Source organism: Daucus carota, chromosome 9, assembly GCF_001625215.2.
Source record: "Daucus carota subsp. sativus chromosome 9, DH1 v3.0, whole genome shotgun sequence".
NCBI lineage: Eukaryota > Viridiplantae > Streptophyta > Magnoliopsida > Apiales > Apiaceae > Daucus > Daucus carota.
In genome coordinates this window covers 9,605,775-9,677,863 of record NC_030389.2, presented here as the reverse complement: position 1 = coordinate 9,677,863, position 72,089 = coordinate 9,605,775, and the positions used below count along the sequence as shown (strand labels likewise).

Here is a 72,089-nt window from a genome sequence, read left to right as displayed (position 1 = left end):
TCCATGTTCGACAAAGATGATTGTGATTCGAAGAAGATTCCATTGAAGACTAATTTGGTACTACTGACAGTGGATTTTGAAGAAGATACTTCAGGCCTTGATCTGAGTAATTACTCCGACTTGATTATCAGATCACCAGATCAGGATGGGAATTTGCTACATCTGCAATGAAGCATCTTTCCAGGGCTCGGAATGTCAACTTTGAATGGCACCACTGGTAGTAGGAAAAGAGAAGTTTTTATGGACGAATCTTCAAGGGATTTTAATCTAACTCAGTGATTCAGGGATATACAATTACACAGTGAATTGTATCAATGCTAAATCCATCCAGAATCAACTGAACCAAAGACAGAGAACTGTGGAGGTTTAAGGATATAATTATCGAGGTACTACCGCACCAAATCAGTTTCGTGCATTAATGTCAGAACCTTAGGATTGAACAGAAGAGTTTACAGCTGCTGAATTTGAGGAAGCTCAAGTCGACGAAACTTAACACTTTTGAAGAATGTGAGGACAGAACTTCAAGGATTAGCATAACACTGTCTGAGAGGTTTAGTCATGTCAGATTCAGATGGAATCCATTGGTTTCAAGTGGAGACTCTTCGGGGTTCAGTTCGACAAGTTGTTTGAAAACTGAGTTGGTCAGTACACACAATATTGTTTGGTATCTTAAGCAAAGAAGGGTTGCTATATATATTGAAGCCTCGACAAACAAGGATGATAGGGCTTGTCTGAAATTCAAGTGGATGTTTTGAAAGAAACATCACAACAAGTTCTTATGCTATTTTAGGAAAGGTGTGAGCTGGATCAGTTGCTGATGAGAAGGATGATTATGGTTATCTGGCTATCCTAGCATTCTCTGAAGATGACTCAACTCGCACATCTCAGGTACGAATTCTTTCTAACTATGCAATACATATTTCTTTATATTCAAAGCATGTTATAAATCTCTGAGTAGAATTGTTTAACACACAAGCACAAGCATGATAGCATCACAGTAAAAAATGTTAAACTGGTATGCTAGATGACTGTTCTAGTTACTAGGCTTGATGATAATCTTGTGCATGTGTCTTTAGCAGATTCTTAACATGTGTATGAATATTTTGGATTTGATTATTTGCAATGGTGAGATTAGAAGCTTTCCTTTGGAACACGACTCTTAGTTTTATGGGTTATGATCCTAGCATATATAACTTTGTTAAAACACTTAGTTTCAAATTCCCTAGTACAACTAGATTTGCTTATTTATCTGAATTGTTTGTTAAGGATTTTATTTTGTTCTATGATGGAATGTCTACCTTGTGTCAGTAGAACTTTTAGAACTTCATGTTAGATCTAAAACTGACTTAGGTAATAGAGATAGTATAATGCCATATAACAACAGATTGGGATTAGTATGAATTGATAATGTGATTATTAATTTCTTGTGTCTAATCCATATGCTTTTCGAAGATTATTGAATATATGTAATTCTACTTGCTACCTGTTGCACTTGTGTTGATTGGTTTAAGTAGAGAGTACTGAATCTTCTGAATTGCATAACTGCCTGTCTTGCTCTTGTCTTATCTTTGATTGTTTGCCATGTGTATTCAACATCATGTCTGCTTACTTTCATGTCATGAATGCATGTCTTTGTACTTGCATTGATTTTAGAAAAGCATGTTTGAGAATCACATTAGGGCAATGTCTAAATAAGAATTAGCATGTTAAGGTTGCTTCTGTTGTTACCATTGTTAAAGAAAAATCTCTAATCCATCCGGACCCAGTTATGATTGGGGACCATAGAACACTTTCCATTTGTGATTGCAGGTTACATATGTTCCATATGATTTTTGGTGCACTCTGTTTGCTGAGTAGCTGAAATCATATATTTACCAAAAGTACCCTGTCAGCAAATGTGATCGTGTGAGCAGTTCCGTCAATAATCTTTGAAAGATGACAACAAAGATTCTCTTGCGGGACATGCCTATTTTCCTGGAATGTCATCATGGAAACATATCTTTCTTGAAAGAGTCAAAGCACACAAATTCCTAGTATCAGACTGTTCTCTGACAAAGGACATTATCTCAGTTCATGGAATAATGTTTTATCTCAAATCAGGAAGGATTTGAATTTGCTCGTAGCTAATATGTAACTTCAATTGAAGATGGAGTGAGCTGTTTCGATAGTAAAGCTTCATGAGATAAGTGTTAGCTATGGCATCTGAAGCTCTCGCACTTGTATGTCAAAACAAGGAGCTCTTTTTATTAGTAAGAAGAGAATTGGTGAGAGGACTACCTCATCTGAAATTCATTATGGATGAAGATTATGAGGTATGTCAATAGGGAAGTTGAAGGAGCATCGCACAGAAGCAAAGATATGATCAACATTACTGAGCCGCTTCAGATGATACATATGGATTTCTACGGATCAGTTAATGTTATATCTACAACAAATCCAGATATCTTTTTGCGATGATCGTTGACTACTCTAGATTCTTTCGTGTTGTTCATATGTGTTCGAAGGACAAGACGTCACAGATGGAGGTTGATCAAGATGAACCCTGATCATTGATAAATCCAGAAAGACACCATTCTTTCCAGTGGCCAATCAGAAGCAAACACTAACTCTTGGTATGTGTTTGGAGGAAAATGCCACTTTGCAAGTCTTGCATTTGAAGAACAAAGAATATTTTCCTCGGCTACTCTATGGAGTCTACAATCTACAGGGTGATTGTGATTGATCAATAGAAGGTGATTGTAAGTCTAGACGGGACATTGAACGACACTTTGCTCCAAGCTGTTAAAGGTGATAGTATTGGTTTAATAATGATTCAGATCCAAGCAGAATCTCTTTGCAAGGATAAGGATTATTAGATCCCAGCAACAGCTTAGGGGGAGCATTTGGTGGATCCACTAGTCAAACTCAACACCACATTGAAGATGAACAGGACATATGAAGAACGTATCTGCTTAGACAAAGGGTTTGAAGTCAATATCATTCCCGGGTTCTAGTTCTTAAATGTTCCTGACGGTGAAGTGAAGACTGGGAGAGCTATTGTGAAAGGATGTTATTTATTTGAGTTTCAATCTGAAGTGAAACTTGAGGAAGATTCAGAAGCTCTTAAATGGATCCAGATTGATTGATTGCACAGCAAGATGATCTCAATCAGTTTGAAAGCAGATTGTGCGGATTCTAATACCTGACCTAATGACAATTCAGTACTTAGTACTTGTCGGGTATTTAGATTCCAACTGGATGTTTTTGGCTCTGTTACGAGGGACAAGCCAATTTGGTTGCTTAGAGTTACTTCAAAAGAGAAGGTTATGAAGATGATGGAAATAGAATCTTCAAGTTCAGGACTCTACATCTTAGAGGACTCAACGACCTTCATGATGAACTAAAGCACCATTGACGAGACTCGGGTTCAGGATATTACAGTGAGCTAGAAGATGAAGATTCATACAATATTTCAAGGACTTTGCAGTTGCAGATCCAACGGAATTTGTATACCTATTTCTTCACCAGCTCTCTATGAGTTGCTATCCAACACCTGATGATCGTCACGGACATGGTATGACTTCTGACTAGCATATTATTTTAATATTTTTTTTGCTAGAGTCATATTTGGTATCCATATTATTACCTCTCATGATACAAGGCACACACAAACGACTATATGTGCTGTGATACCATGATTATATTATATGTGGACTAACGTCACTTGTGCAAGATAAATGCTAAGTGAATGCAGATTAGTGATATGATGAGTTTGTTGGAAAGTTGCAATTCCTTATGGCCTACTAGTTAGCCTAAAGAATGATGGCAATAAAAGGAAGTCAAGGATCTTTCGAATATGCGCATTTTGGAAGATTCTAGACCTGCCAAGACTTATGCCAGCAACCACTGGACTTGATCAGTACAAGAAAGATACATCAACTGAAATGTCAAGTCTCAGAGGTATTCAACTTATCACTTTACTTAACTGCAAGTAGATCACATACTATATTTTACATAAGGTATTACTTCATTCATGAGAATGTCTATCGTATTTCTTGAATGAATTCATGAGTATTAAAATGTCTATACATAGGACTTGTGAATTTATTTAAAATCCAATACCTCGTGCTTTTTGCTATTCTATGTGATTGCCATGTTTATTGCTTTGCATGCTTAGATGGTGATTATATGTTTTAGCATGAGTGTTTGTTATCTCAATTATTTAAATTGTGTTGCATGACAATTAAGTGACTTATTTGTTCATGATTTAAATGATTAGGGATGACATGAAGCATGACTTAATTATGTTATTTTTTCTTGATCTATACCTCTTCAACAAATTGGTATCTAGTTTGAATCTATTTATAATTTAGTCATGATATACTAATATTTGTGGAGTTACTTAGATTCTCTCTAGGCTGAATCCATTTATATTAGTGTATATATGTGAAGCATAGCTATTTGTGATAGATATTTGATGATTTATTAATTGGTATTTTATTTCATGTCTAACTGCACATAGGTGTGATACTTTTAGTGTTAGTGATATTTTGCATGCTTATATGTAGATCACTAATATTAATTGTTAATATTTTTTTGCGAGGAGTTGTGTGAGTTTACTTGTACTCAATGCTTACATGTATAGGACTTGTGAACTTTTCTTCAACTTTCCCTCGGGCTTGCGAATATCGTTGTATGATTGTCATGATTTTTGTTGTTATATGCTGATCTGATAATTATATGATATTGCGTAGGTAATTATTATTTTATCTTAGTTAAATTGTGATCCATGACAATTATATGTTTATTTGTTTCATGATTGACCTTGATAGAATAATAGATGCATGATTAATTCACTTTTTAAAATATTTAATTGGTTTCTCTTTTTGATGCTTTATTGATGTTTTATTTGCGAATTAATTATGATGTATTGGCACTGGTGAAATATTGTTGCATATTTCTTAAAACCACTAGTGCTAATATATTTTAGGTGTTTAATATTCTGAGTACAAGGGAGACAACATAATCTTTATTCTGTCTCATATTTATGTTCTGGAGTGGTGAGTTTCTTCAAAGAAATTTTCTTATCAATTGATTTCAACAATTGGTATCCACTACTCTATTTCATAAATACTTCTTAGAATATTTTGCATCTATACATGTAGCGTCATAGGACGAGACATTGATTATCTTGTATTTGTGTACTTGGTGATCTTTGTCACTTACAACGTCTGTTTTGACGATGTGCTAGTATGAGGCCTTTTCACTAATTAGTGTGGCGAGTGCTTCAGACACTGTAGCGCATAAATTTTCTTGTTTTCTTTTTAAATTGTAGTGAGAAACAAGAGTCTGTGTCTTTTTCAAAGACTAGTTCATTTAAACTTTTATGCATAGATTCAGACTCTCGTACTCAAACAAGTTTTTAATGGAAAACTTTGATTCTTTCATCGGTTGTGATTGTCATTCTTTATGCAAATCATTTTTACAATCACAACTGATTCATTTTTTTCTCAAAAGATTAAATGCAATTGCTTTCATTTAAAATCATAGATTTTCTAAAGTGCATTTATATCTCATTCTGTTCTTTGGAACTTAATCAACCTCTTGGCTTTCCTAGATAGTCATAAGGTTGAAAACCAACAATCTTTATCCCAGACTACAAAACCAAATTCAGAACACATCCCAAATTTCCCCATGAAGTAATAAGGAACTTATTAGACTAGAGGTCAATGAGGGAGAAACTGTACTTGTTGCAGCAAATAAGGATGTGAGGGATAGTGTACCCACAGCTCTACCTCTCAAGGAGAAAAGGTGTTTTTGAACTTGAGGTAACTGTTGCTCATCTGTATTCTCTCAAAAGAATATAGAGCTGAAAAGGCAATAAAACAGTCTCTGGAATCATTCTCTCAACATGATGAGTCCATTGAAATTCGCTCGTCAGCCAGAGCATCTTGTATTGAGTCAAGCACATCATCAGTAATCACTCTGATGAAGAGCCTAAACAAAAATCTTATGGACACAATACAAGAGAGTGCACAGTAAGGTTAAAGGTTTTGTTCCAAAAGCAACTTCTTCATTTACCATTTTACGGTAGATAAGATGGTTGATGCCTTTATAGGTGTAAGGAGGAAACAAGGATCTCAATTGCCAAATCTTCAGGATTCTCGTCTCCCTCCCCAGATAAGAACAGATCTGGATCCAATCAGAATGGATTTCCTATTTATAGGAGATCGGCAACTCTCTGACTATGAGTCAATTTATTGATGAGTCGGTTGAGGATCGGGGATTTACGAAACCCCATTGCACCGCCAGTGACCTCTCTTGAAGGGGCTATGGTGATTTTCTCATGCAGGTACAGAAGACCATACTTTGAGTGCTGAGAGAAACACTGTGAGCCAAACACTGAGAGTTAAACACTTGGTGAGATTCTGAGAAGAACCAGTTAGATATCTGAATGAGAAATATGTGAGCATGAGTGAGTGCAAACACATAGGAAATTGAGAAGAGTGAAACACTTGTGAGGTACATATAATAATAATTGGTATTGGAAGCTCACAAGTTGTTGAAAGAATTGACGGAAGCAACTACGGTTCATTCCATTTCACGGTGTGAATTTATGGTTGATGATTCTCTTGAATCAAGTGTCTTCACAGACATTGAGGAGGACTTAGGCCTTTGCCATAATTAAGCCTTTTTCTAACCTCTCAGAGCAAACAACTCTGGATCCTTAATTGGATAAGCCACTTAGTGGTTGGCAACTTGTGGACCATGATTCGGATTTATCTGATGAGTCTGCAGGGACTGGGAATTACGAACTCCCATTGCACCACCGGTGACCCCCTTTAAGGGTGGCTAAGGTGATTTTCTTGCAGGTACTCAGCATTTTGGAAGCTCAGTATTTGTGTGGAGGGATACACTTACAGAACTCGTGAGTGACACCCTTACCCAAAAACCGAGAGAAAATTGAGTGTTGAGTGATACACCTGCAGAACATTTTAGTGAGACACCCACTAATTACCAAATTTATACCTAAAGACAAAGTGGATGTTGTTACTGGAATGTCAGTTTTTATTCCTTACTTTTCCGTTTGGAACCTATTCTTTCAGCATAGGGACCAACCCAATCAAAGTAAACCCTTCTTCTGAACTCTTTCTTCGACCCCAGCTTTAGCATTGTTTAGTTCTCTATGGGGAGATTATCTTTTGGTACAGGAAGTATTGTACACATTCCTTGACCTATTTGATACCACATATCCTTGGAGGATTCCACAACTAAGGGGGAGAATATATTTAGGGGGAGAATTTATGAAAGGGGGAAGAAAAAGTAAGTTAGCTTTCTTCTGTTGTCTACAACTAAGGGGGATTAAACTACTCTTTAGCTGTGTACTACTGAGGGGGAGATTTTTCTTTCATCTAAGGAGGAGGATGATCTTTCATCTAATGAAGATAGCTACTTATCACTAAGGGGAACCTGATCAAGGTAACGGGAGGAGAAGTATAAGGTGATACAATTATTCTTCAGTAAGTGGTAGAAAGGAACTTATTCATTACCACTGAAGAATACAATGAAGCTGCTGATTGTTCTTTGCATAATGGAATGTTTTGAATTCTCTTCAAGACAGACTATGAAGATTTTCAGGCAGGTAAGCAAGAACAAGAGAAATAAAGGTGATATGCACATTTGTTATTTCTATTCATGAAATCTGGAAATGTATTATATGATCCAGAAACTTTGTAGCATTATTTACTAGTCCAGGACTTTACTTTTTCTAGTGTTAGTTGAGTTATCCTCCAGAGGATTTGCTTGTTATGATTAACAAACAAATAGGGGGAGATTGTAAGTCTAAATGTAAAGACAACCCTATCTGTTACATAGGGATGATAACTCAACAATATAACAGGACAAGTAAATAACACTACACCTGCACCCGAATCAGAAGATACGAAGACAAAGGTTGAAGAAGCCATCTACAGTCTTGAAGGAATAAGTTCACTGGAAGAAGTTCATTAATATGTTCATGCCTCAGTGAAGAATAAAGATTGAAGTATTCAAGATTGTGGAAGCAATGAAGATGTTGTCCAAGTACTCGGAAGATTTCAGTGCAACCCCTGAAACAAGATATTTCTATATATCTTGGTTGGTTATTTATAATCAACAAACTGAAGCATAAACTAACCCGGAACCGACTGATCAATGTTTGTTGACAAAGACGGTACAATGTTTAACTTCAGTGTTTGTCGCTTGTGAACCAGACCAGTGCACTAAGCGTCAGCACGTACGGAGTTTTGCAAAGTATTTATCGATCGAAGAATTGATCCAGTTATATCAAGTCATTTGTTCCACAGCTAAGCCAAGCCAAACATCAGCTATGCCAAAGTCTCTGCTCAAATCCATATGTCAAGCTTCCACACAAAGCCATCTCAGGAAGTGACCTATCATTTATATGTGTGCACTTATATATTTGTATATGTACAAATATATTTATATATATGTATATATGTATATTTAATTAAATATAATATATATAATATATATGTATATATGTTTTTTTTAAACATATGTATATGTATATTTATATGTATGTATATTTAAAGAAATATATATGTATATAGTATATGTATTTATATTTTACATAAGCAATTATATAATTAAGTCTATATATACATATTATATTATGTGCATAAATATATTTATATTTAGAAAGAGCTATATATATCTTTATATATATATATTTATATTTATATTTACACATAGTTATATGTATATTATATATATTTAAATATATGAGAATATATTTAAATATATGTGTATATATATATTACTATATGTTTATATAAATATTATATATATGTATATATTTATATATACTTTTCTTTATATATATTTATGTTTATATTTATATTTATAAATAACTTTATATATCTCTATATATATTTATATATATATTTACATTTGTATTTACATATAATTATATATTATATATATTTAAATATATGAGAATATATTTAAATATATGTACATATATTATTATATGTTCATATAAATAAATTATATATGTGTGTATATATTTATATATACTTTTATTTATTAATATAATAACAACATAATATATTATATTATATATATTATGCATGCATATGATGATGTCAGGTGTCTAGGGCACCCTAGGGTTTGCATGTGCATGTGATGTCATGTGTCTCTCATGAGCTAGGGTTTCACACACACTTGATTTATATTCTAAGGCATTGCAGGAGGAGTGATAACAGTAGACTACAGAGGAGTTGTTTTGGCGCAAACTCACATATACTGACGCCTTCCCTTCCTGTGGCGCGAACTCATCAGGAGAGAGAACAGGGAGAGTTACACTCTAGCGCAAGTTTACCTCTTTTGGAATATTGGCTAAGTTATAAAGGAACTTGCGCTCATACTCTTGTACTGTGTACAAGGGCGCAAGTTTAATTTTAACTTAGTTAAAATACATGTCCAACACAGTGAACATCAGTGAGGCGCAACTTTGGTAGCGCAGGTTGAAGGAGGCGCAAGTTTGTGGTTTTGGAGAGAGAACAGGGGGAGTGTTTGTATGCAGGCGCAAGTTCCTTTTCCTTGGATTTATTCTAAGTCATGCTAACACTCCGTGAACATTAGTGGCGCAAACTCATGCAAGAGCGTAACTTCATCCAGGCGCCAACTCAATTCTGTTAACTAGGGTTAGTTAATGAGAAGCCTATAAATACTTGAGATGTGGGTTCATAATTTACACACACTCTTCACCACCTTTATGGTGGAATGACTTTGTGCCTTGCACACTACTACACACAAATAAATCATAGCTTAGTTTTGTAATATATATATATTTAGAAGCTAGGGTTTGTGAGTGTACGTAGTAGTGGTCATTGTAGCCAACCTTCGGGTTTGGATTTATAGCACCCTTCGAGGTATTTATCAATATACAGATATACCTTGGAAAATATTGTGTGTTGGTTTAATATTTTCATATCCTCAGAAACCGACCCAATAAATATCCGGAACACGAAACCCATTACAGAACTGCAATTTGTTTATCCGCAAGATTCGAAAGAATTTTAAATTGTAGTGAGTATCGTATTCAACCCCCCTTCTACGATACTTTGGACCTAACAGAACGTAAACTAGCTGGTGGGACGGAGGGAGTAGTAGATTTGAGGATGTGCTTAGGTAACCACTAAGATAGTGTTAGGTGGACAAAACATTGTAATAAAGACCTATGAAAAGTAATCAATAGTAACAATCTCGTTTTTTTGTAATCTGGTTGATCGCACATTGTAATTACAAACTATCCTTCTTTTACTAAAATGTAAAAACAGGTCAAAATCTAGCATATCTGCGTTTTTAGACTTGGTAGCACAGTCAGGGTGGATCTAGGATTCGAACTTTAGGGGAGATTTGCTGGGGACATTTCTATAATTTTGCAAAATTTAAAACGGTGAAAAAAATATAAAAAATAATAATTTAAGGGATAATATTCCAGAGTGTCTCTTCCTAGATCCGCCTCTGAGCAGGTTAGGTTAACGAGCTTTGTTTCTACAATAGTTAGATGATTCAGAAGTATGCAGTATTATAAATTTATTTTCCGGTATGTATATATTGAGAATTGGTCCTGCCCAAGTGTTGATCTCGATCCAATTTTCATGCACAAGTCCATCATTTTCTAATTTCTATAATACTAATGATCACCAAACTGACAGGGATGAATAGGTTGCAGACAACAAGTAGAAATAATGAAAATTTCTTAGTATCTTTTATCCACAAATATTTGTTCTTATATTCAAAATTTAACCGAACTTATCATGCAAAAAGAAAGTGATATTTGTTTTAACAAGAAAAAATAATAGAGCATTATTTCTACTGAAAAATATTTATATGTTAATCAAGCAATGGCTTGAAAATTGATGGCCGAGGCGAATCAGTTGAATATTTATATGGGAATAAGAAGAAGTATTTGCAGCAGTTGTTGCAGCCTTGGCTAAGGCTTTCATTCCTCTGCATGAACTCATATGTTTGTGCAACTGGTTTACAAATATTACTACACACATTCCTCAAAGTGTAACTCAATGTCGCATGGTTATTATGCTAGTTTCAAATGAATTCAAAAAGTTATAAATTTAATAATAATTTTTTGTAAGTGCTGCTTCAAATATGTATTAAAATAATTTAGATGATTCTGGTGTGTTCTTTAGAACCTCCCGACCCTTATGCAATTTAGTCATCTCAAAATTCTCACAAAAAGTAATGGTTCCAAAAAATTATTTTCATGTATTCGAGCTCAATTGAATTTGTAATAATAAAATATAATATTCATGCATAGTTTATGCACATGACGTGATTTTTGTTCCTAGCTCGCTCATGTATAGTTTGTGCCCAAGTGCATGTGATATTTGTTAGGCCATTCTCTTAATTATATTACATCTATGTGTATGGTTATTAGACTTATAAATGATTAAAGTGTTTGAAAAATAAGTAGGAGTTATCAAACAAAATCTAATATTCTCAGCTATTTATAAGTACTTCTTCACTTTTTACACAAACGGTACGAATAAGCGCTTCTAACTTATAAATTTAGAATCCGGCCCTCGATTCCAGTAGCAACGGGTAACATTCCCACTGAACAACATTCTCTTTCAGGCCTTTTAACCAATCAATACGACCCCGTAGAGCAGCTTTTACTAAAAGAGCAATTTCTTGAAAACTCGCTTCGGATATGAAACTTTGAGTATTCAGAGATGCTTTTGTTATTCCCAATAAGACGGTTCGGTAACAGATTGCTTCTTCCAAAGCACGCCCCATTCGTTCCACCCGTAACAATCCAATTAATTCTCCAGGTAAGAAAACATTAAATATCCCATCTTCTGAAACCAACACTTTGTACTTTCTTTAAACGCCAAATACCCCAATAATGTGTTGCAAAATACTCGAGGAAATATAACACAACGTAGATTATCGACCAATCCATCGTAACAAAGACCTATGAAAATAAATCAATAATAAAAATCTCATTTTTTTTGTAATTTGATCTATCGTACATTGTCATCACAACTGTGCTTGTTTTACTAAAAAGTAAAAACACGTCAAAATTTAGCATATCTCGGTTGTTGACTTGTAAGTTGTAGCACACGTCACCTGATACTTATATTCTTCGAGCTTTGTTTCTACAGTAGTTAGATAGCAATACAGAAGTATGCAGTATTAATGTATTATAAATTTGTTATCTGGTATGTATATATTCAGAATTGGTCCGGCCCAACTCTCAGTCCGGTTTTCAAGCACAAGTCCATCATTTTCTAATTTCTATAATTACTAATTATCACCAAACTGACAGGGATGAATAAGTTGCAGACAGCAAGTAGAAAAAAATGAAAATTTCTTAGTATCTTTTATCCACAAATATTTGTTCTTATTTGCAAAATTTAACCGAACTTAGCATGCAAAAAGAAAGTGATATTTGTTTTAACAAGAAAAAACAATAGAGCATTATTTCTACTGAAAAATATTTATATGTTAATCGAGCAATGGCTTGAAAATTGAAGGCCGAGGCGAATCAGTTGATCTTCTATGGGAATAAGAAGAAGTATTTGCAGCAGTTGTTGCAGCAGCAGCCTTGGCTAAGGCTTTCATTCCTCTGCATGAACTCATATGTTTGTGCAACTGGTTTGGGTCGAATGTTTTCCCACATTGTCTGCACATGAATTTCGATATGATTAAGGAGAAATGCTTTACTTAACCTGTGTGAAATCCCTGACCCTTATTTGAAGACAGGGGGATAACATACTAATAATTTAGACTAAGATTTACAAGTTACTTGTGAATTCGTAACATTTAAGATCGAAGATTGACATTACTAAGTGCTCAAAATACTAGATAATTTAGACTGAGTTTAAGAACTTACGAGCAATTGGGGCCATTTCTAGGCCTATATGCAGGAGGAACTGGTCTCTGACTATTCATTTCCTTCTTCTGTCTTGAATGACTGGCTCCATCACAACTTTTCCTGTAACCGATTTCATACAGTTGATTTAGTAAAAATTTCAGAGAAAGCAGACATGGAGAGAGATAGACGAATGGTATAAACTGAAACGAGGACCGTTTATTTAACGGGAGACAGATCTTTTTTGTGCTGGAAAAGAAAATCAAAATTTATGCCTGCTTCCAGATTATTAATAATATTACTTCTCTGGTTCGAGGGGATGGTTGTATCTTATTAAAATATTATACATAATTGTTCCAATAGATGATAATAGAATTCAAACTGTTCATGTCTAATGTTGAAAATTTAAATTCTTTTTTATCCTTGATAACTGATGAATTGATCAGACAATTTAGTAAGTTGATAAAACTGAAAGATGTAATATACCTGTGATCATTTTCTTGAGTTTCATGCCAAAAATTTCTTGAAATTCTTTCAGACCCTCCAACAACATCTCCTCTGCAAATCTGTGCCATATTTTGATTCCCCTTGTAAGTCGACAGATCTAATTTTGATGGCTTGCTACTAGTACTCTTCCGTTTGATCACCATCATGCTCGAGTCCTTTGTATCCACTGTCCCGCAAGTCAATAAGTTTCGGAATATATTTGATGCATTGTTTGAGTAACTCCTACTCCTGGTAAATTTTGATTTTGAAGAGGAAGATTGATCGGGTGTGGGATCAGCCTTCTTGGATTTACCAAAATTCTTCGTAGGTATCTTCTTATTCTCATTCGCCAAGTTGGGAATAAAAGGCGCTTTTTCACCCAAAGCCTCTCTTTCAACTTCTTGTATTGCTTCTTCATCAGGGAAAATATGATCTTCTCTTTCTTTCCTCAAAGTCGAATGAATCTTGTGTTCAAACTTCGGTGAATCATCAGTTAAAGACATGGAACTATCTGAGCTGAACGTGGACGATTGCTCTTCAATTTCAAGTAGAGGTTTCGTTAACATACTAGTTGGAGATTCTTGTTCTCGAGACTTTGCTTGGGAAGAGGATTTGCTATCATTAAACTTAGCTTCAGATTTGGGCTGCTCTTTCTGTTTGACGCCTTCTTTTCCATCACAAAATTGACCAAGCTCTGCAAACGCCCAATCCATCACGTTTAAAATCACGAAAATATGAACAGACATATATAGAAAAACAGAGAAAAGTATATCAACTACAATTATTTCAACATATTTACTTCCATAAACAAGGGAGAAAGATTGATCTGAATTGATTTTGTCGACAAATAAAAAAAGTCTAGCAGTTTCAGTTACCAAGATCAGAGTCGACACTGGGAATTTCGGATCCTTTGAGCACATATTCATTATCTGCAATAGGAGTAATCAGATCTTCATCCAGCAAATCTTGCCATACAAAACCTGTCTTGTACCTCCTGTATAAAGAACAATCAATCCTTTAAACATGCAGATCAATTAATGCAGATAGGTCACCAAATCATTATTATTGATGTTGTGTATCACATTGTAATCTCTCATCATAATTTATTACAATGATCTTAAATGGAAATGGGGTACAACTGATAAATTCAAATTTGTGGAAATTTCAATTCAGAATACAAAACCACCTCTTATATGACCAAGCATAAGATTCAGGCATGTCCTTTCCTCGCAATTCCGATAGCCATCTCTTGATATCTATCAAATTTTACCCACAAAAATTCAGAAATAAACCAGAAACCACATATGCATAATGCATGCATACAATACTAACGCAGTAGCGGAACCATGATTTCAAGGGCCCTGACCGACCTGACGGGTCCGTCAGGGCCTCGTGAAATAAAAATTTATCCTTGATTCCGCAACCACTACACAAACAAAACTATCCACATATACAACAGAATCCAATTACCTCGCAAACGAACACCACCACGAGAGAGATGATGAACACGAATGAGATGCGGGTGTTCGATACGACCTTTTCGACTAATGAAGTAGACAATATGAAGCCTCCTGACTTCCCCAACACCCTGTTGAGCTGTTGCTTCCATTAATATTCTTCTACAAGAAAAACCAACACCAACATGAAACAACTGTACGTTTACTTCTTCTTTCCAGGCCTAATTTTAATCCATTTTTCGAACAACATTAATTAAATCCCGAATTCAAATTTTAATTAAAAAACACAGAGTGGATACTCCAAGACAAATCTTTGCATGTCTAGTGTCTGGCCTGCAGTATAAAAAGCCGAACAAACATAACAGAACCGAACATAAATAAAGTGCAGGCCGGAGCATAAACCTATGTTACTTCCATATGATTGTGAGTCCAAAAATTTTAAGTTCTCGAAATCATCAAAAAGAATGCATAGGGTTCGGAGATCACCTTAATGCTGTTTGTTAATGTTGTAGCAAAGAGAATAGTAACAGAAATAATATATTTTAATGAAGCTAATGTTACCTTAATCCGAGAGAGAAATACTTGGTAAACTCCCGCTAAGTTGCATCTGATTTCCCGTGATATGCTCGAATTATATGGCTTATATAAGATTTGTTGCCTTTTTCGTTTTGACTGTTTATTTGGTATTACTTTGCGAGAAGAAGCTTGTTTTGGATGGTTTGGTAATTGCGCAGATTACAGATCAAGATTTTATATAATTAATCACCAAAATATTATTTGGTGAAATTTTATAATAACTATTATTGTGTACTAGAGGTAAAGAAGTTGATATGGGGAATCGGGGCAGTTCAAGTATTTTTATTCTTAGATTTAACTTATTTGTTTCATGATTATAATTCACAAAGCAAAAGAATGGAAAAAGTATAAGTGCATACACAAGTTTTACAAGGAAATCCTATCATAAAAAAAGTTTTACAATATTTCTTAATTATTTCATTCTTATTATTCATGCAATATAAAATATAAATAAAATTACAAATAAGGAGATAATCGAAGAAGTATTAAAGTCCCGTCATTAGTTTTGTAAACGTACAATTTCGCTCCTCTAAATTTTTTCGGTGTCTGTGAGTAATTTTTAACAATTTTCTTTGTCTCGGTGAGAACACTCTTCATTTTTGTGCGATTAAAATTAATTTTTGATCAGGATCTAGAAATAATTTTCAAAATTTTTCTATGTCTCGGTGAGAACACTCTTCATTTTTGTGTGATTAAAACTAGATTTTGATAAGAAATCACTAACATTTTCTTAGCTTGTATTATACATTAAAAAAACATTAAAAATAATATATAAAATACTTTTCACTTTGCACGTCATTTTTATGATTACCTGCCGATCAATGATTTTGTAACTCGTTTATCACAACTAATGACAAATTTTCTGGAGTCGCATCACGTATTCCAAATAGGGCTGTTAACGAAACGAATATTTAATGAAATATTCGGTATTCGAATTCGTTTAACATTATTCGTATTCGTTTGTTAACAGATACAAATACGAATTCAAATCTTAAAAAATATTCGGTTTGTTAATGAATACAAATTCGAATAGATAAATATTCGTATTCGCTATTCGCTTAATTATTCGGAAATTAAATTTTATATATATATATATATATATATATATATATAGGGGCTTATTCCACTACAAACCACACTCTCATACAAACCTAAAAACCACTATTTCCACTCCCATTTTTGCTATGAGCACTCCAATCTTTTTATTTTTTATTTTTTTTATTTTTCCGGGGGGTCCACTGCTGACATCATCTACCACGTCAGCACCTGCTGACGTGGCACTGCCACATCAGCTGCCACGTCAGCACTGGGTCAGCCCACTGCTGACGTGGCAGGTGACGTGGCAGTGCCACATCAGCAGGTGCTGACGTGGCAGATGACGTGGCAGTGCCACGTCAGCAGTGGGTGTGACCCAGTGCTGACGTGTCAGTGCCACGTCAGCAGTGGGGGACCCCCCTGCGCTGACGTGGCGTGGTGACGTGGCGGGGTGGAAAGTGTAAGTTTGGGGAAGTTGATGGCAAAGCTAGGGGGGGTGATATTGTTAGTTTTTAAGAGTTTGGGGGGATATTTGTTTAGTTTTGAAATTGGTTTTTAGGTTTTTATGATAAAGTTGGTTTGTATTTGAACAAACCCCTATATATATATATATATTATTTTATATTATATAGAAAAATATTATATTTTTATTTAATAAGATTATGTACTGGTAAGGGGAGCTCTTCTAGTTATAGCCACCGACAAATCAGAAACAAAATGTCACACTTTCTAGTTTATCCAGGTTTGTTCAATCAGTAATTTGAATTTTATATTATTTGAGTTGGATGACTTTTTTATAGTTTGCTTGAATTGGTGAAGTATGGGAGTTTATAACTTTTGTCACGTGTCAGCAGTTTAGTTATTTTTTTTTTATTTTCTTTTAAATGAGTGCCTTAAACGAATATGAATAGTTCGTGAACTTAACCGAATACGAATACGAATACAAATAACTATTCGGATAATAAACGAATACAAATCCGAATATGTATATTTAAACCGAATACAAATACAAAAACTATAGTATTCGTTTAGAATTCGTTTCGTTAACACCCCTAATTCCAAACCTACGTGCCGCTTGGTGCAAATAGTAGGTAATAATTTTCTTGTGCCTAAAAAAGTTACGCCGTTGCCGTAGTGTAAAGCGTAAATCTGTAGTATTTAACTATCGGTATAATCATAAATCATCTTGTCATTGTCTACATTTTGATTTTGAATTTCCAACTACGGACTACGGAGACAAAGTAAGGAATAACGAATGAATATAATGGATAATGGGTGTTTGTGTGTCACTTATAAGTCGAGTTTCTGAATTATAAATTAAAAGTATTTATTTGTACCGTTTGTGTAATAAGTCAAGAAACACCTATAAAAAGTTAGGAATGCTAACTTTTGTTTCAGGACTTTTACTTATTTTCCAAACACTTTAATCAGTTCTATATTGCTTCTAACTTCTACTCTACTTATTTATTTTAAGCAAGAAGCACTTATTTTAAGTTTCATCTGGTATTGTAAAGGCTATCATCACCAAGCTGATACGAAGCTCATTTGATTCCAATTATTCACCATTTTGGCTTTTAAGTTACGATCTTGAATTCGATTCTCACTCTCCCATGTGACGTCAAATAATTGTTACAAATAAAATCAAATAAGATATTCTACATTTCTACTTACACATCGCTGTAACTGACTAATATCTTGGGCTTGACAAGTAAAAACCACCATGACTCAAGCTCAAAATATTATTATACCACAAGAAAGTAATACAGGAAAAGCCTGTTGGATGACATAATAACACACTAGAGATTTGACCTCCGGACTCAAGCGATATTAGCTATTATGGTTAGTTATATTTAAAATTTTGTTATTTTGTTATTTCAAATTCTAATAACTATATCCTCAAATAATTATTATTGATGTGTTATTTTATAACTAACCGCAAGCGCACGGTGTCTATCGTAGTGTAGACTGACAAATGCGGGTCGCATCCTCAAGGAGACAGATGCTATCAATTTTATTCAATTATATTCGATTGTTTCCGGATCAAAACGATTATAAAAGATATTTTAACTAATTAAATTAATACTAATTAAATAGACACTAAAATAATATATTGAAAATCCAGGACAATCAGGTCCACCAAGCTTACACAATGATTGACTCTAAGCTATAGCAATTAAAGTGGTCAAATAACAAGATTATGTTAATCTCTCTCAAGTATCAACACTCTCGAAACATGCTTACACAAATAATAACTTTTAGTAATTTGATTAATCAGATAATTAAAGCAAGGTTAATCTCTCTCGAGTATTAACGCTTTCAGAAATCCAATGATGCTCTCGCACTCAAATTCAATTCTGCTAATTGTATATGTGCCTCTAGTAGTATATCTCTCGATCATACTCCTATTCGCATAGAATCAATTCATGATATCGGCCGATTACACAAATCAATATTAAAACATATCAATTAGAATTAACCAATCAAACAAATCACTGTAAAATCATGTCAATATCATAGTGCAAACATGGCTTCCCCTTAAGCCCTAGAATACACTACTCAATACTAATAATAAAACCACTAAAGCAACTAGTATGATAAAGATACATAATTAAACTAACAAGAATAAAGAAGAAAACTAAAGGAGAAAACTTGTAACCTCCATTGTTGTTACACCAAGAAAAGTCATAGTTCCTCCATAAGTCTCTAAGAGCAAGTCCAATAGGTTACCTATCCCATTACTTATAAATAATATAAAATAATGAGTGCTAGTGTGTCTTAGTGATTTAGGTAATTTATTTTTAGTGTCAACTCCAATAGTAATCCCTATATTTGTTCTCCTAAGATTATTTTAATAATAAATTTGAGAGAGAGAAGGGGAAAAGGAGAGAATAGACAAAGAAAGAAGGAGAGAGATGATTATTTTATTCATAAATATTAAATAGGTAATGGCTAGGGGTTACTTATAAATAGGTAATGGCTAGGGGAATTAAGGTTGTGCTAGTGATTTAGGATAACACTAGGATAGTGTTGGAGTGCATTTTTTTGACACATTACCTAAATGTGAGTTTAGGACATCATATAAGTAACCTATTGGACTTGCTCTAACCCTAATTCTAATCTAATATTGTACAATGATAAAAACTAATCCTCTATCTAATAATATCAAGTCTTTTTATATTCAAAACTAATATCCCAAATAGAAATCCAAAATCAAGTAAGATTTAGTCTCAAAATTTGCAACTTTCTGTTATGTCCAGTTTTCGAGCTTTTCCAGTTGGACTTTGCATCTTGGACCACTTCTGAATTAAAGGAAATATTAAGGGCTTCGCGTGGGCTGTAAGATCGTCCAAATCTGACATCCGGAACTCAAGATATGACCCAAACAGTGCAGAAATCGGATAGAATCCAATAAATCCGAATTTTAGTAGAATTTAGCTCCAAAATAGCTAATTTATCTTCAAATCCTTCTCAACTTGGAATTCATTGTTCCCTACAATAAAACATGAAAATATATTAAATAAATATCCAAATCAGTGCAAAATATAACTAAATATGAGAATAAAATCATATAGAATATATATAAAAATATATTCTATCAATTATTTATTGTGAACAAATTTTATAAATAACTTTCTTTTAAATTTAGTTAGATAAATATATTCTATAAATATATATGTTATTCTAATTAATTAAAATGATAATATTATTTAAGAATTTATTATTTTACTATTTTCAAATTTTATCGACTAAATTTTCATATTATAATTATGTATTCTAAATAAAATTCATAAATAAATTATTTTTTGAATTTAATCGAAGAAGTCTCTTTATCTTTAGCCGGTTTGATTTTTTTTTACTAAAATAGCCTTATATTCAGGAGAAAATCTCAATGATATCCAGTGATGTCTAGATGAAAACTTCTCTTTCATTATTCTCTCGTACATCTCTCTATCGCTTGATCTACCTGCATTGTTAAAACATTGATGCATCAGATTGATTAGGACGATCCTGTAGTGCAGATAACAAAAGGCACAAAATAGAAAAAAAATAATTTACTATTGAACAAAAACAAAAAAACTCACTGGTTTGCCCTGTACAAGTTTACAGGGTCAAAACAAGCTAGTACTATTGACACTCTATTAATAATCAAATCTGCACACTCCTGAAAAGCTCCATCAAAGACACACAATGGGGCCGTTTGGGCAAACCTAAAAAAAGTAATTCCTTCTTTAAAATAAAGAAGTTGATCAAAAATGAAAAGTAAATAAGTTTGTAAAGTGTTTGGAAAAGAAACACAAGTTTTGAGAGAGAAGCTAACATTAGTGCTTCTGCTTATTTACACAAACGGGTCAAGAAAAAAAGCAGAAGCAGAAGCGGCTTCTGTTAAACATGGACAATAACTCATGAACACCAGAAAGGAGCAAATTGCAGACTAGATATTAAAATCATGAGAGCAGAAGTTTGTAATCAGAGTCACTATTTTATCTGCTAATGTTCGGGGCTTTTATTTCACTAGGACACTAGGAAAAATACTATACATTTTATTCATGTAATGATGTATCAAATATTTGCATGCATAGCGCCTTGTCTTACCTATACGTTGCGAATCAAGATACCTCAGCTAAAGAGTTAAGAAGAGGCACAGAGTTGTAATAACAAAGTAAACAAAATTGTAATAACAAAGTAAACAAAACTTGAATCTCATTTTTGATAATCATTTTCTCTTTGCAGTACAGATTATTTATAGTATAATATAATAATTAAAATTTTATATCAGAAAGAATTTACAGCAGTTTGTGATTAGATAAAATAATTTCTTGTTTTTCTTCCAGAAAGCTTAAATCTTCTATATCAAGCTTCTAGCATTTCGTTGTGAGATGGCTTCAACTTGGACAGATTAAGATCTTGAAATAAATATGTATCAAGAAATTCTGCTTGAACTTCTACATTATGGATCATTCATTCAAGAAAAAGAACAGAATAAGAAACGGAATAGAGTGAAATTAATAGGCCAGCCAAAGTTTCTGTGGTTGAGATGTGTCATTTCTATCCGAACTATCTTAGTTTAAAAATGGAATCAAATAATCAAGCTGTATTTAATTTCAAGCACTAGTAGTTCATACTATAAAAAATTAGTAGTAGAATGCAGAATGGAAAAACAATGTTGTGCCAAAAAACCAGTACTCTAACACGCAGAACTTATTCAAATTACTGAAATTGAAAAACTTGGGCAGGACTTAGAGGAACGGACGGACATATCCACGACATCAAAGGATGTGCAGATGAATGTATTCGCGTCTTTGGAAGCTACAGCTCCTACTTAAAGTATAAAACTGATTTCATTAAGTTGAATGATGAATGAGATCTGAACATGACAAATAATATATCATAAAAAGGCAAAAAATGAATAAAACACCTATATAGACTAAAATTTAACTTCAATCTGGTCTTCATATCAGATTACAGGTTCCACTTCTCCAGATAATTAAACATGTTACCAAATGTACGAGACATACTAAAATTTATCCAGGTCGCTAACTCTGGAAAACAAAGGAAGTTCTGAAAAACATATAATTACCATGAAAAAAGAACCAGATCACGTATTGAGTGAAAATAAACACATTACAGAACATAGCTAACCAAATAAATGTATGATTCAATATAAGCTAAACCCTCTCATCCCCGCTCCAAAAATCCTTCCATTTTGGACCAGTAGGTCCTTCTTCACCTAATAACTCTGGAGTAAGACTCCTCAGAAAATCCTCTAGCTTCTTCCACAGTACAAATGGCACAAATTTTTCCAGTTTATGCAGAATATCTTCCAAACCAGAGTTCTTTTTTGGACCCCATTCTCTAGCGAAATTCACCCATGGTTGTTCCACAATGCCTAAGCCCCCCAAATAGTCTGCTCCTAGTATCCAGTATCGCGCGCCTGTGTCCATGCTTGAGCCACTTTTTGAGGTGTCGTTTTGTGCTCCAATAATCATCTTTTCTTGTGCAAATTTGTGGATAAATGATCCAGCTGAAGAGTACGAAGCATGAGAGTGGAAAGCTGAATACACGACAGGCTTGTTATTGCTATCAAACTCGAGGCCTGGGGAACTTATCCAATCCCCTTTATTGTGTTTTGAGAAATATACACTCCTTAACTCGCCATTAAAATTACTAATTCTCAGCGTGACATGTTCCCAATCACCGACATGCTCACCAATCTGTCCTGATGTAATAGTCACCCACGCAATCTTGATTTTTGATGGCCCATTAAAAGGGTAGAAGAGCCACACTTGAATGTCAGTAAATGTGCCACCAAGAGCCGGTTTAATGTGCAAATAAGAGCAAGCATCTTGCAAGTCCCCTTTCTTGAGATTGTCACTTTCTGTTTCATCTGATGGAAGATCAATCCAGTAGGCACCATCATTGGAGCCATTTTGAGGGAGGTTCCAGCCATTGTGGGCAATCCGGCCTGGACTAGTTTCTTGCCCTCGCGTATAAAGCAGGGCTCCATTTTGGAAGAACCAACTTACTCTCGAGGGGAAGTATTGCTCATCAGGATGAAAGTAAACCACAGGACTATAAGCTTTTATCAGGGCTTGAGCCTGATTTAAATTTGGCATGCTAGGATAACTAAAGTTCAAATTTGACAAGCAAGCTAATTTATCCATTGGCTTCCCATCCGCTTGAACAATAAATGTTCCCATGGATATCCCCAAGGCCTTACTTCCTCTATCCACCGGTCTTGAACCATATATATTGAAAACAGAACTTCCCCAAATCCAATTGTCCCTTTCAATATCCTCTGTTAGTACTGATCGAACCACCCGGACTTTATCCAGAGGAGGCTTCTGTCGCGAGCCTGTGACAATATAACCCATAGCTGAATAACCATCTGGGGCAACTGGAAGCCATATAGAGCCCACACCAGTACTTTGCACAATGCTTCCAGGCGGACTCTCATAAACAAGCGTATAATCAGTTGGTAACGCCAGCCCTGGCGGCTCCACAGGTAATGAAACATCCTTAGCCACAAGAACCCATCCATAAAAAGGCTGGTTATTTGGTTGAGCGTAGCAACCAAGCATAAAAAATCCTTCTGGGATTGAAGTAGGTTCATAAAATGTTGCACCATTATTATCCGGCCCTCCTACAATGACAGCCCAAACTTTGTTCAAGGATGTGATTTGAGCAACTTGTAACGCTCCAAGATCAATTACTCCACTTGCAAAATTTGTACCTACATATAAAAATTGTGATAAAATTAACTTAGCAAGCTCATTGTTACAAAAGTCATTAATTGAAAACTTGTATACCTGAGGGCCATGTTGGAATTGGTGCTGGAAGCTTGAAGTTTGTTTCAATAGGCAGCTTTATGGTTGTCATAGACCGAGAATATGATTCTTGTCTGTTATTTCCCATTGTTGATCTGATAAAACATACCCTTGAACAGAAAAATGCATTATTGATCAAAATGTGCAAAGAAATAGAATCATGCAAGACATCTGCAATTGCTTTTAATAATTGTGGTAATTGTAATGGCCTGCTAGCATAAAAGAGAGGAATTAAATCATATGACAGTCACTGGGATTATTAGAAATATGGTTCAAACATAAAATAAAAAACTTTAGCAAAAAACATTTGAACACGATATCGCTTACTAGCTGAAGGCATAAAACTTTAAGAAGCTATCTGGAAATATTATAGATAGATTTGACCACTGTATCTGACTAATAAGATAACATAAATACTTGAAGTAGGATTAAGATTGATTACATCTTCATACTTTGTTATATAGACTTAATTCTGATATTTATATGAAGGAAATCAAATGATCAAGTACATGAAATACAGGGTCATAGGAGCCTCTTACCAGGTGATGGTTATCCAAATGAAAGATGTATTCAGCATAGGACCTCTCATTCTGGAATCTGGACTTGGTATATCAATGAACAAAACCTGAAAAAAGATTGATTAATGAAGATAAAATATACATAATGTATGATGAACAAAGCATGAGCTAATGCAAGAACATATATACCAAAACTCAAAGCAGAGAGGAGCTGGTGAGGATGAAGAAAGACCATGCATATAAATAAGCATATGTTTAGTGTTAATTAAGGATGAAAGCCATATAATACTCCTTAATAATCTCACTTAAATTCTCCTGATTGATACTGCATCCATAATCTACATATATCAAGAGTATTTTTTTTTTTTCAGGATTTCAAGATGATTTCTAATTGATTTATCTTGTTGATGAAAGGTGTTGGATAATATATATATAAAAGGCAACCAAGACAACAGAAGATTGAAACCTTAAATTTGGCATCCATTTACGTCCAAATTGATGATGTTATGTTAGTTTGTTCATATTAGTTCAGTATAAACACTTGCTTTTATGACAGGGAGTGCAATTTTTGTTGAGGATGCTTTATCCACATAAAACGGAGGGGTGTACTTCTGTTTTATAAATTTGGTTGACTAGGAAAGCTTTGCTAAATTGTTAAAAATTGAGTGATTCTAACATGTTGTTCCCTCTAGATTAGCACATATCTTTAAAATCTTATGAAATATAATTTCATAAAAAGAAATTTTTTGGAAAAAGTATAATGAATTTTTTATATTAGGAAGGGAGGTTAGACACACGTTCTTGAAAATGAATTAAATATACCCGGATTCCATAAATGAATCTTTTAAAATCAAATATATCTCTAATCAATTTTAGAGATATTTTATCTGAATTCGACTTCATATAAAATCAAAAATAGATATAATGCATTAAAATTTATAAATAAATATCTAATAGTATCTAAATTAAATACATCCCATAAATATATCTAGATATTCTCTTTGAAAAATAATTCCTCTTTCAAAGGATCATCTGAATGACCATTATACCGTACAATCATTATCGTTCTTTGACGCGGCAATTCAAGATGAGATAAAATAATATTCCTAATGTTGTTTAGTAATGAAGAATGATGCTTTACTCATACAAAATGGAGGAAAGCTCATTCTTGTCAGGAACAAAATATGACTTGAACTTTGATGCTGGAGCATACTGGATCAGGAGCCGAAATCAAGAACAAGATCATGATTCTTATGATTCAAAAAATTGAAGAACTCTGATGAAATCTAATTATCTTCATACTCAATTAACAAAATCCACCTTTTTAGAAATGCAACCTCAGATAAGTATCCATTTCTCAATTCAATCTTGCAAATAGTAAGATATATGAAGACATTATCATCTCTATTTCATGGAGTACATAAATGATTTTGATAAAATTCCATTTCTAGACAGACAACAAGAATCCATATATTTCATTACATCTAAGCTAAACCCTCTCATCGCCGCTCCAATTATCTTTCCATTTTGGCCCTGTTGGTCCTTGTTCACCTAATACTTCTGGAGGCAGACTTTTGATAACTCCATCAAACTTTGTCTTTAACATCCCAGGCAACAATTTCTTCACTCTACTCAACTCATCATTAATATTGTAAGTTATTTTTGGACCCCATTTTCTAGCATAATTCAACCAGGGTGGTTCAACAATCTTTGAAGCTCCCAAGTACTCTGCTCCAACCACCAAGTATCTGGATCCGGTGTCCATCACAACATTACCTCTAGACGTATCGTTTCTTATCCCAATTGATGCCGTCCCTTGCACTACTAGCCCGGCCTGTGGATAAGCTGCATGCCCGTGCAATGAGGCATAGACCACAGGCTTGTTATCTTTTTCAAATTCAAGATTTGATACACTCACCCAACTTCCTTTGTTATGCTGTGAAAAATACACACTTTTTAACTCTCCATCAAAATTGCTGATCCTCAACGTTACGTGTTCCCAGTCACCAACATGTTCACCAATTCTTCCTAGCGAGACTGTGACAAATTCAATTTTAGCCCTTGCAGCCCCATTAAAAGGGTAAAATATCCAGACTGCAATATCAGTAAATGTGCCACCAAGAGCAGGCTTAACGTGTAAATATACCCCTGCATCTGCTAAATCGCCTTTCTTTACTTTTTCACTAGCCGTTTTGTCTGTCGGGAGGTCTAACCAATATGCACCATCATCTGATCCATTTTGTGGAAGATTCGAGCCCGTGGGTTCAATCTCAACTGGTTTAGATTCTTGGCCTTTTGTGTACAATAATCCGCCATTTTGGAAAAACCAACTTACTGATGAGGGAAAATATTCTTCCTTGGGATGAAAGTATACTACCGGTGAATAAGCCTTAAACAATGCTTGAATCTGATCTAAATTTGGCATGCTAGACAGATCATTCTTCATATTCTTTAAACAAGACAAAGAAGGTGCATCTCCATCTTTCTTAGCCACAAATGTTCCAGTAGCTACACTTGAGGCTTGAATTCCTCTAACCACTGGCCTTGAGCTGTATACATTGAACCTACTTTTTGGTCCCCAAATCCAATTGTCAGTTTCAATATCCACTGTTAAATCTGATCGTACACAACGAATTTTATCCAGGGAAGGCTTCTCCGATGAATTTGTGACAACATGACCCACAGCCTTGTAACCATTTGACGGCACTGGTAGCCATATATAGCCAATTCCATCTTGCTTAATTTTTTGAGAATCACTACTCCAAACAAGAGTGTAATCAGTTGGTAATGCGAGGGCTTGTCGAAACTGATCATTTCTCACATCTTTAGCAACCATAACCCATCCATATAAAGCCTGGTTGTTTGGTTGGCTATAGTAACCAAGTACCGAGAACCCTTCTGGTATAGAAATTGGTTCATAAAATGTTGCGCCAAGATTGTTTGGACCGCCTTCACGGGCAGTCCAAACCTTGTTAAAAGTTGTGATACGAGAAACTTTTAGTTCTCCTAAATCAATTGCTCCACTTGCAAAACCATTACCTAAGCACATTTTAAAGAAAATGAACATCATCAAACATAAATATTAATACCAAAAAATTCTTACAAAAACAAACAATGAAGCAGAATACGAGGTCCTGACCATACAACTACTTAGATTAAAAATCTCTAGATCGCGTAACCTTTGTAATCACCTTGGGGCCATTTTGGCACTGGTGCCGGAATTTTGAACGTTGTTTCAACAGGTAAAGGCTTGTTCCCCTTCTTCGAAGTTATTAACGGAGAAAACGAGGGGTTTCGACAGCTTACAAACGCGGAATCTAGGACACATAGCCTTGAACAATTACAGAATGTTAGTATGAAAAATGTTGTGAAGAAAAAGACAGGGGAACAACATCTAACAGTCATGAGGACTAAGAAAATTATGTGGTACAAGGAATCCAATAATTAGTTATCCTCTACACTTCCTCTCTTGTACAAATTTTTCTTTCTACTATATTGGTGAACTGTATTGACTTTTGGATCTGCTTAACCAACATATAAACAAGTAAAATTTGAATGAAACAACTTGTGATTCGATATATTGTACTGACAAAACAAACCAAATATGCACTTGTATCGTTCGAGAAGAGCAGGGTAAGATGTACGCAGACGTTTACGGACCGAACAGGGTGAGTGACCTGGCATCGGAAAGGTAATGCAGATACCTCACTTTTACATACTTTCTGCAGAATATGTGAAACAAAATTTTGCTTTTAACAAATTTGAGAAAGAACAGTACCCGTATCTTATTATATGCATCGACATAATAATTAAACACAAATATGCATGTCCTTGTGTATATAAGTACTGCATCACGGATATAAATTCTACAATGGAGTATCGAAATTTACGTACCCGATGGAAAATATGAAAATGGAATATGGATTCAGCTGCTTAATCCTCGTCATGGAGGATTCGCATGTAAAAATGAAAAGAAATATATTTTGAATGTCTAAATTATATATAATGTTTAGCAGAAATGAGAAAGAAATTTGGATCTGATCGACGAATTTAAATATAATATGAAATGGTGAGTAGGTTAGTGGAGAAAGAAGAAGATGATGGATCTGTGGAGAAATAAGATAAAACAAGACTTTATTAGCAATGAATTATATCAAAAATGGTGTATTTCTTCTGTAAAAAAATGGTGTGTTTGTGTCACAAAGGACCAACACGAGCTGTGTTGAATAAATACCATCCAGAATATTTGTATGTACGTGTTTTTATATACAGGACTGGGAAACGCTTGTGATGTTCTAGACATGGCTTGCAGAGAGGCTTACTCACTAAGAGCATCTCCAACCATCTAAACCCCTTGGCTAAAAGGTGAGTTGGCATACTAAAAATAAAAAAATATAGCCAACAGCTCCAAAAACTGAACTCCAACCATGATCAGCTGTTGTCTATAAATTTAGCCAACCTCGTATGGATGGCTAAATTTGTCGAACCTCTACAGGTATGTAAGAAAATCTGTAGGAAGATTATACATCATTTATTACCATATCGAACTGATATATTCTATTTTAACAATTTAAAATATTAATAACATACTATTTTTAAATTATAGCCAACCAATATAGCCAGTACCATTGAAGCAAAATGTCCTACATGTTCAGCAAATTTTACCTAATGTCTTACAGGTCCAATTTAGCCGACGATTATAGCCAACGCCGTTGGAGATGCTCTAAATATAACTTCTTTGACATTTAAATGAGGAATAATGAAAATTGAAATCTCAATTCCTTGTATTATTCTTCACATTAATATCATTTATTTTCTCAATTATCCCTTTGTCCTCCTCTTTATTCTTATTTTCAGTTCTCCTTCCCATTCAAACGCTCCTTGAATAATTGCCGGACTCCCTTTGTTTTTATACGTGTCTCTTGATATTTGTGACATGTATGTTAACGTATTTTGATTATATAATTAAAAAAATTGTTTGAATAAAAAAATTATCTTAATATTTTTATTCAAAAAAAAATAAATAACATTTTGAATTATATGATCAAAACACCTTAAAATATATTCAATTACTTCGTAGAAATCATGAGATTCTCTCATTTATTGAAGTAACTGTCTCCCTTGTATAAGGGGTTTCATCATCGGTTTTCATCAGCGAAAAGTCCAATCTTTTCTTATTACTCTTAATTCAACTATTAATTTTTTAATAATTTCTCAATTTATTTGGGTTCGTTTATTCTCTCTTTGTGAGAGTTGGCTTTTTGTTTTGGTTTTCAGTTGTTTATTATGTCTGGAATTAAAGGGGCCGTTTGGGCAAACTTAAAAGAAGTGATTTCTTGCTTAAACTAAAAAAGTGGAGCAGAAGTGAGAAGTAAATAAGTTAATAAAGTGTTTGGAAAAGAAGCATAAGCTGTGAGAGAGAAGCTAGGATTCTCAGCTTCTTAAAAGTGCTTCTACTTCTTTACACAAACAGGTCAAGAAAAGCAGAAGCGAAAAGTAGAAGCCACTTTTCGTTAACAAACAGGCCCAAAAATCTGCGGGATTTTAATGATGATGATATAATGATAAGAATTTTTATAATAATAAATTAATGATCAGCTGCTCAAAACATAATTACATAATTGGAGTATTAAACATGTACATATCTTTTTAAAAAATCGCTTGATTGTTTATCCAAGAAGAAATTATTCTACAACGATATGATTATGCGTCTGTTTAATTCCGATCTTTTGAGTAGATGTCATATATCTTTCATTATTGAATTATTATTTTTCAAGAAAAATATCTTAAAGTATATGTTAAAAAGTAAAAATATATATATACAAATTAAATTTTAAAATAGAGCGAGTATTAAATCTAAACTACCAAAAAAATTGAAAGTATCTACTCAGTTTTGGGAGGAAATTAATAAACTATGGGTTTGTCTAGTGTGTGTCCATTGGCACATGCTAAGCACTAAAACCTATAATTTTGGAGGGTTTTGATTGGTGTGGTTGTTGTAAATGCAAGGAGATCCATCATTATTAGAGAGTGTAAGCCAATCAAAAGTTTTTCAAATTTATAGATTTTAACACTTAATATGTACCCATGGTCACACCATAGAAAAATCGATAAACTATTTACTGATATCATAAATTTCGGAGACTTTTGACGGTACGAGGAGTGCCACAAAGCGACACTTATTTTGAGAAGAATGGAGTATCACTTTGATACCTATTTTCTCAGTTAAACCCCTAATAAATGCGTGAATGTAGACTCTTATTCAACCCTCATTAATTGTTATACAACATTTAATAAGGGTATCATTGGAATAATATTAATATATTTGCATTGGAAATTAAAAGTGGACAAGTATTTTGAGAATATTTTTTTCTGAGACTTGTATTATAACAGAGAGAGTATAAAACTACTCCCTCCGTCCCAATGAATAATATACATTGGGATTGGACACGGAGACCAAGAAAAAGTGTAAGAAATGAGTAAAGTTAAATGAAAAGTGGGTGAAGTGGTGGGTCCCACTTATTTTTAATACTCCCTCCGTTTCAATTTACATGTCCACTTTTAAGAAAATTTTTTGTTTCAAATTACTTGTCCATATCAACTTTCAATGCAAATGTATATTTCCAAAGTCAATTCTACTCCACATATCTCTTATTTATATTTCCTAGATCAATCTCACTCCACATATTTTGATCATTTAATGCAATTAATTAGTAAACAACCACTTTTCTTAAACTGTGTGATTTTTTTAAAGTGGACATCTAATTTGAAACGGAGGGAGTAATAGATTTTGAGATAGTGGAGGAAAGTAGTGGGTGTAATAGTGTTTTTATTATTATAGAATGAAGATAGTGGAAGAAAGTAGTGGGTGTAATAGTGTTTTATATTATAAAAAGTTGCTATTTTGAGAATGTATAAAAATGATGGGACATCCAAAAAAGGAAACTGTATACAATTGACCGAGATGGAGGGAGTATATTTTAGGTACTGTTTGGGGTTGCTGTTGCAGACAGCAACAGCAGCTTTTTGTTAAAAAGCAGGTGAAAAACTGTTTGGTTAATCGAAAAGCAGCTTTTCCGAACAGCAGCTTTTAGCTGAAAAGCTGCTGTTAGAAAAAGCAGGTCCTCCCATGCTTTTGGAAAAAGCTGCTTTTCAGCTTTTGCAGAATGCTGTTATAGATTTCATTATAAAACCTCACCAAAAACATTATTATTTTTATATTATAACTCAAAATAAGTAAATATCAAAAAATTACCAAACAGTTATCTGATTTCTACAACAGCACTTATTTTACCAGCACTTTTTCTGACAGCATAGCAATTTTTAACAGCACTCCCAAACAGACCCTTAGTGAAGTATTAAAGCGTGGTCGCTCCCCCCACAAGTAGCGCACGGGAGGGAATACAGGATAAGTATAAGAGGAATACGTAACATGTGGGATAAGCAATCATTACAGAAATGTTGATAGAAGTCCATTTAGTTGAGAAGAAACTAATCCTAATACTCGTATGCAACATAGACATGGATGTAGAACAGACTGTTTCTTTCAGTGGAACTCAACCAATTTATATCTGTGGTGGCTAGCCGAGCTGGATCGCAAGAAATGATTTGTAGGTTGATCCACTAGTTACGGTATAGTTTGAATTTAGCATTATTTTCTCTGTTCGAGATCCCATCGTAAATATTAACCAAATTATTAATAATTGTATAGAGACCAATGAGTGTGTAAAAACTTGGATAAACTTTTGTGGAATATTAGGTACGAATCACTTGATGCTCCAGCCTACATCGAGTTAATTAAATTAAATTAATGGCCGACTCACTGTATATAATTAAGATTAGTTTTAGCAATTACTCCTAAATTACAAATGATAGGAAGGTATGCAGGTTTTGCTGACAGAGTGACAGTCCAACACTTTTTTTTGTCATATTCACTACTTTGTGCTCGTGACTTTTTTTTTTTGAGAATGCTTTGTGCTCGTGACTTGTTAATTCTTTGGGGAAAGCTAACCATATTGTAATTAAATTGTTTACGAAATTATTTTTATTTTTAAAATTCAGTAATGACTTTTGAGTCTGATTAATATGAAATAAATAAGAGTAAATGATAAAATGATTGCGGTAGTTTTGTAAATTTTTTAAGATGTTGGTTGGACTTTAAAAATTACGTAATGGCGGCCGGAGTTTACTTCCGCCATTTAATATGGTGGCGGCCGTGAAACTTCGCTAATTTTCCTCCGTTAACGCTAAAAAATAAAAAAATAAATGACAAAGTAGTGGAAATCCAGCCAACATTTTGTAAATTTTGGAAAACTATGGCCACCACTTTGTCATTTATTTTTTTATTTTTTAGAGTTAACGGATGAAAATTGACAAAGGTTCACGACCGCCACTGAAAGGTGGAAGTAAACACCGGCAGTGGCGGATACATGATTTAGTGAATGGTGTGTCACACATTTAACATATGTAGAGAAAATTCAGTGTGACATTTATCGTAATTTTTCTTTTTCAAATTACGATTTCTAAACAATCTAAAGCTATGAGTATCATAGAGGAGAATTTTAGAGATGAATCATATCAAGAATTTGAAGTTTTGGAGTGAAAAACATCAATCGATGGAAAAGTTTGACAGAGGTGATAATATACTGGATATATTATGTATACCTTGTAGTCTCTAATTTTTCTTTTTCAAATTACGATTTCTAAACAATCTAAAGCTATGAGTATCATAGAGGAGAATTTTAGATATGAATCATATCAAGAATTTGAAGTTTTAGAGTGAAAAATATCAATCGATGGAAAAGTTTGACAGAGGTGATAACATACTGGATATATTATGTATACCATATGTTATATGAATGTAAAAAAATAATTGAAAAAAAAAATAATGGTAGATCACTTGCCCTACCTTTAGCACCAGTGCATCCGCCACTCCGCCACTGAACACCGGCCACCATTATTTAATTTTTAAAGTCCAGCCATCATTTTGTAAAATTTGAAAAACAACAGTTACTACTTTGTCATTTACTCAATAAATAATTAATATGATATTAATTCAAATTTATAAATTCAAATTGTTATAATTTGTGATCCCCGTGCTAGAGATTCTAGCTGACTGATAACAATGTACGGCAACTTCTTTTTGCGTGTGTATCAGTATATTATTGACAGAGACAAAAGAGAGTGGAATCACATGTGAGCCACACTTTGGCTTGACAACCACGTGAAGTGTTCAATATAGCTGGCTGGAAAAGGTGAAATTAGCTCAAGACACTTATATTTACTTTAATCATGCAGCAGCAGTACAATGCCAACGGTCTGGACTCCGGAGAATGTTAACAAAACGACTAGTATTATTTTTTCGTCTGGTATAAAAAAAGTAAAATTTCTTTTGATTTCTGATAATAATTTAATAAACATTATCCGGTATACTCTAGTTAGATTAATTATGCATCTGTTTACATACAGGGCTGTTTGAGTTAGTTTAAAAAAAGTGATTTCTTACTAAAATTAAAGAAGTGGAGTAGAAGTGAAAAGTAAATAAGTTAATAAAGTGTTTGGAAAGAAATCCGAAGCTGCATGAGAAAAACTAGTATTCTCAGCTTCTTAAAAGTGATTTTACTTCTTTACACAAACGGGTCAAGAAAAGCAGAAGCCAGGAGCAGCTTCTACTTCTCTCAACCAAATAAGCACATAATCTTCCCTACGTCTCTGCATAAACATGTTTCCCCCTTAAACTTTTGGATAATTTAACTTTACCACCACATTTGAGCTTTTTATTTTTCCCCATCAAATTTTTCTATATAACTAAGCAACAAAGCATGACTTATGTACTATACTTAATTTGTCCATATCCCCATATTAAATCTTCCACCAGAAGAAGATAGTTTTGCAAACAGCCATGCATAACACCCATCTACCCCAGCAAATGAAGAGAACTGAAATCATGGTCATTCTTATGGTATTAATGCAGGTAATACATCTTATCATATATTCTTTGGTGTTTGATTTTTTTTCTTAAAAAATTTTGAAGCCTGCAGGTAATACATCTTATCATATATTCTTTGGTGTTTGATTTTTTTTCTTAAAAAATTTTGAAGCCTCTGATTTATGTTGCTACAGTTTTGGTAGATCTTCTCGGTGAAGAAATCTTGCATCGAGATGATGTAGAGTTGGGTGTAAATATCAACTTAAATCAACCTTCACCGAGTGCTTTCATAGTATATGTTATGACCAAATATCAACTCGGCAGATGATCGTGTAAATCTCGCCTTATAAACAGGAAAGCCCATTTTCGAGAATGTTAGGTCCAGATATGATTGTAGAAGGGGGGGGGGGGGTTTTGAATACAATCAGTACCAAATCATCGCGGAAGTGAATCTGATTGAATATGATTTGTTAATCAGATTATAATTAATTAATATAACAATGTTTGAAGTCGTTATATAATTAAAATGGTTCAGTTTTAATGTCCACTAAAGTTCGTAGAATAAATTCGACAGGGTATATTCTAGATTTAGTGATTAAAACAACCGGGTTATCAAAGCACAGAAAACTGTGGATATAACGATCAAGCAAGTTACGAACAACTTGAAAGCTTTACAAATGCTTTGATTTACAAAGTGATGAACACTTAGAAATGAAGAAGCTAAGCCATATATATATGCAAAGCTTTGTACTTGTAAGACAATGCAAAGACAAGACAATTACAAGTAGAAAAGACAATCTAGCAAGGGCAAGACAATTACAATTGCCTAGCAAGCCAAAAGCATGGCAGAAAGACAATCTTCAGGAAGGGTAAGACAAAAGACCTTCGGTCAGACAATTAAGATTGTCTGCAGGAACCATTCGGCCAGACAATTAAGAATTGTCTTGGAAGCCTTCCATCGGTCAGACAATTCATAATTGTCTTGAAGGAGTTCATGTCTCGGTCAGACAATCTATTGTCTTGCAGGCAATTACTTCGGTAGGACAATCTCTAAGGGATTGTCTTGCTGCTACTTGAATCTTCGGTAGGACAATCTCTAAGGGATTGTCTTGCTGCTACTTGAATCTTCGGTAAGACAATGACAGAGGGTTGTCTTGCAGACATTCAATAAGACTCGGTAAGACAATGTTAATTGTCTTGCTGTCATTCATTCCTTTCAGCAGTAAAACGGTAAGACAATATGAATTGTCTTGTGGAGTTTGAGTAGGTGATTGAATGTAATTTGACATATAATTAAAATAGAAAATTATCCACTTAATTAAGTTAATCATATAAATTCATAAATTAAATTAATTCGAGAGTGAATTAACTTAATAAATAAATTACATAATTAATATAATTATTTATGAAGTGAAATAATAATCTATTAAATATTTAATCACCCATTCTTCAGTAGAACTGCTTCCCGTCTTCTTTATCCATTTAAAACTTCGTCTTGATCTGTCGAACGAACGAACCATCAAATCGGCTTGACTTCAAATATTTAATTTGAATAACTGATACACAGATGTACTGTCTGGTTCATCTGTATCTAGTTAAATCAAATATTCTTTGTCAAATAAACATTAAGAATTTGATTTGTTCGTCGAGTCTTCGTCTTGTAAGTACTTCTTCATTAAATGGAATCTTCTGATAAAATAAAGTATAGAAACTTTATATCTTCTGAACTCCTGAACGTGCCACAAAAGATTATTTGTGCACTGAGGCTTGAACATATTAATGAACTTCTTTCAGTGATGTGCAGAAGCATCCTGGAATTTATCTGACATATAATTCCCATAAATCATTTGACTTTCTTCGTACGGATTCCGTTGACTTGCTATTTACTGAGCTTTCTTATCTGAATTGAGTTGTACCTCTTTAAATACAAATAGGCTGAACATATGCCTTTCAATCTCCCCCTATTTGTTTGTTAACATAACATGCAAATTTCCTAGAGGATAACTCAACTAACAGATAAGACAAAGATTTAAACAATGGAATGTAAATAGCAAAAGTTTATGGCTTGCATTAAACATTAAACCATGATCATAAATAGATTACAAAAGGATGTTCCTTGATCATATTTAACAAAATATCCTAATCAATCTATTCACTCAGAACGAGTGACTTCTCCTTCTTCAGCATCTGAACAGTGAATAATTGGAGTAGAAGGCTCATTCTGAGTAGGCTCTTCAGCTGCAGTGGATTCTCCACGCTTCTTTCTTTCACGAGCCAATGAAAGATAATATTGAACCTCTATATCCACAGGGTCTTCGATGAAATCTGCTGGCTGAGATTGGTTGATATACTTCATCTTCCTGAAGTATTGATGAATATTTCTCCTTGTGCAGTAGTTTACAATCTCAATATCAGCATCAGCTTTGGCCTTAGTAGCGAAGCCCTTGGTACGTAGAATTGTTGATACAAGAACCAACTGACTAACATCATACTTCAGAAGATGTTGGTGGTCCAGGTAGAAGGTTCCAAACTTTCCCTCGTGAATGAACTTGACACAGTATGGATTTCTGACAACTTGTGAACTGTTATGAATTGCACAATCCATAAGTCTGTCACGTAGGAGTTCATTCAGATTCGAGCTGCGTCTGATCTTGTTACGAATCACCCAGATTTCAGTTAGAGATAGAAACTTGAATAAATCAATTGAAACCCTGAATGTTCCGTTTCTCTGAGTAGAAATAATGATCTCCCATTCATTGAGTAGATTCTTGACACCAATAGTTATATATTCTAACTCGAGAGCAAGAGCACGCATAAACATATCTTCATTAGGGTTAGCCTCTCTCAGGTCATAAATGAAGGATTTGAACTTACCATCATTGAAAGGTTCCCTTTGAGGTCCAGAGAGGATTTGTCTTGCAATATCCCAGCTTTCACCAACTTTCCTGGAGATATCCTCTCTCTTTTCCTTGCACTTGGCATCCCACAGTTTCTGTTTCTCCAGCTTGACCAACTCATCAGTTGTCCTCTTCTCATCCACCAGTTTCTGCAGTTCCTGAAGCTTTGCTTTGCTAGCTTCATGTTGAGCTTTAAACATTTTGACCTTTTCCATATGCTCAGGATCTACAGATGTTCGCACAAAATCACGCAAGCGTACGTGGTCACAAGTAATATAGAATATAATTCAAGTTCGTTCCCACAGAGACTGGTGTATTCAGAAATATGTACTTATGCACCAATGTATGATTATTATTCAATGCTTAGACAAGTATCAAATTGGGTTTTGGTTTTCTACTTAACTAATCCTAATTGAATTATGAAACTAAGAATTATCAACTAAGAGAATAACGATTTACTAATGAGAATAAAACATGGGATTCTAGCTTCATTAACAACTTCAATCAGAGTTCTACCTTTATTCAATTGTAATGGTTGATAACTAATCAGATAACACGAGACTGATACCCGCTAACTGTCGTTATACGTGCACCATACTGCTACACATCCACAATTAAGATAGAAGGTAAACAGACACCAATTATGCTTAGACCCTATATGTCTATAGAATTTGAAAACATAATGGTTGAAGAGCAAGTTATCTATCAAGATTACATAGGGCGATGCAAGATGGGTAAAATCACATCACAAGTCATGTTATCGAACACGAATCCTATGCTCGCATGGCAAGTTCTAAATCAATATATTCACTGTCGCTTCAATAAAGATTAACAAGCAATCTTAGATGTTAGCTACGCATCCAAGACGAATAAGCACAACCAATACGAGGAAATCAAACCATCACATATGAACAAGGCAAATTAACTACTGAAATTCATTGATAAATCCGCTAAAATCCCATGACAATGATTAGTTCATAATCGAACCACTCATCATCATGGGTTCGAATGTAAACATGATAGGAATAAGTCTAAAATAAGAAAAGAGTGCGAGAATCAAAGTTGAGAAAACAAATCTGAAGACGAGCATCCGAAAGTATCGCCTAATTAGAAGAAGACAAAAGAAAACTATGAAACTAGATCTTCTCCCTCGTAGCCGTCTTGTGCTCCTTAGAATGTTTCTAGGTTATTGCTCCGGGCTTTTTCTTCCTTGTATATTTTGTATTTAAGTGCCCTAAGTTGACCGGGTCAGCAGCTAATCCAAACGGGCTTCAAAAACTGAATTTTCCACCTTCGGGAGAGCTCGGGCGCGCACCAAGGCTGCCCCCAGGGCGCAGGCGCGCGCTCCAGGGCGCAGGCGCTCCACAAGGCTGCCCCCAGGGCGCAGGCGCGCGCTCCAGGGCGCAGGCGCGCTGCCAGGGCTCCCCCAGGGCGCAGGCGCGCGCTCCAGGGCGCAGGCGCGCCACAAGGGCAGACCCTGGGCGCTACCAGGGCGCTTCAGGGCGCAGGCGCGCTGCAGGACGCCCCCAGGGCGCAGATCAGCCGCTTTAGGGCGCTGGTGATTTTCTTTCTTTTCGCTTCATTTCTCGACTTCCAATTCACCGTATAAGCCTGGAAAAGTCCATCCTCCCTCCATCTAGGTTCTCTACACACATCAACACAAAAACACATCAAAAATACCACATACTTGAGAACGATCCATCAATTTAAGCATAAATGAAGGCTTCCAAGTGGATGTAAAATCCACTTATCACACCCCCAAACTTAAATCGATGCTTGTCCTCAAGCATAGACACATAACACTACTAATGCAATGCATGAATGCAACTAGATGCCTCCACTACACAAATCATGAATGGTCAACCTTGTTAACATGTAATCCTCAGAATATGCAACATCCTCGACATTCGCCTATCTCACATACTAGCCAAGTTCTCTTCCACCACAAGTGTGAAGTGCATCGTGTGTGTAACATGCTCTCTCACGAGACAAAAATAAGACTATCAAACTTCAACAGAGTCCTCACTACGAGCCGTTAATAAGAATAAGGTTTAAACACTTCATCACATAAAGAGCCAACTACAATTTAGGGTCACCAAAGAATTCCTATGCCTCTCCTATTTTTTCTATTTTTTTTTCTTTTTTTTTTTTCGCTAAGTCTAAGGTTGGGACGCTTCTCAGTGTAAGTGAGTCACGACCGCAATTCAACTTCGCTTTTTTTTTTTCTCTTTTTTTTTTAATCAAGTAATTCTCCAGTAATCAAGGGTTGTGAAAAGTCACCAAGAAATTGCTTATTCTAAGACATTTGCACTTAATACCAGCACAAGTACATGGATCGTCCCTTTCACATGACATTGCATTTTACCCATTGATCTCAAAGGAGTACCTGATATATTTATTTTTTTTGTTCTCTTTTTTTTTTCTTTTTTTTTTCTTTTTTTTTAGAAAGGCATATTCATACCTTAACTCCCCCAAACTTAAGATTTACAAACTCTAAGTTCAAAAAGGGAATACTCCAAACTCTACGCCCGACTCAACGCAAGGACTCAAGAAATAAGTTAGTCTAAGTCTTATCTCTAGAGCATAAGTGTAATTACAATTTTCACACAAGCAGTTTCCAAGTAACGAGGCATCACATGCGATCAAGACTACTAGCCAAGAATTTATGCACATAAACTCATCATAGGACATCAACTTGGAACACAACTTCAAGATTCATGCAAAAGCGACTATATGAAACTACTAACAACTACTAAACAGAAGAATATATAAAAAAACACGTACTAATATGCAAACAATATGAGATAATATGCTAAACTATATAAAACATGCAACCTATATGAACACATACTAGTCCTTAGATTACCACCCCCAAACTTAAAATATTCAATGTCCTCATTGAAGGTGATAAAAAGGATCGAATGGTACCTAGAAGTCGGGAGGATCACCCTCCTCGGGTGGAGGATCAGGTGGTGAATATACCATGCCATCTCCAAACACTGGCCAATCAACCTCAACACCAATGGCTCGAAAAGCACTCCCAAGAGCCTGAGTCAAATCCTTTGCAAAACGGCGCTGAATGTCATGCATGTCATCTATGCGCCGGGACAACCTTCTAAACTGTACATCACTTAAGAGATCCGGTGGTAGTTTGAGTTCGAGTATGGGAGCTTCTTCAATAGATGGTTTAAGATGCTCCTGAAAAATTTTAAGCTCTGTTACTCCTTGAGACTCGAATGGCATATCAACCTTCCTCTTCCATGGAGATGCATTCAAGAAGTGAAGTTGCTCTGCTTCCTCTTCATCTTCGAATTCAGCTTCACCTGTTAGAACCCTTTCCAAGATGTCAGTTTTCAGCCCTTGGTCAATTTCCGGATGAGCTGCAGCTTCTATTGGCTCCACCTTAAAGCATTCTTCTTCGTTAGTTGGAAATTTCATTGCGTTGAACACTTTAAAAGTGACACTCTGATCTTGAACTCTCATTGTAAGCTCTCCCTTTTGCACATCGATCAAAGTTTGGCCTGTAGCTAAGAACGGCCTTCCCAAGATAATAGGAATCTTCTCATCCTCCTCAAAGTCTAGAATGACAAAATCAGCAGGGAAGATGAGCTTATCTACCTTAACCAAGACATCTTCCACTATACCTCTCGGGTATGTGATGGACCGATCAGCCAATTGTAAGTACATGTTTGTAGGTTTCGGCTCCGGCAGACCAAGTTTCTTGAAGACAGACAACGGCATCAGATTGATGCTAGCTCCCAAGTCACACAAGCACTTGTCGAAAGATAACTTGCCAATGGTACACGGGATTGTGAAACTTCCCGGATCCTTTAGCTTCGGAGGCAATTTTTGCTGCAACACCGCACTGCACTCCTCGGTCAAAGCTACTGTCTCCAATTCCTCAAGTTTGAGTTTCCGAGAAAGAATACCTTTCATGAATTTAACATAACTCGGCATTTGTTCTAGAGCCTCCGCAAAAGGTATGTTGATTTGTAGTTTCTTGAAAACCTCTAGAAATTTAGCGAATTGTTTGTCGAGCTTTTGCTTTTGAAGTCTTTTCGGGAAAGGTGGAGGTGGATATACTCGCTTGACCCCAGTATCAGTTTTCGGGCTAGACTTTTCGGCTGAATCCTTGCTTGCTTCCTCGTTGATTTTATTCTTGTCAGCTTCAACAACAGTTTTTCCACTATCAGACTCAGTTGAGAGCACGGGTGTTTCAACCTGTTGATCACTCTCTTCCTTGTTTCGCTCTATTGCTGATTCTTTATCCTTCGTAACCTTTCCGGACCTCAAGGTGACAGCCTGTACCTGTTCGTTCACTTCCTTCTTTCCCGGATTGGCCTCAGTATCACTAGGAAGAGTTCCTTGTGGTCTATTAATCAACGCATTAGCAATTTGCCCAATCTGATTCTCCAAAGTTTTGATTGACACCGATTGGCTTTTTACCATTGGTCTTAATTCTTCCAATTCTGATCTTTCATTGGAAGACTGTCCAGTCACCCCATGATTTTGTTGCTGGAATCCGGGTGGATGAAATTGCTGCCTCGGTGCAAACTGTTGTTGAAAACCAGAAGGGTTAAAAGGTCTAGATCCTTGCTGCTGAAACTGTTGCTGTTGTTGTGGCATGTAATTCTGATTATTGCTCCAGCTGAAATTCGGATGATTCCGATTATTAGGATGATAAGTGGCGGGAGCTGGCTGTTGTGACCTCTGAAAGTTGCTCACAAACTGAGCGGATTCGCTCGATATAGCACACTGATCCGAAGAATGTGCTCCAGCACAGAGCTCGCAGACTAAAGGTGGCTGCTGATTTCCTAGATTTGCCAAAGAATCCACCTTCATAGTAAGAGCCTTAAGCTGAGCAGCTATGGCTGAAGTAGCATCAACATCCAGAATCCCTGCTACCTTGTCCTGATGAAGACGCTGAGTAGGATTCTGATATTCATTCGCGGCCATCATCTCGATCAACTCATAAGCCTCCTCATAGCTCTTAGCCCATAGAGCTCCACCTGATGCTGCATCGAGCATTGGCCTCGATTGAGGACCCAAGCCATTATAAAAGCAATTAATCACCATCCAATCAGGCATCCCATGATGTGGGCACTTTCGAAGCATCTCCTTATAGCATTCCCAAGCTTCACATAAAGTTTCACCAGACAACTGAGAGAATTGAGTGATAGCATTCCTGATTGCAGCTGTTTTGGCCATAGGGAAGAACTTAGTAAGAAATTTCTGAGCCAGATCCTCCCATGTCGTAATAGATCTTGCAGGAAGAGAATGCAACCATCCTTTAGCTTTGTCCCTCAGAGAGAATGGGAATAACCTCAATTTGATGGCATCGTCAGTAACACCATTGAACTTGAAAGTGTCGCAGATCTCAATGAAATCTCGAATATGCGTATTAGGATCCTCAGTCGGAGAACCCCCAAACTGCACTGAGTTCTGTACCATCTGAATAGTGCTCGGTCTGATCTCGAAAGTGGTGGCCTGAATTGCTGGCCTGATAATGCTCGATTGAATGTCATTGATTTTAGGCTCAGAAAAAGCCTTAAGAGCCTTAGTATTATTCGCCACTGGTGGTTGGTCACCCATTGTAGTACTCACTATCGTTTCTGCTTTTGCCAATGCTTCTTTACGGGCCTGAGAACGTGTTCGCATACACGTCACTCAAGTACCTGAAACACACACAAACGAACTAAAGTGAGAAAAGAATCCAAGTCATGTACTGAACTTTAACGACCACTAATGACAAGCACATAAACTAAAATATAACACCGAGTCCCCGGCAGCGGCGCCAAAAACTTGTTCGCACAAAATCACGCAAGCGTACGTGGTCACAAGTAATATAGAATATAATTCAAGTTCGTTCCCACAGAGACTGGTGTATTCAGAAATATGTACTTATGCACCAATGTATGATTATTATTCAATGCTTAGACAAGTATCAAATTGGGTTTTGGTTTTCTACTTAACTAATCCTAATTGAATTATGAAACTAAGAATTATCAACTAAGAGAATAACGATTTACTAATGAGAATAAAACATGGGATTCTAGCTTCATTAACAACTTCAATCAGAGTTCTACCTTTATTCAATTGTAATGGTTGATAACTAATCAGATAACACGAGACTGATACCCGCTAACTGTCGTTATACGTGCACCATACTGCTCCACATCCACAATTAAGATAGAAGGTAAACAGACACCAATTATGCTTAGACCCTATATGTCTATAGAATTTGAAAACATAATGGTTGAAGAGCAAGTTATCTATCAAGATTACATAGGGCGATGCAAGATGGGTAAAATCACATCACAAGTCATGTTATCGAACACGAAACCTATGCTCGCATGGCAAGTTCTAAATCAATATATTCACTGTCGCTTCAATAAAGATTAACAAGCAATCTTAGATGTTAGCTACGCATCCAAGACGAATAAGCACAACCAATACGAGGAAATCAAACCATCACATATGAACAAGGCAAATTAACTACTGAAATTCATTGATAAATCCGCTAAAATCCCATGACAATGATTAGTTCATAATCGAACCACTCATCATCATGGGTTCGAATGTAAACATGATAGGAATAAGTCTAAAATAAGAAAAGAGTGCGAGAATCAAAGTTGAGAAAACAAATCTGAAGACGAGCATCCGAAAGTATCGCCTAATTAGAAGAAGACAAAAGAAAACTATGAAACTAGATCTTCTCCCTCGTAGCCGTCTTGTGCTCCTTAGAATGTTTCTAGGTTATTGCTCCGGGCTTTTTCTTCCTTGTATATTTTGTATTTAAGTGCCCTAAGTTGATCGGGTCAGCAGCTAATCCAAACGGGCTTCAAAAACTGAATTTTCCATCTTCGGGAGAGCTCGGGCGCGCACCAAGGCTGCCCCCAGGGCGCAGGCGCGCGCTCCAGGGTGCAGGCGCTCCACAAGGCTGCCCCCAGGGCGCAGGCGCGCGCTCCAGGGCGCAGGCGCGCTGCCAGGGCTCCCCCAGGGCGCAGGCGCGCGCTCCAGGGCGCAGGCGCGCCACAAGGGCAGACCCAAATTTCATATAACATGTTTTGAAATTCAGTGCTCTCTCTAAGTGAAGAATCAAAAGACACAGGTTCAGTGTTTACTAGCGTGAGTGCTAGTTGTGTGCTTGACTCTTTACAGGATACCGCGGTCGGACGGCCAATTTCAATAAATGCATTCTGTGGAGAGAATGAATCTAGAGACTGTATATTTACCGTGTCAGTGTCCAAATCCTTTTGGGGGGAAATGGATGCGGCTGCAGTTGTCTCTGGTTCTGCCACCCTTTGCTTCTTATGAGACAGAGCTGCGGGATCTCGTAAAAGTGCACTCCCACTCCGTTTCCGGGCTTCCTTTCTAACAACAGGGGTTGAAGTAGTGTTGTTTGAAGTGTTTGATGAAGAATCAGTAGTTGAAGCGGAAACATCAGCTTGGATATGAACCTGGGTGTTTTCAGGTTCAATGCTGGGAGTCTGGAAATCAAATCCAATATCACAATCATAATCTGCAATATCAATATTAAAGGTATCAGTGAGATTAGAAAGTACCTGAGCTACCTGTAAGTCAGCCCTGAAGTCCTGTAGGCCAGGATTGATAGCAGAATCAGCAGGCAGTGGCTGAGAGGTTGATTGTGGTTGAGGAATGGTATGTGTATGTGTAGGTGAAGGTGTTGGTTCAGATTGAGAGGGAAGAATGGAGGCTTGTTGGTCTGGGAAGAAGTTATACTGTGGAGGGGATTGGTGTTGAGATTGGTGAGGAGAATTGTATGATGATTGGTGAGGTGATTGTTGTGGTGAATTGTAAGGAGGGTTGTAGGGAGAGTAATGTGAGGATTGGCTGGATGACTGATAGTCTTGAAGTAGTTGAAGTGGTTGATAGTTTGGAGGAGGTGATTGTTGTTGCGGTTGTTCTTGTTGTTGAGCTTGTTGTTGAGCTTGTTGTTGTTGTTGTGGTTGATATTGTTGCTGTTGTAGTGGTTCTGGAACTTGTACAGGCTGAAAAGGAACACTGAATTGCTCGAGCATGAATGGAGTCACCACCAGTGATACATTGTCATGCTTTTTCTTGTTGACCAGCCGGGTCTGGATCTTGGCACAAGTCCTTTGAATAGGAACAACAGGAGAATCTACGTACATGTGCCTATCAGCATCATCCATTTTATCATTCATGAATAACATCAGGAATCTGGGGTAGAAGCATTCAACTTTCTCATTCCTCTGAATTGATCTCTGTGTAACAGACCCCATTTTTCTGATAATCTCCCTCAGCAATATCTTCCCAAAATTGATTCGACGGTTATAAGCTATGCTGAATCCAAAGATTTGCAGCATTGAAGATATATTTCCAAAGTTCTTACGATTAGTGGGAGCAAACACCTTGGCAAGGGTGTCAAAGAACACATCCCATTCAGCCTTCAGATTTCCCTTTGACATCTTCGGGAGAAAAATCTGACCTTGATAGTGAATATCCTAAAAGAATTGTCTCAGTTCATCCTCTGAGGGATCTGGCTCAAAATTATCCCTTGGAAGTCCTAAGATTCGGTTCACATCATCGACAGTGATTACAACACGTTTCCTATTAGGAAGATCCCCTATGATCTTGTAATTCTCTAGGGTCGTACAGTTGACAGCATTTGAGTAGAAGTCAAACAAGGGTTGCAGCTTGACTTCTATATCTGTAGTGAGTGCAGTACTGACTAAACTCTGTCTCGAAAGAAATCTGACCCAAGTACGGAATCTATCGGAGCAGTCATCAGGGTTAAGGCTAGCAAGGTAATTAGTCTCAGCAACCACGAATTCTCCGGCCATTTTTAATAATTAAAAATTGAATTAAGCGAGAATTTTTCAAATTAAATGTGAATTCTCAAATGTCTCGCAAATTTCAACTAATAATTAAACTTGATTAATTAATTAATAATTCGAAATATTAAAATATTATCGAATTAAAATTTAATTAACTTAAATGGCACTAAACAATTAAACTCCACAAGCTAGAATTCCAAACACGGCCTAAAGTCCCAAATAATTCAGATTAGCCAAACGCGCCCTTAATGCAAAAACCCCCAATCCAACTAACTTCAAACCAAACGCAGCCTCTAATACAAATAACCAACTAGCCAAACAAGCCCTTAAATTGAAATAATCCCCAAAATTCTTAAGAACCCTAACAGCAAGTCGATCCAAAACAGTTCGCAGCACAAATCAGAGGAATCGATTACACGGATAAGCACAACAAACGCAAACGGTAAAACTCGAGTAATCACAGTAAAGTGGCTTGAATTCCGATCAAAATCGCACGAGGTCAGTTCGAAATTTTGGCAGAGGTTCGACTGTAAGTAGAGCAACAACACAAACCAAGCAAGCTTATGAGCTTGAAATACAAGAATCCAGCAAGTTTTCGGCAAAAACTTGAAAACCCAGATCAAGTGCGTGTATATATGTATGTATATGCAAGGGAAGAAGACGAGCTATGGGCAAGACAATATAAATTGTCTTGCTCAATTGTCTAACGGAGGTATATATACAGGCACTGCAAGACAATAGCAAGTGAAGTCTCGGTAAGACAATTTTGAATTGTCTTGCCGAGACGAAGCAATGCTTTTGAGAGTAGTCAGTAAGACAATTTATTGTCTTACCGAACAGGGCGAAAAATAAACTGAGAAAGACAAATTGATTGTCTTGTCGTGTCAGCCATACGCGTAAGACAATTAAATTGTCTTACCGAACAGCCAATTCAAATCAGTAAGACAAACGAAATGTCTTGCTGAAATTAGAAATAATATAATATGATTTTTGATTAATTTAAAAGATAGAACATTTTGCAATTAAAATCAAAAATCTATAATAAAAACAATACTATACATTACACAAATATTTTGTAAATTTCAACTTTAATTAAATATAAATACTTATGATTTTAACTTTAATTCAATAAAATGAATTAACTTAAAATCAAATATTTATGCTTAATTAATTTTGAAAAGCACAAAATAATTACAAATAATTATAAACAATTATCTAAATGCCTAGAGAATATTACAAGGGAGTGTATGAGCACTTAGAAAATTACATAATACCTTAGAAACATGCATAATTACTCAGAACATTATCAGATAACATACAGAAAATCATATAAAATCTAATAAAATAGATATAATTATACAGAAAATTCACAAAAATATACAAAAACATATAATGCATGTGAAAAATATATACAAGAGAACTATGTCATATTTAACATCCCTAATTCACAAACCAGCTTAGAGAAAGTGGATTCATCCAGTGGTTTAGTGAAGATGTCAGCAATTTGCTCAGTCGTGGGTACAAAATGTAACACCACTGTACCATTCATGACATGTTCTCGAATGAAATGATACCTGATATCAATGTGCTTGGTTCTTGAATATTGAACCGGATTGTTGGAAATGGCTATGGCACTTGTATTATCACAAAATATAGGAATTTTGTTTACTACAACACCATAATCATTCAGTTGATTCTTGATCCACAAGATCTGAGCACAGCAGCTTCCAGCAGCTATATACTCAGCTTCAGCAGTAGAGGTAGACACTGAATGCTGCTTCTTGCTATACCAGGAAACCAACCGACGTCCTAGAAATTGACAGCTTCCGGACGTACTCTTCCTATCAATCCTGCATCCTGCATAATCAGAATCTGTATAGCCGGTTAAGTCAAAACCTGTATTCTTAGGGTACCAAATACCTAAACCAGGTGTACCCTTAAGATATCTAAAGATTCTTTTGACGGCTATAAGATGTGATTCCTTAGGATCAGCTTGGAACCTAGCACACAAACATGTTGCAAACATGATATCTGGTCTACTTGCAGTAAGATAAAGTAGAGAGCCAATCATACCTCGATAGCTTGTGATATCAACTTTCTTACCAGATTTATCCTGGTCAAGCTTTGTGGCAGTGGCCATGGGTGTCTTTGCCGGTGAAGAGTCTTCTAGATTGAACTTTCGAAGAAGATCTCTGACATACTTGGATTGGCAAATGAATATTCCATCTTCCTTTTGGCTTACTTGAAGACCAAGGAAGTAGGACAGCTCACCCATCATACTCATCTCATAGTTACTCTGCATCAACTTAGCAAATCTCTTGCACAAGTTATCGTTAGTAGAACCAAATATAATATCATCAACATATATTTGTACAAATATCATATCCTTATCATGCAATTTGTAAAAGAGAGTTTTGTCTATGACACCTCTAGTAAAATTGTTTTCAATTAAAAACTCAGAGAGAGTGTCATACCATGTCCTTGGCGACTGCTTGAGTCCATAGACAGCTTTGAATAGGAAGTATACAAAATCAACAAACTCTGGATTTTCAAAGCCAGGGGGCTGTTCCAGATATACTTCTTCTTCTAGCTTTCCATTCAGAAATGCACTTTTCACATCCATTTGATATACCTTGAAGTTGGAGTGTGCAGCAAATGCAAGAAATATTCTGATGGCTTCAAGACGAGCAACTGGAGCATAGGTTTCATCGTAATCAATTCCTTCTTCTTGTGAATAACCTTTTGCAACCAGTCTGGCTTTGTTTCTTACAACAATGCCATCACCATCTAACTTGTTACGGAAGACCCATCTAGCTCCAATGGTAGATTTTCCTTTTGGTCTTGGAACCAGGGCCCAGACTTCTTGTCTCTCAAATTGATTGAGTTCTTCTTGCATGGCAAGAACCCAATCAGGATCAGCAAGTGCTTCTTCTATTTTCTTTGGTTCTAGTTGAGATAGAAATCCAGAGAATAGGCATTCATTTGTCGTAGCACTTCTAGTCCTGACACCAACATCAGGATCACCAATAATTAAATCAAAGGGATGATCTCTGCTCCAAATCCTTTCCCTTGGAAGTTGTGTCCTTGATGATTCAGCAGTATCATCATTAGGCTGATGTGTATGACTAGTTGATCCACCAGCTCCCCCTGAGTTGTTGCCAGGATGACTTGATGATCCACCACTAGCATCAGTGGAATCTCCAGCATTATTGCCATTTCCTCCACCATTGCCTGGATCATTATCATTGTTGTCATCACCTGTTGCAACCTCAGGTGGAACATCATCATCTGAATCTGAATCTGGATAGTTGTCAAACTTCAGAGATTCGGATGGATCAGCAGATTGTAAACTTGGAAGTTTAGTGTCATCAAATGTAAAATTGACACTAACTTTCACTGACAGAGTATCAATTACAAAAACTCTATAAGCATTATTTGTATAACCAACAAAAATTGCTTCAGATGCCTTTGGCTCAAACTTGTTCAAGTTCTCTTCACCATCCTTGAGAACATAACACTTGGCTCCAAAGACATGAAGATGTTTGACATAAGGTTTCTTGTTGTTATACAGATGAAATGGAGTTTTCATATGATCCTTGTTGATCAAAGTTCTATTCTGGGTATAGCAGGCAGTAGACACAGCTTCAGCCTAAAAGTACAGTGGAAGCTTTGCTTCAGCAATCATAGTCCTTGCAGCTTCGATCAGTGTACGATTCTTTCTTTCGACGACTCCATTCTGCTGAGGAGTCCTTGGTGCTGAATACTGCCTTCTAATTCCCTTTTCAGAGAAGAAGTTGATTAGAGTTTGATTTTTGAACTCAGTTCCATTGTCTGATCTTACAGCTTTTACAGAAACACCTTTTTCCAACTCAACCAACCTGATATGATCAATTACTGTCAGGGGAGTTTCATCCTTAGAAGCCAGGAAGTAAACCCATGTAAATTTTGAGAAGTCATCCACAATAACCAAGGCATATCTTTCTCCATCAATGGATGCAACATTCACAGGGCCAAACAAATCCATATGCAACAAATGAAGTGGATCTGTAATGGTATTGATGGTTTTGCCTTTGTGAGATGCTCTCTTCGCTTTTCCTTTCTGACAAGCTTCACAAAGATCATCAGTTGAGAATTCCAGGGAAGGCAACCCTCTCACTAGATCTCTCTTGACTAGAGAGTTCATGGTTTTGAAGTTGAGGTGTGAGAGCTTCTTATGCCATAACCAACTATCTTCAGCCGACGCTTTGGCGTAGAAACAGTGAACTTCGTTTCCTGGTCCTGAAGACAAATCAGCTACGAATATATTGCCTTTCCTTATGCCACATAGTGAAGGACGCTTATCCTTGATATGCTTAATGATACATATCTCCTTTTCAAAATGAACATAATAACCTTTGTCACAGAATTGACTGACACTCAGGAGATTATGTTGAAGTCCTTCAACTATTGCAATATCTTCTATGATGATCCTTCCAATTTTGTACTTGCCATATCCCACAGTACGACCTTTGCTATTATCAGCAAAACTGACTGTAGGGCCAGCCCCTTCTCTTATGTCTTCTAGCAGGGATTTATTGCCAGTCATGTGCATTGACGCTCCACTGTCAAGCACCCAGGTAACACGAACAATTCCACTGGCACCCTGAAAAAGACAACTTGATTAAACATTCTTTGGGACCCACACTTGATTGGGTCCAGCAAACTTAAAGAACTGATTTCTATCAGGTGTAACAACAGAGCCTCTTGGACTGATACTTGGTTCAGACTTGACTGAACTTACTTCCTTAACAACAGCCTTATAAACCTTAGTTTTAGGCTTTGGAACATAAGTCTCCTTCCTAACACGAGTAGGACTAGCAGTCTTTGATCTAGCATGCTTGTTGTTTGTGTGTTGTCTAGGCGATGTGTTTTCATTTTTAGCATGCAAATTTTTAAAATAAGCAGACATCAAATTGAAAGCACAAGTCATACAATTATCAACACTACAATATTTATGACATGCATCAAAAGTAGGAACAACAGGAGTATCAGTCATAGTAGTAGGAACATCAATAGATTCTACTCTAACCTTGTTATTAGATTTAAAGTTCTCAGTAGAATGGCATCTATTGTTTCTGTTCTTACTATTCACAAAGTTATTAGGCTTGTTGAACTTAGTTCTTTCAGAGTTGACACCTAAACCAGCTTTAGGCAACCTAACATTGCCTTTCACTTTGATTGGTTTCAGGTTTGTCAGAATCTCATCTCTCATCTCATTACTCTCTTTCATTTTAAGGTCTTCCTGTTTTAGTTCATATCTAATGACAACAGGAGTCTCTAAAAGAGGTTCAGCTTCTGAGGTTTTAAACAAAGGTTTAAGGGAATCTTTCAAAACAAAAGGAATCCCTCTTTCCTCAGCACTCTTCTTGAAAGGAGTAATGTTACTAGCCTTACCTACGGATTTGTTATAGTCAAAACCTATTCCAACAGTTCTCTTGATCTCTTGTTTATCATTAAGTTCTTTGACTATCAAGGAGGCATCCTTAAAGGCTTTACATTTCACTTTCTCTTCGTCTAGCTGAAGTCTTAAAGCAATCTCACCTTTCTCTAGAACTTTGACTTTAGCACATTGTAATCCTAAATCCATAGTCAATTGTTCTATTTTAGGTTTTAATACTTTCATCTCATTCATCTTATAAGCATGAATTTCTAAGACTAAAGTATCAATTTTAAGATTAGCAGCTTTCATCCTTTTAATAGCATCATCTCTTTCAAGTCCTAATTGCATAAACAGTTTAGGGCATGTAGGATCTACCTGAAAGTTTCCAGCAGGAGGAGGTGAAGATGATCCAGCATTAGCCATGAGAGCAACATTCCCAATCTGCTCTTCTTCATCACTATCTGTATCATCCCAGCTTTTCCCTTCTGCTAGATATGATTTGCTCTTGAAGCTTTGACTTCCAGAAGTACCATGATGCTTTCTTACTAAGGCATCATACTTCTACTTCAGCTCATCATACGAATCCTTTCTCTTTCCTTGAACCTTGGGCTGCTTGTACTCAGTTGCAAAGTGTCCAGGTTCACCACAGTTGAAACATTTAAATTTACTTCTGTCCACCATCCCAGTCTTGTATCCTCCTTTGCTTGTTGAAGATGAATAGCCTCCCTTCTGAAACTTACTAACAGTAGGTTTGTATTTATAGGAAGGGTTCTTCCGGAATCTCATGTTTCCAAACTTCTTGGCAAACAGTGATAGAGATTGATCTTCTAACTGTTCAAGCTCTTCCATTGTATAGAACTCTTCGTCACCACTAGAAGAAGCAGTCTGACCCATCTCAGGTACAACAAATTCCTGAGTAGTCTTAGAAGGAGCAACAACATCCTTCTTCTTTTCTTCCAGTACAGGTGACTCAACAACTAGAGCTCTCGAATGGTTCTGTGTTTTACCCCAGCCATATCTCTGTTTACTCTGAACTTGCTCCAGTTCATAAGTTTTCAAAACTCCGTAGAGTCTTTCCAGAGAAATCTCATTCAGATCTCTGCTTTCCCTGATGGCAGTGATTCTGTGTTCCAGATGTTCAGGAAGGGTTAACAGAAACTTCATGTTGACCTCTTTCTTGTCGTAGAATTTCCCATTCAGATTTAAATTATTTATCAAATTATTAAGTCTGATAAATACTTCTGAAATCCCTTCACCGGGATGGGAACCAAACTGTTCATACTGAGCCATCAGTATCTCTTTCTTGTTTTCCCTAACTTCCTCTGAGCCTTCATTGATAATCTCTAACGTATCCCAGATTTGCTTGGCGTTCGTACAATTTACAACAGCATTGTACACCACAGGATCTAGAGATTCAACCAAAAGTAGTTGAAGAGCATCATCTAAATTCATCTGTTCACTCTCTTCATCTGTGTACTCAGAAAGTTCTTTCGGAATGATCTGATGAGGTATTAACACACCATCCTCTTCGTGTGCTAATATGACATTCATCGGAGTAGTAACACCTTTGTCCAAAATCCCGATGTATTTTCTGTTCGCAGTGCGGAGGAATAGGAACATGTGCCTCTTCCATAGGCCAAAGTGTTCCTTGCTGAACGGTGGGATTTTAATGCTACTGATCTTTTGTGTACTCATGTTTAAGGATTTGAAGTGAATAGTGTTTGGATGAGATTTGGATTTTTGAAAGAAAAATATTTTAAATCAAAATTAATTTTTGGAATAAAATTAATTCGAATAAAAAATATTTGGACGTTACAGAGTGTGTATAGGATCTGATACGGAAAATGGTATCAACCGCTCTGATGCTAATTGTTAGGTCCAGATATGATTGTAGAAGGGGGGGTTGAACACAATCAGTACCAAATCGTCGCGGAAGTGAATCTGATTGAATATGATTTGTTAATCAGATTATAATTAATTAATATAACAATGTTTGAAGTCGTTATATAATTAAAATGGTTCAGTTTTAATGTCCACTAAAGTTCGTAATCCTAAATCCATAGTCGATTGTTCTATTTTAGGTTTTAATACTTTCATCTCATTCATCTTATAAGCATGAATTTCTAAGACTAAAGTATCAATTTTAAGATTAGCAGCTTTCATCCTTTTAATAGCATCATCTCTTTCAAGTCCTAATTGCATAAACAGTTTAGGGCATGTAGGATCTACCTGAAAGTTTCCAGCAGGAGGAGGTGAAGATGATCCAGCATTAGCCATGAGAGCAACATTCCCAATCTGCTTTTCTTCATCACTATCTGTATCATCCCAGCTTTTCCCTTCTGCTAGATATGATTTGCTCTTGAAGCTTTGACTTCCAGAAGTACCATGATGCTTTCTTACTAAGGCATCATACTTCTACTTCAGCTCATCATACGAATCCTTTCTCTTTCCTTGAACCTTGGGCTGCTTGTACTCAGTTGCAAAGTGTCCAGGTTCACCACAGTTGAAACATTTAAATTTACTTCTGTCCACCATCCCAGTCTTGTATCCTCCTTTGCTTGTTGAAGATGAATAGCCTCCCTTCTGAAACTTACTAACAGTAGGTTTGTATTTATAGGAAGGGTTCTTCCGGAATCTCATGTTTCCAAACTTCTTGGCAAACAGTGATAGAGATTGATCTTCTAACTGTTCAAGCTCTTCCATTGTATAGAACTCTTCGTCACCACTGGAAGAAGCAGTCTGACCCATCTCAGGTACAACAAATTCCTGAGTAGTCTTAGAAGGAGCAACAACATCCTTCTTCTTTTCTTCCAGTACAGGTGACTCAACAACTAGAGCTCTCGAATGGTTCTGTGTTTTACCCCAGCCATATCTCTGTTTACTCTGAACTTGCTCCAGTTCATAAGTTTTCAAAACTCCGTAGAGTCTTTCCAGAGAAATCTCATTCAGATCTCTGCTTTCCCTGATGGCAGTGATTCTGTGTTCCAGATGTTCAGGAAGGGTTAACAGAAACTTCATGTTGACCTCTTTCTTGTCGTAGAATTTCCCATTCAGATTTAAATTATTTATCAAATTATTAAGTCTGATAAATACTTCTGAAATCCCTTCACTGGGATGGGAACCAAACTGTTCATACTGAGCCATCAGTATCTCTTTCTTGTTTTCCCTAACTTCCTCTGAGCCTTCATTGATAATCTCTAACGTATCCCAGATTTGCTTGGCGTTCGTACAATTTACAACAGCATTGTACATCACAGGATCTAGAGATTCAACCAAAATTAGTTGAAGAGCATCATCTAAATTCATCTGTTCACTCTCTTCATCTGTGTACTCAGAAAGTTCTTTCGGAATGATCTGATGAGGTATTAACACACCATCCTCTTCGTGTGCTAATATGACATTCATCGGAGTAGTAACACCTTTGTCCAAAATCCCGATGTATTTTCTGTTCGCAGTGCGGAGGAATAGGAACATGTGCCTCTTCCATAGGCCAAAGTGTTCCTTGTTGAACGGTGGGATTTTAATGCTACTGATCTTTTGTGTACTCATGTTTAAGGATTTCAAGTGAATAGTGTTTGGATGAGATTTGGATTTTTGAAAGAAAAATATTTTAAATCAAAATTAATTTTTGGAATAAAATTAATTCGAATAAAAAATATTTGGACGTTACAGAGTGTGTATAGGATCTGATACGGAAAATGGTATCAACCGCTCTGATGCCAATTGTTAGGTCCAGATATGATTGTAGAAGGGGGGGGGTTGAACACAATCAGTACCAAATCGTCGCGGAAGTGAATCTGATTGAATATGATTTGTTAATCAGATTATAATTAATTAATATAACAATGTTTGAAGTCGTTATATAATTAAAATGGTTCAGTTTTAATGTCCACTAAAGTTCGTAGAATAAATTCGACAGGGTATATTCTAGATTTAGTGATTAAAACAACCGGGTTATCAAAGCACAGAAAACTGTGGATATAACGATCAAGCAAGTTACGAACAACTTGAAAGCTTTACAAATGCTTTGATTTACAAAGTGATGAACACTTAGAAATGAAGAAGCTAAGCCATATATATAGGCAAAGCTTTGTACTTGTAAGACAATGCAAAGACAAGACAATTACAAGTAGAAAAGACAATCTAGCAAGGGCAAGACAATTACAATTGCCTAGCAAGCCAAAAGCATGGCAGAAAGACAATCTTCAGGAAGGGTAAGACAAAAGACCTTCGGTCAGACAATTAAGATTGTCTGCAGGAACCATTCGGCCAGACAATTAAGAATTGTCTTGGAAGCCTTCCATCGGTCAGACAATTCATAATTGTCTTGAAGGAGTTCATGTCTCGGTCAGACAATCTATTGTCTTGCAGGCAATTACTTCGGTAGGACAATCTCTAAGGGATTGTCTTGCTGCTACTTGAATCTTCGGTAGGACAATCTCTAAGGGATTGTCTTGCTGCTACTTGAATCTTCGGTAAGACAATGACAGAGGGTTGTCTTGCAGACATTCAATAAGACTCGGTAAGACAATGTTAATTGTCTTGCTGTCATTCATTCCTTTCAGCAGTAAAACGGTAAGACAATATGAATTGTCTTGTGGAGTTTGAGTAGGTGATTGAATGTAATTTGACATAGAATTAAAATAGAAAATTATCCACTTAATTAAGTTAATCATATAAATTCATAAATTAAATTAATTCGAGAGTGAATTAACTTAATAAATAAATTACATAATTAATATAATTATTTATGAAGTGAAATAATAATCTATTAAATATTTAATCACCCATTCTTCAGTAGAACTGCTTCCCGTCTTCTTTATCCATTTAAAACTTCGTCTTGATCTGTCGAACGAACGAACCATCAAATCCGCTTGACTTCAAATATTTAATTTGAATAACTGATACACAGATGTACTGTCTAGTTCATCTGTATCTAGTTAAATCAAATATTCTTTGTCAAATAAACATTAAGAATTTGATTTGTTCGTCGAGTCTTCGTCTTGTAAGTACTTCTTCATTAAATGGAATCTTCTGATAAAATAAAGTATAGAAACTTTATATCTTCTGAACTCCTGAACGTGCCACAAAAGATTATTTGTGCACTGAGGCTTGAACATATTAATGAACTTCTTTCAGTGATGTGCAGCAGCATCCTGGAATTTATCTGACATATAATTCCCATAAATCATTTGACTTTCTTCGTACGGATTCCGTTGACTTGCTATTTACTGAGCTTTCTTATCTGAATTGAGTTGTACCTCTTTAAATACAAATAGGCTGAACATATGCCTTTCAGAGAATGTCCTCGCCACTTGGTTAGTCCTCGCCTTCAGCCCGGCCCAGAAGGTGAGGCCCAGTAACAGATGAATCCGGTGTTCAGAGGGGTCCTCGCCCTATATGGATCTTCGTCCTGGGCATGTGTTAAGCCCCGCAGCCCAGCATCTAGCAGCCATGGTCTTCGAGGAGTCCTCACCCTTGGTGATGAGTCCACGCCCAATGTTTACCATCCTCGCCTAGTGCGGAAAGGACCAGATACGCCTGGTTCTCAGGCCTAATTATTACTGTTTTATCTCGGGCCCAGGCCCACCTCTAGCCTCGCCCTCAGAGAGGACGGAGGGCTGGCCCATACAACTGAGTCTGGGGAGGTCTACGTGGGCTACTGCTGGTCAGCCCACCTAGTTCGATGCTCCTCGGAGGAGGCTGGGCTCCGGAAGCCCATATCCGTCTAATCTAAGGCGGTGGCCCATCGCTAGAACCAAGGAATGAAAAACCTATTCTGATTAGGTTACTTGTTCCCCAAGAACTACGTCTGGCTTGATCCCTATAAATAGGGTACGTAGGCACATCATTTGGGAATAAGTCACAACCCTTGCAAGAACGAATACTCCTTCGATCTTGTGAGAAACCCTGATTCCCTGAACGATTTCAGCCAAACCCAAAATCACCACCCATACTCCATCGTCCATTGTCATCATCCACCACAAGTTCCAGCAACCCTCCCCGAATCTTGTTATCACAAGATTCCTCCGTTAACAGTATAATTCTTTTTTAACGATATTGACATCAAAATGTCTTTTGAATCTATTTTATGTGCTTATATCATAGGTGAAGAAGAAGAACTATAAGATGGGCAAGCTAGTAAAAGATATCGAATGTTATCTGACGATGAATGATAATCAGTATGCATGGCTTACTAAAAAAGAGTGTTAACGGAAAACTTCAAAAAGAAACCATTATAGATGTTGCATCCATGTTTAGCATAACAATTAGTACTGTAAAACGAATATTGCATGATGTGCTAGAAATAATACCTTTAAATCGCAAGCACACGATCACCGTTTTAATATTTATGATTCGTCCACAGAGATAATTAATTAATTATTCGCGAACCCTTAATTCTTAACCTAGGCGAATTAGAACAATTAATTGTGAAGAGGGTTTTTTTTTAAAAACGAAATCTAAAATGTAAGTCTAAAAAGATATTAATTAAACTAAATAATCAGCCAAAAATCCACACAAGAATTTTATAAACAAAGATTAGTTTTAAAACAGTGAGATTATAACGAGTACAAATTCAGGCATAATTCAACTATTTAAACAGATAAATTCAATCGCACTCAGCAAAAACCAAAAGGAAAAAAAATGCAGGCTCCACGGCTTAAATCAAATACAAAGCATGATTACAAACTGGACACATCAGACTCGATTATTCGATAAAAAGAAAACAAACAACCCTGGTGCAAAACTAGGCAAAGACTTAGTCACTACAGCTAATTAACTATCACTCCACTCGCGACTCAACAAAGCGAGATAAATCCACGAGACCCAGACTACGGAAAACCAAACACTCGACTTGGACTCAGAAAAGACAAAACAAAAACAGCCACTACTCAGCAATCGGAAAGCCGAACAGAAATCGAACTCGGAGACACAAACACAACTCAGCTTCGAACAAAAACCATGAAAAACAGAACCCAGACTAAAATCTGCAGCACAGCGAAAGGACTAAAAACAAAGGAGGCGACTCGACATTACAGCAGCGAAATGACTCAGAAATTCAGTAAAAGAAAAGCAGAGCAATCGGTGACTAAAACCTGAACTCAGAAAACAAGAACTCAGTATAAGAAATCGGAAACGGACTGACTCGACAAAACAGAAGGCTCCGACACTTAACAAAACTACAGGACTGACCCGACGAAACCAGAAATCTAAACTCAGAGCTCTGCCTACTCGACTAAACACACTGAGTCGACTACAACTCTGCTACACATAAAGACAGAAGACTGACTCGATTCAGCATTCAACTCAACAAAAACAGTGAACTCAGACATATTGACTCGGTAAATCGAAGGAAGCTACGGCAGAAACTCAGCAAATGAACTCAAACAAAACCCATCTATTTCTAACAGGACTTGGCGACTCAAAACAAACACTACAGGAATTCGAAACTAAACAAGCAAAAGGAGCGGCCAGACAACTCAGTATCAACAACCCAGCAACATAGAAACAAAATAATCCCAAACAAACAACTAAAGTTGCTCGGAAGCTCAACAAAACACTCGACTCGGCAGTGTCGTGACTCGGTGGAAATCAGCTAAAGGGAAACAGAGCAAAACAGTAGAAACGAAAAGAAGAATGAAACGCGTTTGGATTTTTAAACTTAAATTAAAAAGGGGCTGGGGTTTTCAAAAGAAAACAGGGGAGGTGGGTTTGTATTTTTAACAAAAAAGAAAACAGAGCAGAGGGTATTACGAGAGTTTTAAGACTGAATTTTTAATTATTTTCTTTTGACAAAAATTACTCAGCAAATTTATTAATAAAACTAAAAGCAGAATAATTTGGGGTTTTAAATCTAAACCCTAACACAAATTAATTTTGTGCTAGGACTTAGTTTCTTACTAAATCAAATTTATAATAAGAGATCTACACTAATCACAAGTTTAATGACTTCTTCTTTTCCCAAAAGCCCTTAGGCACATGGTGGTACTAAGAAGAATATGCCACTTGGAACAAGAAATTAGACACAATACAAGATCAAGGTAAAAGAAGATTTGCATTAAAAATAAAAGTGTTTACAAATGTAGTATGAAAATGAGAGAACAAAAGAAGATCTAGCACTATACTACCAACTAGGAAAAGACTAGGTTAAAAAGATGGTGATTACAAGTAAAGAGATAGGGGAATTTATAGCTAAAGATTTAGGGTTTAGGGGTAGGGTGGCTAAATCTTGACCATCCATGTGCCTTGTGTGTTGGATAGATCATAGCCCTCCATGTGCCCCCTTACTTGCCAACTCTCTTTTTTCTTCTTTTCTTTTCCTTTTCTTGCATTTTTTCTTTTTTTTCTTTATTTATCTACAATTTCCTGAAATAAAATAAATAAGCGATTAATACTACAAAAATAAACAATAGATAGGCACTTAAATATGCAAAAATACGGACTAATCAAACTTCCCCATACCTATCTTTTGCTCGTCCTCGAGTAAAAATCAAAAGAAAAGAAATAAACTAAGAAAACTAAATGCAAGTCCTAGGCTCCTTTTCGTAGGCGTGACGGGTGATTTTAGGTTCACCAACCCGTTAAACTCGTAGACGATCTCTACAAGAGGAGTTTTGTCTCCTAAGGGTTTACAGAAGATATACCCATAAAATCTTCAAGACATTCTAGCAAGTGTCTACTCGCCTCTACTCTAATTTCGCCGGTGTTAACAAAAAGCGTTTTTAAGGAAAATACGACTCAAAGACTCTTTTACTAATAATCAAGATACAATTGTGTCTAATCTACTTGAATCGACTCAAAAATTTACTAGAAATCCAAGGAGTGTAAGGAATTTTGAGGCCTTTGATGGATCCTAATTGTCTAAAAACATTTTCTCTTTTTCAACCAATTTTGAACTGACCCAATCTCTATCGAAACAAATATCTAGCCAAACTTCACAAACTCTTATTCTCTTTATTTTTTTTTCTTTTTTTGCATTGACTTTATTTTGTCCGTTTTCTTAGGCAAACAATGTTACCCATGTAGCGAGTTTTGGGTCAGTGACTCCCAAACCAAACGGTCTTAGGGCACTAGGTTTTGAAATCCCCCTACGGACTTAATTGCTCGAGTAACAAAGGCCACAAAACGAGACTAGCCAATCTACTTTTGCCCATTTATCTAAAGATTTTATCTATAAAGAACAATGGGTATTGAAGTAGTTATTCAATTTCTTTTTCTTTTTTTTCTTTTTCTTTTTTTTCTTCTTTTTTTTTATTCGCAAAGGTTCGATTCGACATTGTTTCAACATGTGGGTTCTCTCTCAGGTATCGAATAACATCACTAGACAATCTCTCCATCAAAGGTCTTGTGCAAATGTGTGTGCCATCTTGGAATTACGAGTAAAAATCGTTCGATACAAGCTTCAAAAATACAACCTTACTCAACTATGTTCAAATTATCTAAAAGACACTACATATATATACTTTTCGAAAACATGCTAAACACCAACTACTCTTAAAGTTCGAGTGAGGGAAAGACAACTTAGCTAAAACATCTCTAATTTTTGGATTTTCTAATTTTTCATTTTTTAGGGTCTTTCATTTTTTAAGAATTACACTAAAGCCCTCCCCATACCTAAATCATGCATTATCCTCAATGTATGCAAAAGAGAAAGTTGAAATGAGAGTAAAGAGGAAAAATACCTGAATAGGAGATGAAAGGGATTTTTATTAACTACTGAAACAACATACGTGATCAAGGGTCGATGAGGTGGATGACCTCTTCCTCCGAATCAACAGGCAATCTTAAAAATGGTTTAAGACGTTGACCATTCACTTTAAAAACATTACCATTTTTAGGATCCTGAATTTCAATAGCACCATGAGGAAAAATAACTTGAACAACGTAAGGACCATCCCATCTAGAACGCAACTTACCGGGAAACAAATGAAGCCTAGAATTGTAGAGAAGAACTTTTTGGCCGGGAGAAAATGATTTTTTCAAAATGGTTTTATCATGGAAGGCCTTGGTTCTCTCTTTGTAAATTTTAGCATTTTCGTAGACATCATTTCTAAGTTCGTCTAACTCGGTCAATTGCAACTTCCGATGATTACCGGCAATGGGTAAGTCGAAGTTCAATTCTCTAATGGCCCACATGGCCCGATGCTCTAATTTAACCGGCAAATGGCAAGCTTTACCAAACACGAGTCTATAGGGAGACATTCCTAAGACGGTCTTAAAGGCGGTCCGATATGCCCATAAAGCATCTATCAACTTGGTTGACCAATCCTTCATATTCGAGTTGACCGTTTTCTCTAAGATTTGCTTAATTTGCCGATTCGACACCTCTACTTGGCCACTTGTTTGAGGATGATACGGAGTAGCAAGCCTATGAGTGATGGAGTACTTTTTAAGAAGAGACTCGAATTGACGATTCTTAAAATGCGTCCCTTGATCACTAATGATAGCCCTAGGCGTTCCAAATCGAGAAAAGATATTCTCTTTAAGGAATCGAAGGACAACTTTGTTGTCATTGGACCGAGTCGGGATGGCTTCTACCCACTTAGAAACGTAATCTACTGCTAGAAGGATGTAAAGGTGGCCAAATGAATTAGGGAATGGGCCCATGAAATCTATGCCCCACACATCAAAAAGCTCTATAACAAGGATTGGGCTCATAGGCATCATGTTTCTCCTAGTGATTCTTCCTAGATGTTGACACCTACTACATGCGGAACAATACTCGGCGGCATCCTTAAACAAAGTAGGCCAATAAAAACCGCATTCGAGGATTTTAGCGGCGGTCTTCTTCGCACTAAAATGACCTCCATATGCTTGATCGTGACAAAACGAGAGGATGCTATGAAACTCACTATTTGGGACACACCTCCTAATGATTTGATCGGGACAATGTTTAAAGAGATTCGGGTCGTCCCAAAAGAAATATTTCACTTGAGAAAAGAACTTGGCTTTATCATTTTTGGACCATGTCGAGGGAATGTCACCGGTCGCTAGGTAATTGACTATGTCAGCGAACCAAGGGAGAGTGGAAATCGAGAGAAGGTGTTCGTCGGGAAAGGACTCGCTTAAGAGTAAGTCGTTAGTGGATTCAACCACTAATCGAGAGAGGTGATCGGCGACGACATTCTCACAACCTTTCTTATCCCTAATCTCTAAGTCAAACTCTTGGAGCAACAAAATCCATCTAATTAAGCGGGCTTTTGAGTCTTTTTTAGAGAAAAGGTATTTAAGAGCGGCATGGTCAGTTTAAACAATGATTTTGGACCCGATAAGATAAGAGCGAAACTTTTCTAAGGCAAAGACTACGGCTAGAAGCTCCTTCTCGGTGGTAGAGTAATTGAGTTGGGCATCATTTAAGGTCTTACTAGCGTAGTAAATGACATGAGGCCTCTTATCTATTCGTTGTCCTAAAACTGCTCCTATCGCATAATCGGATGCATCACACATAAGCTCAAAAGGTTGACTCCAATTGGGAGACTTCATGATCGGGGCCGAAGTCAATTCTCTCTTAAGGTCTTCGAAGGAATGAACACACTCGCTTGTGAACTCGAATTTGACATCCTTAGCTAGAAGGTTGGTCAAAGGTCGGGCCTTTTTGCTAAAATCTTGGATGAATCTACGATAAAATCCCGCATGTTCGAGGAAAGAACGAATTTCCTTAACAGACTTGGGAGGTGGTAGATTAGCAATTAGGTCGACCTTAGCCTTGTCTACTTCGATCCCTTTTTCAGAAATTTTGTGTCCTAAAACGATTCCCTCCTTAACCATGAAATGACATTTCTCCTAATTTAACACTAGATCCGTTTCCTCACATCTTTTCAAAACTAAGTCTAGATTGTTAAGGCATCGGTGAAAAGATGGTCCAAAGATGGAAAAGTCATCTATGAAGACTTCTATCATTTCCGAGAAGATGCTAGTCATGCACCTTTGGAACGTGGATGGGCCCGTGGTTAGGCCAAAAGCTAGACGACTATACGCGAAGGTTCCAAAAGGGCAAGTGAAGGTGGTCTTTTCTTGGTCTTCGGGAGCAATCGGGATTTAAAAATATCGCGAATAACCATCTAAGAAGCAATAGTAAGCATGACCTGCTAACCTCTCTAGCATTTGATCGATGAAAGGCAAAGGGAAATGATCTTTCCTAGTGACGACATTGAGCTTCCTAAAATCTATGCACATTCTCCAACCGGATTGGACACGGCTTGGGACTTGCTCGTTGTTCTCATTCGTCACCAAAGTAATGCCCGACTTCTTAGGCACAACATGGACGGGGCTTACCCATTTGCTATTGGAAATGGGATAAATGATCCCATTGTCTAAGCACTTAAGGATCTCTTTCTTCACTACCTCCATCATAGGAGGATTCAACCTCCTTTGAGGTTCTCTCACGGGCTTTGCATCTTCTACCAAATGAATCCTATGTTGGACAATCCCCGGGCTAATTCCTTTAATGTCCGAGATACTCCACCCTATCGCTCCCTTATGCTTTCTAAGGATTCCTAAAAGTTCTTCCTCTTGTGACGTAGTCAAATTAGAGGCAATGATTACGGGATAGGACTCATTAGGGCCTAGAAAAGCATACTTAAGAGTGTCGGGAAGAGGTTTGAGTTCTAACTCCGGCAGTTGTGACTCAACGGTTTTATTTGGTGATAGCAAAAGCTCGGGTTCAACATCACGCTCTTGACTCGTTGTAGGAAATGTGGATTCTAACATTTGGTTGACCTCATGTGTGTAGTCGGAAACATCCCAATCCTCTCCAAAATGTTTTAAGCAAAATTCAAGGGCATCTTTAGGATTCATGAGATCTTGATCAACTATTTCATCAATTAGATTAACATCCATAGGTTGATCATAGAAATCATCGGATTGTTTCCCTACATGAAATATGTTGAGGTCGATAGTCATGTTGCCAAATGTTAGCTTCATTAATCAGTTCCTACAATTAATCAAGGCGTTGGATGTAGCTAAAAAGGGTCATCCTAGGATGATGGGAATTTGATTCTTCGGGTTCTTAACCGGCTCGGTCTCTAGGACGATAAAATCTACGGGAAACACAAAATCACCTACTTTAATTAGCACATCTTCGATCATTCCCTTAGGAATTTTCACGGATCGATCGGCTAATTGAAGTGTGACATTGGTTTGTCGGAGCTCTCCTAAACCTAAAGCTTGGTAGACAAAATAGGGAAGGAGATTAACACTAGCCCCTAAATCAAGTAACGCCTTATCCACAAAAGTTTCTCCTATGACACATGAAATTGTAGGACAATCGGGGTCCTTGTATTTCACGGGAATATGGTTTGAGAAAATCGAACTAATGTGAGATGTAAGGAAAGCTTTCTTAGGAACATGGTTGGTTCTCTTATAGGTGCATAACTCCTTAAGACACTTAGCATATGAAGGAATTTGTTGAATAGCATCTAAAAGGGGTATGTTGACCTTGACTTGCTTAAACACTTCCAAAATCTCCACGCTTAGACACCAAACCTTAATTGGCCAGGTAAGCTTTCGCTTGTCCTTAGACACCGAAGAGTCGGAATAATTAAAGATTACCTCGTTCTTTAGGTACCTTCCTAATTGAGCGCGAAACCTAGGGGCTAATGTCTAATTCAATTTTATTAAAGGCTAGGTAAATGCAAAATGAAGAATTAAGTCGTTGTGGGCCAAGGAAAGAGTGATGAAATCCCTTCTCTTATCTTGTGAGTGGTTTTGCCCTTAAGATTTATTTAAATGATGCTCCACACAACGAGATAATAGAAGCGGTGAACAAATATGGATGATTTAAACTACGTGTCCTAATCTAGAGAAAGAAAGAAATTAACGTACCTTGGGGTCCTCCAGCGATCACCACAAATATAGGTACGAAAATTTAAAAACAAAAACAAAAATCTAAATGATGTGCCCTAAGTGATTAAATGCATGATGCGACGCATATGTAGTTCTAACTAATATTTTTTGGATTTTAAAATTTTCAATTTGTTTGTGATTTTCAATTTTCAGATTTTTTTTGTGATTTTCTAAATAAAGACGAAAGATAAAAGTGGGGAGATACGGTTACCAAAGCAAGCTTCCCGAATTCCAAGCGAAATCCGTCCACTTTAATCCATGATTCCTGAATATTCCTCCTCGAAATAAAAACAAAAAAAGTGAGAAACAAACTAATCCGAAAGATTAAAATAAAGGTGCGAAAAATTAATTTCAATCCCCGGCAGCGGTGCCAAAATCTTGATTTGCTAGAAATAATACCTTTAAATCGCAAGCGCACGATCACCGTTTTAATATTTATGATTCGTCCACAGAGATTATTAATTAATTATTCGCGAACCCTTAATTCTTAACCTAGGCGAATTTAAACAACTAATTGTGAAGAGGGTTTTTGTTTTTAAAACGAAATCTAAAATGTAAGTCTAAAAAGAAATTAATTAAACTAATTAATCAACCACAAATCCACACAAGCATTTTATAAACAAAGATTAGTTTTAAAATAGTGAGATTATAACGAGTACAAATTCAGGCATAATTCGACTATTTAAACAGATAAATTCAATCGCACTCAGCAAAAACCAAAAGGAAAAAAAATGCAGGCTCCACGGCTTAAATCAAATACAAAGCATGATTACAAACTGGACACAGCAGACTCGATTATTCAATAAAAAGAAAACAAACAACCCTGGTGCAAAACTAGGCAAAGACTTAGTCACTACAGCTAATTACCTATCACTCCGCTCGCGACTCAACAAAGCGAGATAAATCCACAAGACCCAGACTACAGAAAACCAAACACTCGACTTGGACTCGGAAAAGACAAAACAAAAACCAGCCACTACTCAGCAATCGGAAAGCAGAACAGAACTCGAGGAGACACAAACACAACTCAGCTTCGAACAAAAACCATGAAAAACAGAACCCAGACTAAAATCTGCAGCACAGCGAGGGGACTAAAAACAAAGGAGGCGACTCGACATTACAGCAGCGAAATGACTCAGAAATTCAGTAAAAGAAAAGCAGAGCAATCGGTGACTAAAACCTGAACTCAGAAAACACGAACTCAGCATAAGAAATCGGAAACGGACTGAATCGACAAAACAGAACGCTCCGACACTTAACAAAACTACAGGACTGACCCGACGAAACCAGAAATCTAAACTCAGAGCTCTGCCTACTCGACTAAACACACTGAGTCGACTACAACTCTGCTAAACATAAACACAGAAGACTGACTCGATTCAGCATTCAACTCAACAAAAACAGTGAACTCAGACATATTGACTCGGTAAATCGAAGGAAGCTACGGTAGAAACTCAGCAAACGAACTCAAACAAAACCCATCTATTTCTAACAGGACTCGGCGACTCAAAACAAACACTACAGGAATTCGAAACTAAACAAGCAAAAGGAGCAGCCAGACAACTCAGTATCAACAACCCAGCAACATAGAAACAAAATAATCCCAAACAAACAACTAAAGTTGCTCGGAAGCTCAACAAAACACTCGACTCGGCAGTGTCGTGACTCGGTGGAAATCAGCTAAAGGGAAACAGAGCAAATCAGTAGAAACGAAAAGAAGAAAGAAACGCGTTTGGGGTTTTAAACTTAAATTAAAAAGGGGCTGGGGTTTTCAAAAGAAAACAAGGGAGGTGGGTTTTACGAGAGTTTTAAGACTGAATTTTTAATAATTTTCTTTTGACAAAAATTACTCAGCAAATTTATTAATAAAACTAAAAGCAGAATAATTTGGGGTTTTAAATCTAAACCCTAACACAAATTAATTTTGTGCTAGGACTTAGTTTCTTACTAAATCAAATTTATAATAAGATGTCTACACTAATCACAAGTTTAATGACTTCTTCTTTTCCCAAAAGCCCTTAGGCATATGGTGGTACTAAGAAGAATATGCCACTTGGAACAAGAAATTAGACACAATACAAGATCAAGATAAAAGAAGATTTGCATTAAAAATAAAAGTGTTTACAAATGTAGTATGAAAATGAGAGAACAAAAGAAGATCTAGCACTATACTACCAACTAGGAAAAGACTAGGTTAAAAAGATGGTGATTACAAGTAAAGAGATAGGGGAATTTATAGCTAAAGATTTAGGGTTTAGGGGTAGGGTGGCTAAATCTTGACCATCCATGTGCCTTGTGTGTTGGATAGATCATAGCCCTCCATGTGCCCCCTTACTTGCCAACTCTCTTTTTTCTTCTTTTCTTTTCCTTTTCTTCTCTTTTCTTGCATTTTTTCTTTTTTTTCTTTATTTATCTACAATTTCCTGAAATAAAATAAATAAGCGATTAATACTACGAAAATAAACAATAGATAGACACTTAAATATGCAAAAATATGGACTAATCATTGCAGCAAACAAAAGCTACTTCTCAATTCTTTCTAGTCTCTCCTTTGTCGTAGCCGCCTGGGGCTTCCATCGGTTTTCACCGGTGGAAAGCCCCGAATCAGTTAACAACTTTGTTTTTTTTCTTAGTTTTTGAATAATACTTCTTCTCGGAACTTAGATCCAGAGCCATCGGAGATTTCGTTGTCTCTCTTCTAAGCGGGTGAGTTGCAGTTCGATTTTTCTTGTTTTTGTGGTTTGTGGTTCTGCTCCAGATCTATTCTCGAGGGATTCTTAGATCTAAACCATCGGAGATTTCACTGTCTTTCTCCTCTATTTCAAGTGGGTGGATTTTCAGTCGGATTTCTCTTGTTTTTGTGGTTTCATCTAAGGTTGTTTTCTCTCCCTGGTGAGAGCTTTGTTTTTCGCTTCTTAATTGTAAGCGGGGTTTGATTTGGTATGAAAGTTTGTATGGAATCGCAGTTTTGGTCGATAGCTCAAACGATAGCTTTATCGGAGCATGATGAAGAGGGTACCAGTAATTCAACGAGAATGCATGAAGCGGGTACTTGTATTTGTACATACATTTTCTTCAAAATATCGTTTAACTGTCTCATTGTGAGATCAGGCGATTGCAATTTACTGTTTGTTCGACTCGATCATTGGTGTAGATGCCGTATGGCCTTTTATTATTAGATTAACACCTTTGTTTCAAAAAAAAAAAAAAAGCTACTTCTCAGGAGAATGGTGTTATTAATGTTTCTCACCAAAAAATAATGAATTGCGGGAAAAAAAATTTCGGATTGATCGTGAAAATTTGAAAAAATTTCTGTTTCTCGAAGAACAAGTCTAGAGTCTTTGGCTTGCGCTATGAATATGATGATAAAATCAACCTTGCATTGGAACATCCAATATTCTGGTGACATGCATCCGTCGACGCTCGAATTCTTTTAAGCCATACTTGAAGGACTCGAATAAGAAGGCATGTGTACGGTATTGCCTTTCTATGCTTGACAATAACATCATACCACTTAATCCTAAATTTTTAGACATGTATAATATGATTCACATCGATGAGAAATGGTTCTACATTAGTAGGAAAACTGAAAAGTATTATCTTCTACTCGAGGAATGTGATTCTTAACGTAGTTGCAAGAGCAAAAACTTTTTAACAAAAGTTATGTTCTTGGCAGCTATAGCTCATCGCAGATTCGACTCAGATGGTAGTGAAATATTCTTTGAAAAGATTGAAAATTTTACATTTGTCAATAAGGAGCCTGCTAAAAAGAGCAACACCAACAGGGTTGCGGGGACATTAGAAACAAAAACGATGACTTCTGTTGAAAAAGACATTAGCGGATCATTTTTAGTTGGCAAGGTACTTCCTGCTATTTTTGATAAGTGGCCAACTGAAGATAGAAATACTCCCATATACCTTCAGCAAAATATTGCTAAAACACACGTTAATCAAGAATTTTGTTTAGTTATGTCACGACTTGGTTTAAATATTCATTTAACTTTTCAGCCTCCAAATTCTCCGGACTTAAATGTTTTGGACTTGGAATTTTTTTAGGATGATACAAAATTTACACTACAATGAGGCTTGCAAATCAGTAGATGATATAGTTGTTTCGGTGAAAAAACCGTTTGTAAATTTTTCATCAATCAAGTCAAATATAAAATTTTTAACTCTGCAACAATACATGACTGGGATAATGAAAAGTCGACATACTATCAGTTACAAGATTCCGCACATGAATAAAGCTGGTTCAGAAAGAAATCAAAAGCTAACTGTTCAATTGCACTATGATGCAAAGATGATAGAAGAGGTGACCGAATGGCTTAATTCTTCTGAAAATGTTTGATAGAATCAGACTTGTATTTTTTTTTTTTAAGAGGTCTTGACATGGAATATAAAATGACTAAATTTTTTTCTTTATTTTCCATTCATTTTGTTAGTATTATGAGTCTGTTACAGTACCTTTTTACGTTGCGATGTACATTTTGGGCATGCAATATATTTTGAGAACGAGTTTACGACACAGAAATCAAACTGAATGTATTTTTTTAAATCCTTGTTCATCATAAAGCCAAATAACAACCATCAAGATTCAGACCAGCAAAAAATACTAATAAAAAATTTCATCACCTCCTAAAATAATCTAGAATAGCTGAAAAATAGATTGCTATAAAAATACGAATGATCTCCCATGTTGATTCACTCAGTATCACCTCTTTTTCTTCGAACACTGGCGATCCTTGTTCTTCAGGAGACCCTCTTAAGTCTTATATTTATTTCAACATTACCATGTTGAATGCGAGTACTATGTTGAACGGGGACAAAGATACACAGCCAATATCCTGCAATGCATTACAATTACAAACATAGTTGTCCATAACATCTCGGACTCAGATTGGCTCCAAAAATGGGCCGGGAAGAGGCCCATTAACGAGATGTAAAAAAAATTACACACCAATATGTACTATTGAGATGTATACGAAGAATAATTAGTATCACAAAAAATATCTTCCTTAAAATAATATATTCCTTTTTCTTACTCCCTCCGTCCCAATCAATAGTATACATTGGGGGACGGGGGCGCGGCACGGACTTTAATGCTTCAATATAATATAGTTCTATAAATTATTTTTAAGATTTTCTTTTTCTGTATAAAAGTATAACATTTATACTTTTATACAAAAAAAGAAAATCTTAAAAATAAGTTGTAGAACTATGTTTTATAAGCGCCTTAAAAAGCGTGTCGAGCAGTGAAAAAGAAACGTATACAATTGACTGGGACAGAGGGAGTACTTATTTCTTTTTTGAAAATATTTAGAATAAAAACAAAAAATATACGCATTTAGTCAATAAAATAATTAAGAATTTGAAGTTGATGTTTTCCCAAAAATTTACAATCAAATATTTTATTATTAAATTTTATAGTGTGTCCTAACCAATTTTTAGTGATATTTTTGTTTTGACAAATATGACTTATAATTTTACAAATGAGTATTTGTTCCAAAATATTCTTCAAGTGAGTCAGGGTCGAACCATCTTTAACCGCTGAGCTAAATTTCTGTAAAATATAATTGTTCTTCGTGGCCCGAGACGGCCACAAAAATTCTTTTATTATTCATTGTTGCAGGTAGGCCGATGCACTGCCGACCTGGCACGTGTATGCATCAAGATATATACTCTACGTGTTTAGGACTGATCCAGATTGCATATAAATCCAGTATCAATTTGGATTCTGGTCTGCACTAACGAATTCATTAGTCCCACCAATCAGGCAATAATACTGTGACTGGGAGTCGACTGTGGACCTCGATGAATCCGACACTTGCTTCCGACGTTCAAGTTTGGGTAATATTCCGTGTCCCGATTTTGACCGAACATTTATTTTAATAAAGAGATTAGCGATGTCCTCGATTAGAATTTAATAGATTGTTTTTGATATATAAATTTTAATAGATTATATTCGATTTTGATTTTATACGGATTCATGATAAAATGTCATACAGTTGATATAGGTTTTTTTTTGTCAGGTTGATATAAATTCTTTAGTATTTAAGTATATTCTCTGGCAAAAAAAAAAACAAAGCACATTCAAAATCTCATGGATTTTCTAAACCAAAAAAATAAATAAGAAATCTCATGGATTTTTGTGGGATTTAAAAAACTTAAAATATATCGAGAAATCCCATAAAATTCATCATTTTATGAAATTCAAAAAATCCATCTAACATTTGAATATAATCGAATTTTAAAATATAATTTAAAATCCTGATTAAATACCACATGATTTTGTATCATAATTTAAAATTTCAATTGAATATTTCAGGATTTTAGTGGATTTTATATAATCCAATACCCTCAGATTTTATGAATGAAAATAAATCATTTGAAATCCGAATCGAATACGCCCTCTGTAATCGGATAGTTTATGTGTGTATAATAATAATAATAATAATAATTTATTATTGTTGTTGTTATAGCGAGTGAAACAAATATTTGAGAGTTATTGTTGTGATGCGTGGAACAAAATATTTGGGGGAAAATTAAACAAAATTTTGTTTATCTTACATTTTATTTCAAAATTTTGAGCTCTTACTGCTCATCGGAGTTTGATTTATAATCACAATACTAATAATAACATTTTTAATAATTTAAATATCATCCTTTATATAAATATAAAATTTTAATTTTAATTATTGAACAAAAAAGCTCAAGACTGTGTAAGGAAGTTGTTGGAGCCAAAGTTCTGTCGGATGCAAAAGCCTGAATACGACCTGAAACAGAGAAGAATGCGAGGGATTGTCCCCCCGATTCACCTCCGGCGTGAGAATAAGTTAGAGGCTCAAGAAGGGTTTAGAGAACTGCAAGCGTGTATGTAAAAGTGTATGTATGAATGTGAATATAT

General features: G+C 36.0%; 3 protein-coding genes and 1 non-coding gene across 7 annotated transcripts; 1 reads left to right on the top strand and 3 right to left on the bottom strand.

Annotated features, from left to right (window-relative positions):
• Positions 1-12,359: 12,359 nt before the first annotated feature.
• Positions 12,360-15,517, bottom strand: LOC108200907 (protein SOSEKI 1). Of its 2 annotated transcripts, none has more exons than XM_064084146.1 (7): positions 15,385-15,517; positions 14,837-14,982; positions 14,553-14,622; positions 14,242-14,360; positions 13,367-14,060; positions 12,902-13,003; positions 12,360-12,691 (listed from the first exon to the last, which is right to left on the bottom strand). In XM_064084146.1, the coding sequence occupies exons 2-7, from the start codon at positions 14,973-14,975 to the stop codon at positions 12,514-12,516; spliced, it is 1,302 nt and encodes a 433-aa protein (XP_063940216.1). In that variant the 5' UTR covers positions 14,976-14,982; positions 15,385-15,517; the 3' UTR covers positions 12,360-12,513. The 2 variants fall into 2 exon arrangements, with proteins under 2 accessions (XP_063940216.1, XP_063940215.1); XM_064084145.1 differs by having other exon boundaries at positions 14,837-14,985; positions 15,385-15,496.
• A 6,583-nt stretch (positions 15,518-22,100) lies between these two features.
• On the bottom strand, positions 22,101-23,847 carry LOC108201224 (hypothetical protein At1g04090). Its single transcript, XM_064085120.1, has 2 exons — positions 23,742-23,847; positions 22,101-23,665 (listed from the first exon to the last, which is right to left on the bottom strand). Exons 1-2 carry the CDS (start codon positions 23,845-23,847, stop codon positions 22,101-22,103), a joined length of 1,671 nt encoding a protein of 556 aa, XP_063941190.1.
• A 1,783-nt stretch (positions 23,848-25,630) lies between these two features.
• On the bottom strand, positions 25,631-28,505 carry LOC108200481 (hypothetical protein At1g04090). Of its 3 annotated transcripts, XM_017368651.2 has the most exons (3): positions 28,172-28,505; positions 27,457-27,608; positions 25,631-27,316 (listed from the first exon to the last, which is right to left on the bottom strand). In XM_017368651.2, the coding sequence occupies exons 1-3, from the start codon at positions 28,222-28,224 to the stop codon at positions 25,767-25,769; spliced, it is 1,755 nt and encodes a 584-aa protein (XP_017224140.1). In that variant the 5' UTR covers positions 28,225-28,505; the 3' UTR covers positions 25,631-25,766. The 3 variants fall into 3 exon arrangements, with proteins under 3 accessions (XP_017224140.1, XP_017224138.1, XP_017224139.1); XM_017368649.2 differs by lacking the exon at positions 28,172-28,505 and having other exon boundaries at positions 27,457-27,855; XM_017368650.2 differs by lacking the exon at positions 28,172-28,505 and having other exon boundaries at positions 27,469-27,854.
• A 13,683-nt stretch (positions 28,506-42,188) lies between these two features.
• On the top strand, positions 42,189-42,295 carry LOC135149782 (small nucleolar RNA R71). Its single transcript, XR_010287997.1, has one exon. It is a non-coding gene; the product is annotated as a small nucleolar RNA R71 (small nucleolar RNA).
• Positions 42,296-72,089: the final 29,794 nt, after the last annotated feature.

What these genes read in the sequence shown, in the direction of transcription:
- LOC108201224 (XM_064085120.1), bottom strand. Translation starts at nt 23,847, where the DNA reads ATGGGAAATAACAGACAAGAATCATATTCTCGGTCTATGACAACCATA. An exon ending in AATTCCAACATGGCCCTCAG is followed by an intron (nt 23,666 to 23,741) that starts GTATACAAGTTT and finishes TTTTATATGTAG; the next exon opens with GTACAAATTTTGCAAGTGGA.
- LOC108200481 (XM_017368649.2), bottom strand. Translation starts at nt 27,682, where the DNA reads ATGACTGTTAGATGTTGTTCCCCTGTCTTTTTCTTCACAACATTTTTC. An exon ending in GCCCCAAGGTGATTACAAAG is followed by an intron (nt 27,317 to 27,456) that starts GTTACGCGATCT and finishes AAATGTGCTTAG; the next exon opens with GTAATGGTTTTGCAAGTGGA.
- LOC108200907 (XM_064084146.1), bottom strand. Translation starts at nt 14,975, where the DNA reads ATGGAAGCAACAGCTCAACAGGGTGTTGGGGAAGTCAGGAGGCTTCAT. An exon ending in TGGTGGTGTTCGTTTGCGAG is followed by an intron (nt 14,623 to 14,836) that starts GTAATTGGATTC and finishes AAAATTTGATAG; the next exon opens with ATATCAAGAGATGGCTATCG. An exon ending in AGAAATGGCCCCAATTGCTC is followed by an intron (nt 12,692 to 12,901) that starts GTAAGTTCTTAA and finishes ATTCATGTGCAG; the next exon opens with ACAATGTGGGAAAACATTCG.